Source organism: Primulina eburnea, unplaced genomic scaffold, assembly GCF_022965805.1.
Source record: "Primulina eburnea isolate SZY01 unplaced genomic scaffold, ASM2296580v1 ctg591_ERROPOS100000, whole genome shotgun sequence".
Classification (NCBI taxonomy): domain Eukaryota; kingdom Viridiplantae; phylum Streptophyta; class Magnoliopsida; order Lamiales; family Gesneriaceae; genus Primulina; species Primulina eburnea.
The window spans coordinates 36098-100000 of NW_027331377.1; the positions used below are offsets into that span (position 1 = coordinate 36098).

At 39.3% G+C, this 63903-nt stretch overlaps 1 protein-coding gene across 1 annotated transcript; it reads left to right on the forward strand.

Moving 5' to 3' along the window:
• The first annotated feature begins 37072 nt into the window (after positions 1–37072).
• On the forward strand, positions 37073–37771 carry LOC140821491 (uncharacterized). Its single transcript, XM_073181982.1, has one exon. The coding sequence runs from the start codon at positions 37073–37075 to the stop codon at positions 37769–37771; it is 699 nt and encodes a 232-aa protein (XP_073038083.1).
• The last annotated feature ends 26132 nt before the right edge of the window (positions 37772–63903 follow it).

Sequence of the window (63903 nt, forward strand, 5' to 3'; positions counted from 1 at the left end):
ATCCCTTTCAAGTGGTATCATGAGCTAAGGGTACTAGTTTTTGTAGCATATACATGATATTATATTAAGATTGATTTCTAACCGCATGAGAATGAAATTTTTGCAACAAAATCAAGAATTTTTGGGCACGGTTTTGGGCAGCATGTTGCTGCCCATTTCGGGCAGCTTGGGCTGCTCGAGGGGCTGCCCATTTTGGGAAGCAAGGGCAGCCTGAGGGGCTGCCCGAACAGCCCCATCTTTTAAATAAAAAATATAAAAAAAATTTGAATGTTGGCCGGAATCCGGCGAAGGAGCTCCGGCGACGGCGATGGCGACTAGGGTTTTCAAAAGGTGTTTTGAAATATCAAAGTGCCATGGGCCTTGAGTTGTTGGGGCATTGGATGGCTAACATATTTGTGATTTTTAAATGTGCCAAAATGTTTTTGGTGAAAAATGATTTTTTGGACCCTTAAGTTTAAATCTACTAAAGTTGCAAATATTTTCTCATAAAATATATAATTGTAGTTAGAATTTAGTTATTTATATTAAAGGTGATTTACAAGAAATTCGGTTATAAATAAATTAATTAGAAAATAGACAAAGGTGTTTGTATACTTTGTTAATTTAGTTTATAATCGTGGCGGTTAGTGATTGGATCAAGATATATAATATTGGATCAATTAATTATTATGATAATTAATTGATGGTGTATGATATGTGATATTTTGCATGAAGGATGATCAAAAGCCCAAGTCCAATTTGCTAGGTGTATGCTAGGATATTTTGTGTTGAATGATTGTAATAATTATCAAATTTCAAGTGGGCTTGGTTTATGGTCCGTTCCCACCCCATGAGATGTATCCCTATTTTCCATGGATATTTATTTGTAAATATTAGTATAAGGGATGATCAAGATTAGAAGATGGTGGCCATGATGATTATGAAGATCGAAGACATTTAAATCTTGGAAGCTAATGTAATAGTTGAATTTGCATCCCTTGCATTACCCTAGGATTGGACCTAGGCCCGTGTTTAGCTCACACGGGCCATTAGTATTGGGGCGATTGATCATCCTTGTTTTGTTTACTGTTTATAGTATATGCATGATATGCTATAAATAATATGCATGTGCGTTATTATTATGATAATAACAAAGTTGCATGAATCCGGCAAACATACGATCAAACATGGCGAGCTTTCAAATAAAATTAATGATGAGACCTTTCAAAATTAAAAACCCTCATTTTGAATAAGATTCAAAATTAATATCAAGCCCGAAAAGGAGAATTATAAATTTGTTTATAATTTCCATGTCTTCCATCGACAATGGGTGCATGATGAACGCTACCCGTGCTCGGGGCTCGGCTCATATTATTGGGGGGCCCTGGGTGCCGGAAAGCTGTGACATCCATTGACATGGTGATGTGAACTACGTGAAAATCTCATGATTTCGGCTCATATTATTGGGGGAACTCATGGCGAGCGTCCATTAAGGTTCAACATCGATGGGTAAGGCTTGACACGTGAAGATGAACAACGTAATATTATTGGGACCTAATCAAACGTGAGACAAAAGTTTACGTAGAGGGTTGCATGGAGATGCAATTGGAAACTACCTTTTAGGAATTGTGATTGGCTGATATTATTCGGGATCATAATTCGCTAATTGGACCCTACGTATTTACTGAGGAAAGGAGTTTCCCGTTTTCACTAGAGGGTAGTGAAAGATGTCAAAACAGTAGGAGTAAACATTTATAAAGTAAAAGTCCTTACTTTATATCTTATTAAATATTTTAAAATAGTCATTAACATTTATCTATTTTACTTTTCAATACTTTATGACAATGTCTTCGATTCGCAATTCGCTATATGTAATACTCGACAAACACGTATTAATCAAACCTAATTACCTCAATTGGCTAAGAAATCTGAAAAATCGTCTTGAATTCGGAAAGGATAGCATATACACTGACTGAGTCGCCCCCTTTTGAGGCTTCGACTGACTGCACTCCTGAGGAATTGCAGACTTACAAGGAATGGTGTGACCATGAATTGAAAGCCGGGTGTTGTATGTAGGCTTATATGAAAGATGAGAAGTCGGTTCTTCATGTGGATTCTTCATCTGGTACGAAGATTGGTCCACGTGGGAAGGGAAAGAAGCGTTCTTTCCAACATCCCAAAAAGAACGTGCCCTTGAAGAGGCAATCTCCGAGTTCCGCTGTGGCAGCCATACCAGTAACGGCTGACAAGATTGTTGACATATGTCATCACTGCAAGAAGCCTGGACATTGGAGGCGTAATTGCAGGGAATATCTTGACTAGAAGAGTTCTGGAAACGGCATGTTCTATATTGAGGTAAACATTTCAATTAACTCTACTTCTTGGGTATTGGATACCGGTTGTGATTCACATCTCTGTAATGAGTTACAGATGATGGAAAGAAGTAGGAGACTTAGGGAAGGTGAGACCTTCTTGAGGTTGGGCAATGGAGCAAGAGTTGCTGCCAAGGCCGTGAGAAAATGTTTACTTGTTGTTGAACAATGATTTTAAGTTGATTTTAAGAGATGTTTTGTTTGTACCTGATTTGGTGAAAAACATTATTTCCATTTCTATACTTGATAAAAATGGATATTCTTGCTTATTTAGCAAAGATGTTTGCAATATTTACAAGAATGAATGTTTAATTGGTACTGGAGAACTTGAAAACGATCTCTATAACTTAAAATTGAAAGATATTCCACTGAAAAATGTCCAAACAATAACAACAACAAACAAGCGAAAACAAAATACTCTAAATTCGGCACAATTATGGCATGCTCGATTAGGACATATTTCCCTAAGAAGGATGAAGCTAGTGGGAGTAGGCATGTTTGATATGTCTGATATTAATGCTCTCACGACTTGTGAATCCTGTCTGAAAGGAAAGATGACCAAAATTCCCTTTAAGGGCCATGTGGAGCGAGCCAAAGGGTTCTTGGATTTGATCCATACCGATGTGTGCGGTCCGCTTAACATCACCACTAAGCATGGACATGCCTACTTCATCACCTTTACCAATGACTTTTCGAGGTATGGGTATGTGTATTTGATGAAATACAAGTCTGACGCCTTTAAAATGTTCAAAAAATTCAGAAGTGAAGTAGAGAAACAGTTGGGACGAAGCATCAAGACACTTCGATCGTATCGAGGTGGTGAGTATTTGAGTGCCAAGTTCCAAGAGTATCTTAGGGAGAATGGGATTCTCTCGTAGTGGACTCCGCCTTCTACACCACAGTTGAATGGTGTTTCGGAGCGTCGTAACCGGACTTTGATGGACATGGTTCGGTCTATGATGGGTTTCACGGAGTTGCCGCCATCCAGTTGGGGATATGCGCTTGAGGCAGAGGCACTGTTGTTGAACAATGTCCATTCAAAGGCAGCTGACAAGACACCATATGAGAGATATGGATGGGTAAGCCACCCAAATATTCTTATCTTAGAATATGGGGGTGCTCTGCTTATGTGAAGCAGGTAGTGGGAGATAAATTGGATAGTCGATCCATTTTATATTACTTTGTGAGATATCCAAAGAATTTGGTTGGATACTACTTCTATCATCCCCAAGAAACAAAGGTGTTTGTTTCTAGGAATGCAACCTTTTTGGAAAAGGAATTTCTATTGGATAGAAAACGCGAGATGATAGAACTCGAAGAGGTTCGAGAGACACCCACAATTATAGAACCCACACCCGAAGAGCCAAGAGAGGAGATACAAGCTCCTAGAAGATCCGAGATAGTCTCGAGACCACCTATGAGGGACATGATGAGCCTAACCATGGATGTGATCCAAGGACCTTCAAGGAAGCGTTATCTGATGCCGATTCATCGAAGTGGCTTGAAGCGATGGAATCTGAGATGAATTCCATGCATTCGAACCAAGTGTGGAATCTCGTGGATCAACCTGAGGGAATTGTTCCCATAGGGTGTAAATGGATTTACAAGAGGAAACTTGGCGCGGATGGGAAGGTATTGACCTTCAAGGCGCGATTGGTGGCAAAAGGATATACTCAAAGACATGGAGTTGACTTTGAGGAAACCTTTTCACCAGTTGCAATGTTCAAGTCTATAAGGATATTGCTAGCCATAGCTGCATGGTATGACTATGAGATATGGCATATGGATGTTAAGACAACTTTTCTTAATGGGTATATTAAGGAAGAGATTTATATGTCTCAACTCGAAGGGTTTACATCTATCGGAAGTGAGCATATGGTATGCAAACTTCAAAGATCTATTTATGGTCTAAAGCAGGCATCTAGGAGTTGGAGCCTTAGATTAGATAGTACAATCAAAGAGTTTGGTTTTACTAAGAATCTTGAGGAAACCTGCGTGTATAAGAAGGTCAGTGGGAGTGCTGTGACATTCCTGGTGCTTTATGTTGCTGACATTCTACTCATTGGGAATGATGTAGGAGTGTTGCAATCAACTAAAATATGTTTAGCGAGTAAGTTCTCAATGCAGGACTTGGGTGAAGCATCTTTTGTATTGGGAATACAGATCTATAGAGATAGATCAAAAAGATTGCTTGGTCTCACCCAGTCCACATACATTGATACCATCGTGAAGCGGTTCTCGATGGATGAGTCCAAGAGAGGACATCTACCAATGTGTCATGGCGTGTCCCTATCCAAGTATGTCTCCCAAGACTGATGCCGAGATAGCGGCGATGACAAGCATTCCTTATCCATCTTCGATTGGTAGTATCATGTATGGGATGATATTTTCACGTCCTGACGTGGCTTTCTCACTAAGTGTAGTGAGTAGATATCAATCGAAGCCTGGTCTTCCACATTGCAAAGCTGTGAAAGACATCCTCAAGTATTTGAGGACCAATAAGTTGTTCTTGGTCTATGGGGTGGAGAACTGAAATTGGAAGGCTATACCGACTCTAGCTTCCAAAACGATATCGATGACTCGAAATCAACCTCTGGGTTTGTATTCATGCTCAATGATGTTGCTGTCTCCTGGAAGAGTTCCAAGAAAGACAGTACTGCGGATTCAACCACTGAGGCCAATACATTGCTGCATCAGATGCAGCAAAGGAGGCTGTTTGGATAAGGAATTTCTTCCAAGAGTTGTGCGTCATTCTTAATGGAATTGATCCTTTCCCGGTGTTGTGTGACAACACGGGAGCTATAGCTCAAGCAAAGGATCCAAGGTCTCATCAGAAATCCAAACACGTATTGAGAAAGTACCACATCCTTCGAGTGATTGTGGAAAGGGGAGTAGTGTCGATTGACAAAGTCGGCTCCGCAGATAATGTTGCTGATCCACTAGCTAAGCCTTTACCTGGACCATTATTCGAGAAGCATCATGAATCAATGGATTTGAAGCATATAAGTAGTTGGCTCTAGTGCAAGTGGGAGATTGTTAGAGTTGGTGCCCGTCGAGCCAAGTGTTGGCCGAGTGTTCACAATGAAACTATATGTATAAACAATCTTTATTTTAATAATATTTGAAATTATTATTTTGACACATCTTTATCTGTATACTCATGCTAGTTGCATAGATAAGGTCCTTGAATATACAAATAGTAGAAAGAATATGAGATGCTCGTATGATGAGTATCATGAAACTCATATTTGGAATACTGTATATATTCTAAACAGTTCCTAGTCGATTCAGCCGCCGCTAAGAAGGATATAGGCCGCTCGAGTTCGAGACTAGTATCTGCGATGTGAGTACCATGTTTCATTGGTAGGGGACATTGTGATGTCCGAGAATGCAGATAGGTGCTCCTTGTAGAGTGCACAGAACAACCCTCCATAAAGAACTTTCCAAGTGGTTCTCACTTATCGAGTGGAAAAGTCCTAGTTAATGGTTGTACACCTTTCGTCCTTATGACCCGGAACAACATTGAGACTCTATATGCTAGAATTACACTTTGACTTGTTTACCGACTCTCATGGGGTCATCAGGTGGCGAGGTTGGGTGTTTTATCGAAACTTATAGGAGTCGATACATTGTAGTCGTGGATTCACCACTTACCTTCGGGAATGGATATCCTATATGTTCTCATGCGTATGTAGTTTGAAATCTATGATGAAAATATGGTGGTAATTATGAAAGGGGTTTCATAGATTACACCATCGATGCAACTACGACATGACACATAGTATCGATTCATTGACAACTCTTGATAAACCAATGGTTATCGAATCGGTCGGGATATATGAGTTGAAGGGACCGTACTGTACGCTAACCATAATTGAATGGTTCTTGAAGGCACTATAATTTGATACATAGGGAATCATGTAAGCGATGCTGCTAGGCGTTTAACATGATTGGGTGGGTACTATCAGACTTGAGTTCTGACGTTCTTGTTATCAAAGAGTTGATAAGTAAGAATGGAGCAATTGGGGTATGCTCATATAAGGACATGTTTAGTCCGAATCACATGGAGATGTGAACCCACGGCTAGTTGTATCAATGAACCATTGAGGTCCACACAAGTACTAGCTTTCTAGATCACGTTGAGAAGTAAAATAGTTCAATGTGTTGAACGGCTTATAAATGAGTTTATAAGCATAAGGAAAAATAGAAGTATGACTTCTATGAAGGAAATGTAACTTTTAATTTATGGAATTGTTCCTAAATTAAAATTTGGCCAAATAGATAATGTATTTGATAATTGTGATTTTCATAAACATTATTATGGACTAAATTAAATTAATTCAAGTGTTGAATTAATTAAACACTAGTGGTCCTAGTAGATTCCAAATAATTAAATTAATTCAAGTGTTGAATTAATTAAATCATATTGGGTCTTGTAGAGCCCAATAGTAAAATAATTATTCAACTAGTGACTTGAGTAAATTCAAGTAATGTTTAATTAGTCTCAAATTTGTTTGAGATAATTAAATTAAGTCCATGGATTTTTAATTGTTAAAAATCAAATAAAAATGCATGCATGGGAGGTAAAGAGTTGGGAGACAATTTTTTGTTTAACCAAGGCATGACATGCAAGAGTTGGACATTACTTTTTCACACACCAAGAATACTCTCCTCCCTCTCTCTTTTCTCCTTCCCTTGGCCGAATTTTCTCCTTCTTTTTCTTAAAAATTTTTGCGTATTCATTTGATGAATTGATAGCAAACTTCTCAAAGAAAATGCCTTACATTTTCTAGTGCAAGTGTAAGGTGGATCTTCCTAGTTGGTGGTGGGCTTGATTTTGAAGGAAGGACTCAATAACAAGGAGAGCTTGTAGATTTATTTTGCCATTGAAGAGCTAAGATGTTTACACCTTAGTTGGAGCCATCATCAATCTTTTAAGATTGATATGTACATTTCTATGAACACCCTATGTATGACATTTTAGTGTTTCGCATATGTTACATACTAGTATATGTGGTGTTCCAATTTTTACTTAAAATTTTCGGTTTTATGCCCTAGAAAAGATTTTTGAATTTCCGTTGCGCATTTGAACACCCTAAAATCGATCCCTTTCACATATATCCTTATGTAACTTGGCGACACAAACAGAAGCTAAAACATAATCATACATCTTACGACTTAGGGCATCCGCAGTAGCATTCACCGATCTAGGGTGATATTGAATCTCACAATCAAAGTCCTTCAGGAGATCCATCCACCTGCATTGCCTCATATTCAAATCAGATTGAGAAAAGAGATATTTCAGACTCTTATGGTCCGAATAGATAACAAACTTTTCTCCGTAGAAGTAATGGTGCCAAACCTTCAAAGCAAACACAATGGCAGCCAATTCGAGATCATGAACAGGATAACGTGTTTCATGAGATTTCAATTGACGAGACGCATAAGCAACCACTTTGCCATGTTGCATCAGAACACCGCCCAAACCTTTACCAGACGCATCTATACATACCACAAATCCTCCGGTACCTGAGGGAATAGTAAGCATAGGAGTTGTGGTTAATCTCGTCTTCAATTCAAGAAAACTAGCTTCACATTCATTTGACCAAATGAATCTCTGATTCTTCTGTGTCAGTTGAGCAATAGGTTTAGCTATTTTCAAAAATCCTTCAATAAAACGACGATATAACAAGCTAAACCCATGAAGCTACGGATCTCAGGAACATTCGTAGTTCTTGGCCAATTTAATACAGCTTCGACCTTCGTAGGATCAACAGATATGCCATGTCTCGAAATGACGTAGCCTAGAAATACCACTATTTCCATCCAGAATTCACATTTGGACAATTTAGCATATAAATGTCCATTGCGAAGAGTTTGAAGTATCAGTCTCAAATATTCAGCATGCTCCTTTTTTTGATTTCGAATACACAAGAATATCATCAATAAACACAATAATGAATCGGTCAAGATACTCGGAAGACACGATTCATTAAGTCCATAAAAACAGCAGGAGCATTCGTGAGACCAAAAAGCATAACCAAGAATTCATAGTGGCCATACCTTGTACGAAAAGCAGTCTTAGGCACATCTTCCCCTCGAACACGAACTTGATGATATCCAGATCGAAGATCAATCTTCGAGTATACAGAAGTACCCTGAAACTGATCAAACAAATCATCAATACGAGGAAGTGGGTACTTGTTCTTCACAGTAGCCCGATTCAGTTGCCTATAATCAATACACATTCGCATCGTAACATATTTCTTTCGAACAAATAAAACTGGAGCTCCCCAAGGTGATACACTCGGTCGAATATATCCTTTATCGAGAGGATCCTGTAATTGTTCTTTCAATTCTTTCAACTCCAGAGGTTCCATGCGATAAGGAGCTTTAGAGATAGGCGCAGCCTCCGGCTTAAGATCAATACTAAACTCAACTTCTCGATGAGGAGGAAAATAAGGAATCTCATCGGGAAATACATCTGGGAATTCTTTCGCAACAAGAATCTCCGATAAAGAAGGCTCCTTCTTAGAGACATCAATAGCGTAGATAAGATAACCCTTATCTCAGCTAGTCAAAAGTTGAGACATTTCCAAGGAAGATACCAATGGAATTTTGGCTTGGGAACCCTTGCCATAAAAATTCCACTTAGGTCCATCAATCGGTCGAAATCGAACCACTCCATGAAACCAATCAACAGTAGCTCGATTTGTCGTCAAGATCTCCATGCCAACAATACAATCAAAGTCGTGCATTGGGAGGACAATCAAATTCAGAAATATCACATTATCCTCATATATCAATACACAATTATGCACAACTTTTTCAGACTAAATAATCTTCCCTGCTGGCGTGGCTATCGACAAGGTATCATACAACGGGGTACACTCAATATCGTGAGATGCAACAAATACATGAGATATGAATGAATAAAATGATCCTGTATCAATTAAAACACGTACAGGATAATCGCAAAGAGTGCAAATACCTGCAACCACACCACCAGGAGCTTCTCTCGCCTGATCTTCAGTCATGGTGTACACCCTCACTCAGGGAGGAACTTGGGCACTCTGACCACCTGGTCCTCGATATCGTGGGACACTCGACTGCTGAAAAGAAGGAACATGAACAACAGGTCTCGTCATACCAGGGCCATCTCTAAATACTGGTTGGGGTTGAACAGAAGTCGTACCCCTGTTCGGACATACTCGAGAGAAATGACCTTCCTGCCCACACTGATAACAAGTACCAAACATACCTCGACACTGCTCGATAGTATGTTTACCTCCACTGTGGGGACCCGGACGCTAATCATCCTCGTAATCATCGTTGGGATTTAATTATCAGTTCTGATAAACAGGGTCTAAAATTTTTTTCTTTTTAAAATAAAGTGCGGAAGGTAATGGCATCTACATGATATACATATCTGTATAAAACTACATTTCAGTATAAAGATACAATAATGTACAACAGTCTTTTTAATTAATCTAAGGTTCAACTACTGAAGTTCAAGTAGTAAAATCCAATCTACTGTAAGTCCGGAATCGCCACGCTAAACTCGTCTTCTCTCGTCATCTTCTCGACCCTGATCCAGCCCCACCTGTTGTCATGCACACATACAAAACACGACAACAGCCGGATAACTCCGGTGAGAATAAATCCCAGTATAAAACATGGTAAGCATGTATATAAACAGACTAAATCGTAAAACATGCTATCATGTATAGAAACAATCTATTTCATAATCTATGAACTTAATCAATAAGCATGCAACTCAATTCAGATAAACATGCATATAAACAATCTTAATCATAAAACATGCTAATCCAACTGAAAGCAGTAATGATGGGTCCCATGATCTAGGAGCCACATCCATATAAGCATGAAGTCCTAATCAAATCATGTCTAGACTTGACTCGATCTATAACTCTAGGGATCCCGTTGTGAATAAGACGTCACTGTCTGTCACCTACCCTCCCAATCGAGGTGTTGTATGTCTTATTCCTAGACTTCGGCCTGATCTGTATCCACATCTACAAAGGGGCTGTGATTTTCCCCTAAGCTGGGATATCGCCGAACATCTAGAAGTCAACCTGATCTCCAGACTGTCCTATCTTAATGCATGAATACAAAATCTGTAAACAAGCATAATCATTCTAATGCAATGCCACATGATCTGTAAACAAAGCATAGCAAGATTTGTATACAAGTTCTATAAACAAATCTATACACAATCATAATCATATCAAGATATAAACAATAAAACAAGTATGTGATTTTATTGGGCAACTCAAATGTGATCTCAATTGAGTTGTTTCTTCCCGAATATCACATGAATTATACCTTTGTCGTCCCCGTCCGAGGAAGACGAAGTGTTGAAGTCCAGTCTGTCCATATCCGATCTGAAATGACAATATCGAATACATAGTATCAGTGAATAACTCAATTCACAATCTGTTCTGATCAATACTCAATTCAGTATACAATCTGATCAATATCTGAACAAGATACGATCTGAGTCATATCAATAATATCACGATCTAATCGAAATCATATCTGAATCTGATCAATCTGTTTCCAGCATATGAATATCTAACAAATACATCTTCAGAGATGCTGAAATACAAAACACAGACATACGGTATTCTTTCTTTCGATCTGACTTCACATATCTACTGAATAATCTATCCAGACATACAAGACTAATCATCTCTCTATTCTTCAATCAAGAACAATACAAATCTAGTGTTTAATCTCAATCAATATCTTCTGAAAATCATAACAATTGTATAACCAATCTATTCTTCAATCTGTCTTCGATTATACAATGATCACTACAGAAGAAACACCATATCTGAATCATATTCAGTTCTGACAACATCCTAATTTCAAAACATCGCAAAACGTAACGAAACTTGCGTCCTTGTGTAGATCGTGTCGAGAGGAGCTCAAAACTGAAGTCGGATTTGAATTCTGATAGACAGATCTTCCACAATCGCAAATCGAAAAGGCGTAAGGATTTTCTTCCAAGATTCCGCCTCCTTTCTGCATTTCTGAAGAATAAACGTGCCATCACCTCTATATATACTGCATGCAAAGTCTGAAACGTGGCTTAGTTCTTGCGCGGCACGTCGCACCGCGGGTGCGGTCATATATGCACCGCGGGTGCGGTCCCGTCTCGTCGACTTTATCCAGCTTTCCCGAAGCTTGACCGCGGGTGCGCTGCCTACCAGACTACGGGTGCGGTGTCACAGCGCGGGTGCGCTCCATCTAATACCGCGGGTGCGGTGTGTCTACGGGATTTGTACTTCATTTTCTGCACACGCACCGCGGGGGCGGTCGTGCTAGCACCGCGGGTGCGGTTGTGCAAACTTCTAAGAATTATATTTTTGGTCCGTGCAACCTCCCATAATCTTATCTGATCAATTCCACAAGTCTTGGGACATTACATTAATCTTATCTGATTAATTCTATGACATTTCTTGGGCATTACATTTCTCCCCCTCTTAGATCTGAGTTCGTCCTCGAACTCATACAATCAATTCAGAGATATCAGAAGAAATGCATAATAGAGTTTAAACCAAACTCCCATATCTGATTCCAGTCTGGAATAAGAATTCACTAAGTATAATGTCATAATACTTCTCCAATCCTTCTGACAGAATCAATTTCGCCATGTTGTTTATACAGTCTCCGTATAAACCAATCTACAGCTTATCACAAAACCATACTACCTGTAATTGTTATCATATTTGCTTATCCCAACCCGGGACATAATCAATCTTCATCTTCCAATACCAATTGTCATCATCCGACATTGGTTTCTTAAATCTGTCCATTCTGAACTATCTCAATAACTATTGTCATACAGTAAGTCACACAATGACAATAATCTATATACACTAGTACTAACATCCAGTACTAATGCTCTACAAATATCTGTCAATATCTGGTAATCACGCCCTGACTATCTGTCAATCTGTGAATAATCTGCACAAGTGAGCTTATGATATATTCTATCACAATTACAACTCCATCAAAATCACAATCTGATATCATCTTATTCAATATTCTAATCTATCTGATTATTTCTTTGACATCGATCTATGTCATCTAGTTCTGTTTGTACGTAATCTGGTACAAACTGATAGATATAGATTGAGTTATCTGTCAATCATAATCATATCATATCATAATCTAAAGAAAATGGCGGTAATTTTATTACGAAAACCATAGAAATGTACTCTCATTTCTATTCAGAACTATACAAAATCTGTAATAATCTTCTGATTTCTATCTTTTTGTCTTCTTCTGTTAGCAATTCAGACTTGTCAGTACAATTTCTGCCAACATTTCTGTACAATTCTGTGACAACTGATCTAATCTGTCTATATCACTACTATCTGTTCGAATAACGCACATTCACAACTCTCTGAATGAAAACTGAATCCATAACTGTTCGGTTTTGACGTTATCTGTGACTTCAGATTCGAACCATCCTGTATAAACAATTCAGTTAATAACATAAAATAAAGAAGAAATACCTACATGGTATTCGGCTCTGACTATCAATATCAAAATCTGTAACCAATTCTGAAACATCTGATATCATAAAATAATCAATCTGATACAACACAAAATCACATATCTGTTAATCTGACTGATGTTCTGTTCTGATTATTACAAACAAGTTCTGAACATTCTGATCACATGTCTGACTGTTTACACAGATTCCGAACAGAAAGAACCTACACAGATCTAGTGAGTTTAAGAAAACTCATAAAATAACAAAATCAGGCAACTGTAAATTCTGGCTATCTGACCAATCCAAATTCTGGCTATCTGACCAATACTCATACTGCCCAGATCAACTGCTATATCTTATCTGCAAATAACATATGCTCCCAACAATATAAGATATCGCAAATACTGATGTAGAACAATAACAATACTCAACAGATATATATCAATGAGAGAATAAATAATCAGAATAAGATAATCTGCAAATAATAAATTTCTGACATTTCTGGAATTCTTGATCTTTCTGTCTTAACTGTCTAAATCAATCGATCTTCAGATACTGCATATTCTGAATAAACACTGTATCAATAACTGCATACCGGATTCATACCTGACCCATTTCTGTATACAATGATCATAGTTCTCTGAATATTTAACTCAATCTTCAAATATTCAATATAATCAATTAAATGTTGCAATATTTCAATAAATCATAGATATACCAAGCATAATTTTCAGAATACCTCTGAACATAAAATCTATCAATTCAGAAACAGAACTGAACTATCTTCCAGAGAAATACTCAATCAACTGGATTTCTCAGCTAATGTTCTTTTATATGTCAATTATATCAATTCTGTCAGTCATTCTATACTATGTTCTAATATACCAGCAATACTCGGTATTGATTCAATTCTGAAATCTACCTTTCTGATATCAAACACATCTGACATCTTATCTAGGCAAACACCAGTAAACTATTATATTACTAGCAATTCTATCACTGCTAGACTCGATTTCAATGAATCTATTGCATACATAAGGATACCATCTGTTCCTTTTTGTAATAATCGAGTCATAAACAGTACAATAATTTAAGGAATTCTGGATCTAGAATCCTTACCGGAAAATCTCCGTTTATCAGCCAGATCTGGTCTGAATCTTACCGTTTCTGGCACACATTCTACGATATTTCTGTACTTGTTTAGCATATACATGTCAATACTGCAATCAGAATCATATAACACAAGTACATCACAACCTAGTTCAATCTCAGTCTTATCTAACCGTGGTATATCATGTCACAGAAATCTCTGATATCAACATATTCCTCAACAACCAAGGAATCAATACTACAGTAACCATTAATCCAACAGATATAGCATATCTCCATGCTATTCAATCACAGGTATTCATAAATAATGCATTAGTACATATCAATACCTATGCATATAATCATACAAGTAACAGTACCTGTGGGAATTCTGAGTCTGTTCTTCAGTCATTACCACCAATGACCCTGCTCTTTAAGATCTTCGAAATTGCCTCTGAGGACAAACTTTAGCAAAGTGTCCCGTCTGCTTACAGATATTGCACTTACCAAGCACTCCTTGGCATTGTTCTGTAGAATGTCGCCCTCCACACGTCCTGCAATACACTCCGGTATAGCTCGGACTAGGACTGCTAGAACTAGAGGAATCACTTCCTAACTTCTTGAACTGTTTCTTTTGAATCTTCAATGGTTCTTTCCTCCTATCACTGTTGCTGCCAATCTCAACTCTAGAAGGCAGTTGCTGTGGATTTGATGTTGGAAGATCATACGAGAATCCCTGTTGTCCTATCAGAACCGTTTCTGCTCTTTTGGCCCTATTCAAGGTATCAGCAAAACTACTCGATTGCTTCACATTCACTAATGTACGTATTCCTGGATTTAATCCCTGAATGAACTGACTAGATATAGCATGATCAGTTCTAGCTATAAGAGGGGCAAAACGTAACAAGGTGAAGAACTGTGCTAAGTATTCATCAATACTCATCTGACCCTGTTGTAGGTTTGCAAATTCTGCACTTCTGTCCTCCCTATATGACACGGGGAAGAATCTTTGGTAGAACTCAACCTTAAAAATCTTCCATGAAATCACTGAACGACTCTGCTCTAAAGCTCCTTTGGTGAGTAACCACCATCTTCTGGCAGCTTCGTGCAACTGGTTCTCAATAAGCCTAATTCTACACTCATCTGTGAAATCTAGGAATTCAAATAACATTTCTATTTCTTCAAGCCACTTTTCACAATCTGCTGACGTCTCATTTCCCTTCAGAACCGGCGGCTGAAACGACTGGAACCTCTGTAACTGTGTTTCCATCTGAATTTCTGACACGTCTATCTGAGGTTCTGACCTACCTGTCTGATCATATGAAGTACTGCCTCTTTCTGGAATTCTTCTGGGCGGTACATCTGATTACCAAACATATTAGTAATCTAGTACTACAAATCTGTACCAATCTTTCTCTGATCATGATCATCTTACTGCTGATCATGAATCTGATCTGATTCATACTTAAGAATACATAATACCAATTCCAATCACATAATCAGGTAAACATGTATCTTAAAGCAGTAACACATAATCTCATGCTAGCACATAATGTCAATCAACATTAAATCAATCTCATGCTAGCACACACATGCAAGGAAAGAAAATTCATCTACCCCGCACATTCTCTTCTATCTCAGTCTAAAGGATCTATCAGTTCTGACTATCTCAATCTAAAGGATCTATCGCTCTGATAATCTAAGTCCAAAGGAACTATCGGCTCTGATACCACCTGTTGTGGGGACCCGGACGCTAATCATCCTCGTAATCATCGTTGGGATTTAATTATCAGTTCTGATAAACAGGGTCCAAAATTTTTTTCTTTTTAAAATCAAGTGCGGAAGGTAATGGCATCTACATGATATACATATCTGTATAAAACTACATTTCAGTATAAAGATACAATAATGTACAACAGTCTTTTTAATTAATCTAAGGTTCAACTACTGAAGTTCAAGTAGTAAAATCCAATCTACTGTAAGTCCGGAATCGCCACTCTAAACTCGTCTTCTCTCGTCATCTTCTCGACCCTGATCCAGCCCCACCTGTTTTCATGCACACATACAAAACACGACAACAGCCGGATAACTCCGGTGAGAATAAATCCCAGTATAAAACATGGTAAGCATGTATATAAACAAACTAAATCGTAAAACATACTATCATGTATAGAAACAATCTATTTCATAGTCTATGAACTTAATCAATAAGCATGCAACTCAATTCAGATAAACATGCATATAAACAATCTTAATCATAAAACATGCTAATCCAACTGAAAGCAGTAATGATGGGTCCCATGATCTAGGAGCCACATCCATATAAGCATGAAGTCCTAATCAAATCATGTCTAGACTTGACTCGATCTATAACTCTAGGGATCCCGTTGTGAATAAGACGTCACTGTCTGTCACCTACCCTCCCAATCGAGGTGTTGTATGTCTTATTCCTAGACTTCGGCCTGATCTGTATCCACATCTACAAAGGGGCGGTGATCTTCCCCTAAGCTGGGATATCGCCGAACATCTAGAAGTCTGCCTGATCTCCAGACTTTCCTATCTTAATGCATGAATACAAAATCTGTAAACAAGCATAATTATTCTAATGCAATGCCACATGATCTGTAAACAAAGCATAGCAATATTTGTATACAAGTTCTATAAACAAATCTATACACAATCATAATCATATCAAGATATAATCAATAAAACAAGTATGTGATTTTATTGGGCAACTCAAATGTGATCTCAATTGAGTTGTTTCTTCCCGAATATCACATGAATTATACCTTTGTCGTCCCCGTCCGAGGAAGACGAAGTGTTGAAGTCCAGTCTGTCCATATCCGATCTGAAATGACAATATCGAATACATAGTATCAGTGAATAACTCAATTCACAATCTGTTCTGATCAATACTCAATTCAGTATACAATCTGATCAATATCTGAACAAGATACAATCTGAGTCATATCAATAATATCACGATCTAATCGAAATCATATCTGAATCTGATCAATCTGTTTCCAGCATATGAATATCTAACAAATACATCTTCAGAGATGCTGAAATACAAAACACAGACATACGGTATTCTTTCTTTCGATCTGACTTCACATATCTACTGAATAATCTATCCAGACATACAAGACTAATCATCTCTCTATTCTTCAATCAAGAACAATACAAATCTAGTGTTTAATCTCAATCAATATCTTCTGAAAATCATAACAATTGTATAACCAATCTATTCTTCAATCTGTCTTCGATTATACAATGATCACTACAGCAGAAACACTATATCTGAAACATATTCAGTTCTGACAACATCCTAATTTCAAAACATCGCAAAACGTAACGAAACTTACGTCCTTGTGTAGCTCGTGTCGAGAGGAGCTCAAAACTGAAGTCGGATTTGAATTCTGATAGACAGATCTTCCACAATCGCAAATCGAAAAGGCGTAAGGATTTTCTTCCAAGATTCCGCCTCCTTTCTGCATTTTCTGAAGAATAAACGTGCCATCACCTCTATATATACTGCATGCAAAGTCTGAAACGTGGCTTAGTTCTTGCGCGGCACGTCGCACCGCGGGTGCGGTCATATATGCACCGCGGGTGCGGTCCCGTCTCGTCGACTTTATCTAGCTTTCCCGAAGCTTGACCGCAGGTGCGCTGCCTACAAGACTGCGGGTGCGGTGTCACAGCGCGGGTGCGCTCCATCTAATACCGCGGGTGCGGTGTGTCTACGGGATTTGTACTTCATTTTCTGCACACGCACCGCGGGGGCGGTCGTGCTAGCACCGCGGGTGCGGTTGTGCAAACTTCTAAGAATTATATTTTTGGTCCGTGCAACCTCCCATAATCTTATCTGATCAATTCCACAAGTCTTGGGACATTACATTAATCTTATCTGATTAATTCTATGACATTTCTTGGGCATTACATCCACAATGGATACAATAGATAGCAATCACAGGACTCCCTCTTTGTGATCCACTGGAGCTCGAAGAAGATGAGAAACCAGAACCAGTCTTCTTAAACTTCTTACCTCTCGGTCACAAAGTAGGCTGCTGAGCTGACACTGGAGGGGGAGGAGGACACTGTGGGCCTCCCCGCCTAAGTCCAGCCTCGGCTGCCTTAGCTCGTTCAACTGCCTCTGCGTAGCTTGTAACATACCGTACTTTTACTATTTAAAATTTGCGGAAAAATTAAAAATTTTCTTAAATAAACATGAACGTTCAAAATTCGATAAAATAACTGTATGTCTCAAATTCTCGCAACGAAAGATCTAAAATAAATTTGACAAAAGTGTTTGAACATTTCAATAAAGACTTAAAAACATGGGCGGTCCTCGGGTTTAGCCTATCGCTCAGTCAAAGACTGCTCCTTGGTCTCCACCTCCTGTCTCCTCATAAACATCCTCACCTGCATCGATCAAGTGTATTGAGTCTAAAGACTCAACATGTATAAACTGGAGATAAAGAGTACTACGTAATAAAATCCACATATAACTTTAAAATAGAACATACATACTTTAAACTTGAACTTGCATGACAAAACTTGAACATACGTACATACATACTTAGACGTGCCATAAACTTTTCTTAAACATGCTTGTATACTTGAACATACATGGCTTCATCATTTTGCGTAGAGGATGTTTCAATTCAAGTGACCCATAACATAATTTGCCTGATCAGACTAAACCATAGTATTGGGATGACAGGGACGTATCCACTGCCACATACATGAGATCCCCGTTCATAATTTAACGGGCTGAATGGTCCAAGTTCATAATTTAACGCTTTCCAATCACGATCTGAACCCGTTAATAATTTAACGGGCGGAGTGGTCCTCGGCCACGTTCACCGACTTCCAAACCCATTCATAATTTGGTCACAAGACAATTAGCATACCTCAAAAACTTGAAATATTTTCTTTTGCACGTCAACATACTTACTTGGCGTTGGGGGATTTGTTGGACTTCGATTGGGGCCGTTGCTGCACATACTAACCATGAATTTACAATACTTAACTTGCATTGCTTAGACGTAGGTACACATGCTCACCACCAAACTCCATAAATAACTTAAGACGTTCTAAAACACTCGGGAATTGACGACATTTAAATCAATGTACTAAACCATCACAAGAAATCCCAAAGCAAACGTTTAACTTTTCCCAAAACATGAAGTACATGGACCCCGGGTCCGGGTCCGCGTCCGGGCATGGGTCCGTATGTGTGCGCAATGAAAGTACCAAAAAAAGGAAGGGACACGGACCCCGTGCCCAGGTCCGGCTCCGGGTCCATGTAGACTCGGTAAAAATACACTTCGAAGGATACAAAGGCACGGACCCCGTGCCCTGGTCCGTGTGGGGGTCAGTGTACTTTCGGAAAAAGGACAATCAAGAAGAAACAAAGACACGGACCCCGTGCCAAGGTCCATGTCTTCTCGTTGGACACGAACTCATGAAAATCCTGTACATGTCATGCTTACATTCTAGACTTGTTCGTACGGACCATGAACCTGTTAGAGTAGGTGCCCGTCGAGCCAAGTGTTGGCCGAGTGTTCACAATGAAACTCTATGTATAAGCAATCTTTATTTTAGTAATATTTGATATTATTATTTTGGCACATCTTTATCTGTATACCCATGCTAGTTGCATAGATAAAGCCCTTGAATATACAAATGGTAGAAAGAATATGAGATGCTCATATGATGAGTATCATGAAACTCATATTTGTAATACTGTAAATTCTAAACGGTTCCTAGTCGATTCAGCCGCCACTAAGAAGGATATAGGCCGCTCGAGTTCGAGACTAGTATCTGCGATGTGAGTACCATGTTTCATTGGTAGAGGACATTGTGATGTCCGAACATGCAGATAGGTGCTCCTTGTTGAGTGCACTGAACAACCCTCCATAAAAGGACTTTCCAAGTGGTTCTCACTTATCGAGTGGAAACGTCCTAGTTTATGGTTGTACACCATTAGTCCTTATGACCCGGGACAACATTGAGACTCTATGTGCTAGAATTACACTTTGACTAGTTTACCGACTCTCATGGGGTCATCAGGTGGCAAGGTTGGGTGTCCTGTCGAAACACTTAGGAGTCGATGCATTGTAGTCGGGGATTCACCGCTTACCTTCGGGTATGGATATCCTATGTGTTATCATGTGTATGTAGGTTGAAATCTCTGGCCAGAGTATGGTTGTAATTATGAAAGGGGTTTCATAGATTACACCATCGATGCAACTACGACATGACACATAGTATTGATTCATTGACAACTCTCGATAAACCAATGGTTTTCGAATCGGTCGGGATATATGAGTTGAAGGGACCGTACTGTACGCTAACCATAATTGAATGGTTCTTGCAGGCACTATCATTTGATACCTAGGGAATCATGTAAGCGATGCTGCTAGGCGTTTAACATGATTGGTTGAGTACTATCAGACTTGAGTTCTGACGTTCTTGTTATCAAGGTGTTGATAAATAAGAATGGAGCAATTGGGGTATGCTCATATAAGGACATGTTTAGTCCGAATCACATAGAGATATGAACCCACGGCTAGTTATATCAGTGAACCATTGAGGGCCACACAAGTACTAGCTTTCTAGATCCCGTTGAGAAGTAAAAATAGTTCAATGTGTTGAACGGATTATAAAGGAGTTTATAAGCGTAAGGAAAAATTAGAAGTATGACTTCTGTAAAGGAGAAACTAGTTCAATGTGTTGAACGACTTATAAATGAGTTTATAAGTGTAAAGGAAAATAGAAGTATGACTTCTATGAGAGAAATGTAAATTTTAATTTATGGAAGTGTTCCTAAATTAAAAGTTGGCCAATTGAATAATGTATTTGAAAATTGTGATTTTCATAAACATTATTATGGACTAAATTAAATTAATTCAAGTGTTGAATTAATTAAACACTAGTGGACCTAGTAGAGTCCAAATAATTAAATTAATTCAAGTGTTGAATTAATTAAATTATATTGAGTCTTGTAGAGCTCAATTTAAATTAATTATTGAACTAGTGGGACTTGGGTAAATTCAAGTAATGTTTAATTAGTCTCAAATATGTTTGAGATAATTAAATTTAGTCCATGGTTTTTAATTGTTAAAAACCATATAAAATGCATGCATGGGAGGTGAAAGGTTGGGAGACAACTTTTTGTATAACCAAGGCTTGGCATGCAACCTTTTTACTTTAACTTTTCCCACAACCAAAAAAAATGTCTCTCCTTCTCTCCTAGGATGAATAGTGCCGAAAATACTATTCATTTTCTCTCTCACATTTTTGTTCTTCAATTGTTAAAAACACTACACTTCTCTTTGAAAAATCCTCATATTTTTCTAGTGCAAAATATGAGGAGATCTACCTAGTTAGTGGTGGGCCTAATTTGAAGGAAAGATTTCAAGAACAAGGAAAGCTTGTAGAGGGTCTTGCCATTCAAGAGCTTAGTTGTTTGACAACTAAGTTGGAGCCATAATCAATCTCTTGAGATTGATAGGTACATTTCTAAACACAATATGAATGTCATTTTTGTGTTTTATTGTATTTGCTACACAAAGAACATGGTGGCCGAAATATTGTATGTAAAATTCGATTTTTTGAACTTCCGTTGCACTTCCGGTCACCGTAACCGATCCCCTTTCAGAACCGACACCTCGAGACACATCCTAGCATGCTAAAACATAGAACCAACTTCATACAAGCACCCAAAGCAATGACGTCCACTTACGACACATACAATTCAAAAACGTGGCAATTGACACTAAATCGGTTCCTACGACTTCTAGTGTATTCGAGTGCCTATCAACGCCGAACGACATGTAAAATAACAATCAAACATCATACTGATCATACCTAGATGCAACAACGATCACCCATCGATTCCAAACGAAGCCTGCCACAATAAAGTCTCAAAAACATATCAATACATAATTTTCTGAAAAATGCAGTTTGAGCAGTCCAACGAAAACGGTCATAACTCACTCATTTTTATCCAAATATTTCGAATTTTATATCAAATCGAAGGTATCAAAAAGTTATACAATTTTCAAGCTGAAAGTTTTCTCAGATTCACGACCGAAAAATCGCAGTATTTGAAAATACAGTAAAAACGAGTTTCAGATCTAAAATTTTTCTCAAAACTGATCCAAACCCTTTTCTGCTCAAACGTTGAATGTCATTGATAAGCACAAATTATATAGCATTTTAGGGATTTTATTTTGTCATATTCGTGCTTATCTGGCATTTTTTATTCCAAGTCTCGCGCTTAATTCGTCTCATTATGGTTATTTGCAGGTTTGACCAAAAGATAGTGAAAGCCAAAGGAATGAAAGAAATGTCAAGCTCGCAGTGCCATGTCACGAAATACCCGGAAAAATAGGAAAGCTTCACAAGAGAGAACCCGGACCCAAAGACGGACACCGTCTAAGGGTCCGTGCACATCAACCCCCAAAGAAGAGAAAAGCCGAGTCTACACGGACCTGTAACCGGACCCCTACACGGGGTCCGTGTCCTTCACCATCCGAGAATCGATTTTACAGAGTCTACATGGACCCCAGGACGGACCTATACACGGGGTCCGTGTCCACCATTCGGGAAGAATTCTTGGGCAGAGTCTACACGGACCCTTTCCCGGATGCAAGCACGGGGTCCGTTTATGTAATATTAGAATGAGATCCTGCGAAGATTTGCTCGTGAATTTGAAGAGGAATAAAAGAGGAAAACCTAGACATTTTAAGGGGTTGTTGAATATTCGAGAGACAGCCGACTTTTGGAGGAAAAAGGCGCAAGTTTTGACACTTTTGAAGATGGCGACGACTGGGAAAAACGAGAGGAAAATCATCACACTTTACACGCAAGATCCGCGCCCGTCATTGAGATTTCTCTTCTCTTTTATTTTCTTATTTTTAGACATGAATTCAAACATTAAATTTGATTTTAGTTTTGAATTTATGGAGTAGTTTTTCTTGTGATCGGGACCACGATAGGGACAAACGACTGATTTTGTTTATTCGTTGGATGGTTTGATTCATAAATTATTTTATGTTATTGATTAATGTTTGCGTAATTTTCGTGCTTTTAATTTGGCAAATTATTTTCATGTTTGTCGTTCGATTTTGACTCGAAAGGGAATAGATTGAATTTAGCTTCAAAAATATTAATCAACACACGGTTAAACCGACTAGAAATAGTATTCGGTTTCAGTGTGTGATTTTAGGCGACAGCTGTAATTCTATCGTTGATGCATGCGTTTTCGTTTAATTAAATTCAATTAGAAATAATTGGACTGGTTAATGAAAACAAGATTATAAATTCTAGAAATAAATTTATAATTAAATTAGAGGATTACATCGTGACTTCGAATAATTGATAGTCGAATAATTACAGTGCTTGAATTTAATCAGAGTTTGTTACCGTTGTGTATTCCCGATCATTCTATTTAAATTTGAAAATCCCACGTTCCAATCTTCTCTGATGTTTGATTTAGTCATTAATTTCGCATAAATTAGTTTAAAATTTTACTTAGTTGAAATAATAATCAAATCGCTCGTTATTGTTTGCCTAGATTAAATAAAATAATTAAATCTTTGTAATTAAAAAATAGTCTCTGTGGGATCGATACTTGGACTGTTCGTCCATTTACTATAACTTGACCTAGTCCGCTTGCTAGAATTAATCCCAACCGAATTTGCCGATCAAGTTTTTGACGCCGTTGCCGGGGACTATTTATTTGATATTAGGATAAATTATTCGTTTGAGACTAGGCTTTTATTCTTAGTTTTAAATCTTTCATTCTTTCTTTAGCATTTTAATTAGATTAACTTTGTTTCAGCTTTTCATACTCTTTTGGAGCTTCAATCTTGCACTTTAATTTTGATTTCAGGGGTTAGCTCGTGTTATATGAGCCGTGCTCAAGACGTCAGGAATCTAGTGCCACTTGATCTTGAGATTGAAAGCACTCTCCGCAGTATCCGCAGAGCTCGAAGGAACAACGACTTAACCCTGGAGTTTGAATCTGAAGCATAATCTGAAATAGACCGTAAACCAGAGGTTGAGGAAATGGCCGGAGAATAGGATAATCGGACGCTGATGGAACTTCATCGACCCGCATTCGGAGGTTATGGGTCTAGTATTGTGCGTCCCACAATACAGGCTAATACATTTGAGCTTAAACCGGGCATCATCCAGATGATCCAACTTCAAGTCAAATTTGGAGGATCACCTTCCGAAGACCCTAATGCACATCTGGAAAACTTTCTGTCAATCTGTGACACAATCAAGTGCAATGGGGTGAGGACTGATGCCATTCGACTCAGATTATTCCCATTCTCCCTACAAGGAGAGGCTATGGAGTGGCTTCGAGACCTTCCAGCTGGCTCTATCACGACTTGGGAAGGATTGGTCGAGTTCTTTATGCACAGGTATTTTCCCCCAACTAAGATTACATAGTTAAGAAATGAAATTACATCATTTAGACAGAGAGATGGGGAATCACTGAATTCAGCATGGGCGAGTTTCAAGAAAATGTTAAGGATGTGCCCGAGACATGGCTTTTCAATAGGCCAACAGGTTGAGACATTCTATTATGGAGTAGATCCTTCTGTGAGATCTATGCTCGATGCGGCAGCAAACGGAAGCTTGTACAGGAAAACGGCAACCGCAGCGCTCGAAATCTTATCTAATATGGCAGAGAGCAATGTGGGTTGGCAAGACAACCGCAGGGAAAAGAAGGTAGGATTTCTAGAGATGGACGCTTTGACAGCGATCACAACAAAGCTTGACGGGTTGACACATCAGATGGCACAGTTACAGGCAAATAAATCAATACTAGTCAAACCGGTGCATAATATTCAGGGAAGTACTGAAACAGTTGGTGGATCATCTAGTGATATGCCCTTCGCGCCAAATATGTCTTGTGAGGGGATACAGTGCTTTGCAGGAGACTCGGTGAATTATGTGGGAAACCAAGGTCGTCCACAATACAATCCATACAGTTTTTCATATAACCCGGGCTGGAGGAATCATCCGAATTTTGGATGGAAGCAACCTGAAACTTCTGTTGAGCAACTACAGTTTAATCCGCCACAACATCCTACACAGCAAAGACCTCCTCAACAACAACCTAAACCGCCACAAGGTGCAGGACCTTCTATGCCACCTGGTTTCAAGCCACATGATAGAAAGTCGAATCTTGAGGATATGCTTGCCAAGTACATAGCTGGGAATGAGATGAGATGGCAAAACCATGATGCCATGATGCAAAGAGTGGAGACGCAACTAGGGCAGTTAGCGACACAAATGGCTACACGAGCTCCGGGTACACTACCTAGTGACACGGAAAAGAATCCAAAAGGTGTCAATGCTGTCACGGCGACGTCCCTCATAAAGCAAGAATTGATCGATGTTGAAGGAGATGAGAAGGAGAAGAACATATCCAAGCAAGAGTCCAATGACACGAGGGAGAAAGGTAAGTCTCTAAACTCAAACTCGAATATTGATATTAAATCACTCCTCTTTCCCCAAAGAGCAAAGCAACTGCAATTGGATACTCAATTTTCAAAATTTCTTTAGATTTTCAAAAAGCTGCATATAAATATTCCATTTGCAGAAGCTTTAGCTCAAATGCCTTCATATGCAAAATTTCTTAAAGAGATTTTATCAAAAAAGAGGAAATTAGGTGACTTTGAGACAGTTAACCTTTCGGAGGAATGTTCTGCAATTCTACAAAATAAACTCCCTCTAAAGCTTAAGGATCCAGGTAGTTTCTCTATCCCTTGCACTATTGGAACTTCAAATTTCAGTAAAGCTTTGTGTGACTTAGGTGCAAGCATTAACTTAATGCCATACTCTACTTTTGAGAAGTTACAGATAGATGAGGTAAAACCAACTACAATTTCCCTACAATTAGCTGATAGATCAATTAAATATCCTAGGGGAGTTGTAGAAGATGTGTTGGTGAAAGTTCATAAGTTCATATTTCCGGTGGATTTCATTGTGCTAGACATGGAGGAGGATCGAGAGATCCCTCTTATTTTAGGGAGACCATTCTTAGCCACCGGGAAAGCTTTGATAGATGTGCAAAAGGGCGAATTAGTCTTGAGGTTTAATGGAGAGAATGTCATATTCAATGTTTTTCAGTCCATCAAATATTCTAATGATACTTCTGATTGTTTTCGAATTGATGCTACTGATGAGTTTGTTGAGTGTGATTTACAGGGACTGATAGGTGAGGACCCTTTGGAGGTTTGCTTAACTCATTCGTCTCCACAAGAATTGGGAAAACAAGAGCTTGATGAATGTATCTCCTATTTGGAGGCAGGCAGACCGCTGTCGAAAACGGTAAACTCTAGGATTGGGGAGCTTGGGCATGTCCCACGACCTTTAAAATCATCCATCGAATAAGCCCCGATCCTAGAGATGAAACCTCTTCCCTCGCACTTAAAATATCTGTTTTTACTTGATAATGATAAACTTCCAGTGATTGTTTCATCTACTTTGACAGGTAAGGAGGAAGAAAAGTTGTTGTGAGTGTTGAGGGAGAATATCAAAGCCATCGGCTGGAGCATCGCAGACATTAAGGGGATCAGCTCTTCTATGTGTATGCACAAGATTCTGATGGAGGCCGATCACAAGACATCTACTCAACCTCAAAGGCGTCTGAACCCGGCTATGCTAGAAGTGGTGAAGAAAGAGGTGATTAAGCTACTGGACGCAGGTATTATCTACCCGATTTCTGATAGTAGGTGGGTCAGTCCAGTACAGGTTGTTCCAAAGAAAGGTGGGATCACTGTAATGAATTGATTCCCACGAGAACTGTTACAGGGTGGCGGGTTTGCATCGATTATAGAAAACTTAACAACGCCACCCGTAAAGATCATTTCCCCCTCCCGTTTATTGATCAAATGTTGGAAAGGCTAGCTGGCCATTCTTTTTATTGTTTTCTGGATGGTTATTCTGGTTATATGAAAATTCCAATTGACCCTGAAGATCAGGAGAAAACCACTTTTACTTGTCCTTATGGGACATTTGCATATAAACGAATGTCATTCGGTCTATGTAATGCACCAGCGACTTTCCAACGATGCATGATGGCAATTTTTCATGATATGATTGAGGATTTCATTGAGATATTCGTGGATGACTTTTCTGTATTCGGCTCCTCGTTTGATACTTGTTTAATTAACCTGTCTAAGGTTTTGGAGAGATGTGAGGAGTCGAATTTGGTCTTAAATTGGGAAAAATGTCATTTTATGGTGAGAGAGGGAATAGTGTTGGGGCATAAAATTTCTGAAAATGGGATTGAGGTTGATAAGGAAAAGATAGAAGTGATTGAGAAACTCCCAGCCCCAACCAAAATTAGAGGAGTGCGTAGTTTTCTCGGGCATGCGGGATTCTACAGACGTTTTATAAAAGATTTTTCTAGAATTGCCAAGCCTATGACTAATTTACTGATAAAAGAGGTGCCTTTTGATTTTTCTGTCGAGTGTGTGCAGGCATTTCAGATCCTGAAAGAGAAATTGATCAGAGCAACTGTGATGATAGCACCTGACTGGGGGTCGCCATTTGAGGTGATGTGTGATGCAAGCAACACAGCGCTAGGGGCAGCGTTGGGGAAAAAGAGAGAAAAATGTATCCATGTCATCTACTACGCTAGCATGACACTGTCAGCTGCCCAACTGAACTATGCCACTACAGAAAAAGAGCTCCTCGCCGTGGTGTTTGCTTTGGACAAGTTTAGATCATATTTGATAGGGAGTAAAGTTGTCGTGCACACCGACCATTCAGCATTGAAATATCTTATGTCCAAGAAGGATGCAAAACCAAGACTAATTCGCTGGATTCTTCTTTTGCAGGAATTTGACTTGGAAATAATCGATAGGAAGGGCACAGAAAATCAAGTTGCAGACCATCTCTCTCGTTTGGAAAATCCTATTCAAGGAAATGACTTTATTCGAGACGATTTTTCCGGATGAACAACTCTTTGAAATCAACAGTTTACCATGGTATGCCGATTTTGTTAATTATCTATCAAGTAAGTTCATTCCTCCCCACTTTACTTATCAGCAAAAGAAGAAATTTTTTTCCGATTTGAAATATTATTTGTGGGAGGATCCTTATTGTAAGGCTCGAGAATTATCGATACTATTGATGTTGGAATTGTAGAGATAAGAATGCACAATTATGAGATTTTGAGCAGCAGGGCCGAAGCCACACCGCACCCGCGGTGCTAAGACTACCGCACCCGCGGTGTAGGTGACAGAAAGTTGAGGGAAATTTGCGAAGCAACACCGCACCCGCGGTGCGTGCAAGACCGCACCCGCGGTGGTGGGACCGCACCCGCGGTGGTGCAAGCGCCGCACCCGCGGTGATCGAGATTCAGAAAATATTATTGCTGCCGAGAGCACAGCGCACCCGCGCTCTTGAGTTGCCGCACCCGCGGTGCTGCATGCAGAAGTGCCACCTTTGTTTGTGCTTATGACACATGGCATGTATATATATAGAGTCTCATGCTGATTCATTCTTCTCCATTTTCAGTAGAGAGAACCGAGAGCTCCTTCCAAAATTCCTCAAGTTCCTCATGGCTTTGAATTGAGCTTGTACAAAATTCATCCATCCAAATTTTGAGATAAGTAGGGATTATCGATCCTTGCATCGTTGGCTACGAAAGGACGTAAGTTTCTTACATTTCCAGCATGTTTCGAAATTCATATGTTGGAGAAGTTGTGATTTGCTTGAAGATATGTGTTCTTGATATCTTGAGCTTTATATAGTTGCTATCAGATTGATTTTCGGATATCGTATGCTTTTGTTCGAAATTCCAGCATGTGTTATGTGAAGATTTTACAGATTCTAACTGGTGGATTGATGTTTAGATGAGATCATGAGTTGTTGGGATTGATTATGATATTGTTGTGGTGAGATTGTATTATCGGTATCGAAGAAATACGTCGTTATGCCGTCGATTTTATACCGAATGTGATTCTTGAGTTGTACAAGATGGTTGAGTTGTGTTTTGATATATATAGCACATTCATTATCCCATTTCAGATTAATCTTGACAGAGTTGACATTCTGACTTTGAGACTTCGATCGACGATTCGACAAGAAAGGTATAATTCATGTGGTCACGGGATTGCACAACTCGATTCAGATTTGATACGAGTTTCCCTAAATCACATACTAGATTGTTATTACATTGATTATGTAATGCCTTGTTTATTGATTTATATTCGAGTCTTGAGATAGGAGAGATTGGCAGACTTGCCAAAACTAGACGTTTCGGTGTATCGTCGCATAGGAGCAGATTTGCTATATGTGTAGACCCTCGATACAGAGTTGACCGAAGTCTAGGAATAAGACGTACCGTTGCCCCGAGTGGTTGGGTAGGTGACAGACCGTCTTATTCACACCGGGATCCCTAGATTAGAAAAGAGTCGAGTCAAGATTTGAATTGTCGAATACAGATTTGTATTCTACTACATGTTTAGATTTTAATCATGTTACTTGATTTATGCTATGCATTTGTACATGATTTATGAGTTTTATACTGGGATATGTTCTCACCGGAGTTATCCGGCTGTTGTCGTGTCTGTATGTGTGCATGGCAACAGGTGGGGCAGGATCGGGGTCACGAGCTAGATGAGAGATGATGATAGCGTGGAGATCTCGGGCATTGCAGATTACTAGTGGTTTCTTATGGCACTTGTACTACTTATGTTTAGAGTTGTCATTTGAACACTAGTGAATGTTTGTACGAACAGACATGTATGTACATTATGTTGTTTATTTCAGTTAACGACATGTTATGCTATATCTATACATTTGAATTAATGTTAAAAGCAAATTTTTGACCCACATTTTCGAACAAAGATCCAATTAAATCCCAAAAGAATTGAGTTAGAGCCCGGGTCCCCACAACAGGTGGTATCAGAGCAGTAGGTTCTGTAGACTGAGATAGAATAGAATGAGCGGGGTAGATCGAGTCATCTTCCTTGCTTTTGAGATGCTAGCATGACTTATTGCTTTCCCTATTATATGTTGTATTGTTATCTGAATTGATTTACAGCATTTCAAGCCTGAATCAGAACCGATTCTCGATCAGAGGTATATGATCAGAGGAGGGCTGAGACAGATGACATTGATTATGTACTAATCAGTTTGATAATCAGATTTATGCCGCCTAGACGAGTGCCACAGCCAGAGCAGGGTAGCACATCAGGTGCACAGATGGACGTCACCGCTACACCGATGGAGACCTTATTGAAGAGATTCCAGTCTTTCCATCCGCCTACTCTGAAGGGCACAGAGAGTGCAGTAGAGTGCGAGAGCTGGCTTGATGATATCGAGATGCTGTTTGAGTCTTTGGCTTACACTGACGAACGACGTGTGAAGCTGATAGGGCATCAGATGCAAGAGGTTGCAAAGAGCTGGTGGTTGACTACAAAGAGAGCCTTGGAGCACCGAGGCATTGATATTACGTGGAAAGTTTTTAAAGATGAGTTCTATCAGCGCTTCTTCCCCGTCTCCTACCGGAAAGATAAGGGAGCTGAATTTGCGAATCTGAAGCAGGGACAGTGGAACATCGAGGAGTATGTTGCTAAATTTTCTGCATTGCTACGATTTGCACCGCATGTGGCCGGGAACGACGAGGCAGTGGCCGATCAGTTCATCAACGGGCTGAATCCCGATGTCTTTACTTTGGTGAACACGGGACGGCCTAACACTTTTTCAGAGGCACTGAACAGAGCTAAGGGAGCAGAGGCTGGCTTGATCAGGCAGCGAGGGGCTTCCTACGGTGTTCAGGGGCAGAGACCGCCACAACCTACTACCGTACAGTTTCCACCACCTCATCCTCGTTTTGACAGCGGAGCTAGTGGTAGTGGTAAGAAGGAATTTCTAAAGGCTAAGGGCAAGCAGTTTAAGAAATCTGGGAGTAGTTCATCGAGTTCGAGTGGATCTCGACAGAGAGGTCAGGGGTCAGATTATAGTGGCGCATACTGTGGTTCATGCGGAGGGCGACATGCTACGGAGCAGTGTCAAGGAGTTCTGGGACGCTGCAACATCTGTAGGCAACAGGGACATTTCGCCAGAGTTTGTCCCCAGAGGGGTGCACAACGATTCCAGAGCACAGGATCATCAGCACCAGCGCCACAGATGGAGAGACAGGCATCTTCGGTACACTCCTTTCAGCTACCCTCTACACAGACCCAGCAGAGGCCAGGAGGTAGTCAGACGGTGAGTCAGCCTCCTCGACAGCAGGCACGTGTTTTTGCCCTGACAGAGGAGCAGGCGCAGGAGGCGCCAGATGACGTCATTGCAGGTAATTGTTTCCTTTGCGGTTATCCTGCATATGTGTTGATAGACACAGGGGCATCGCATACATTCATATCTGAACATTTTGCATTGAGACATGCATTGCCTGTTGAGTCGATGTCGACAGTAGTGTCTATAGCTTCTCCGTTGGGAAGTGGTTTGATATCTGTGACTACTGTTAGACACTGTATGCTTCAGTTTGAGGGGCATGAGATTGATCTTGATTGTGTAGTACTTGGTTTGGCTGATTTTGATTGTATAGTTGGTATAGACATGTTGACCAAGTACAGGGCCACGGTAGATTGTTTCCACAAGATTGTCAGATTCAGACCCGAAATGACAGACGAGTGGAAATTCTACGGCAAGGGTTCCAGATCTCGGATTCCCTTAGTATCTGCTCTGACTATGAGTAGATTGCTTCAGAGAGGAGCAGAGGGCTTTCTCGTATATTCAGTAGACCTACTGAAGTCGAGCCCAGCATTGGCAGATCTGCCAGTGGTTTGCGAGTTTGCAGATGTTTTTCCTGATGAGATTCCAGGGTTGCCTCCGGTTCGAGAGGTTGATTTTAGCATAGACCTTGTGCCAGGCAGTGTTCCTATTTCGAGAGCTCCGTATAGGATGGCACCGATAGAACTGAAAGAGTTGAAAGCACAGTTGGAAGATCTTTTGTCCAAGGGATATATCAGATCCAGTGTATCACCTTGGGGTGCTCCGGTGTTTTTCGTTAGAAAGAAAGATGGTTCGATGCGACTGTGTATTGATTATAGGCAGTTGAACAAGGCGACCGTGAAGAACAAGTATCCGTTGCCTCGCATCGACGATTTGTTTGATCAGTTACAGGGATCTTCGGTATATTCGAAGATTGATTTGAGATCAGGGTATCATCAACTTAGAGTTAGAGATGTTGATATTCCGAAGACTGCATTCCGAACCAGGTATGGACACTACGAGTTTGTTGTTATGCCTTTCGGTTTGACGAATGCACCAGCGGTGTTTATGAGTTTGATGAACCGTATTTTTCAGAGCTATTTAGATGAATTTGTGATTGTATTTATTGACGACATTTTGGTGTATTCGAAGAGCTTGACCGAGCATGCAGATCACCTGAGGATTGTATTGAAGACTTTGAGGAATGAGCGGTTGTATGCCAAACTGTCCAAATGTGAATTCTGGTTGCGACAGGTTGTCTTCTTGGGGCATATTATATCTGGAGAGGGTATTGCGGTAGATCCGAGTAAAGTTGAGGCTGTGATCAGTTGGCCGAGACCGACTTCTGTGCCAGAGATACGCAGTTTAATGGGTCTAGCCGGGTATTATCGACGTTTTATTCGAGACTTCTCCAGTATAGCGAAGCCGATTACCCAGTTGACACAGAAGAACATGCCATTTGTGTGGTCAGAAGAGTGTGAGAGCAGTTTTGTTGAGCTGAAGAAGAGGCTGACTAGTGCGCCTGTCTTGACAATTCCATCAGGTACAGGTGAGTTCGTTGTATATTGTGATGCATCTCACAGAGGGCTTGGATGTGTTCTTATGCAGCGAGGGCACGTGATAGCATACGCCTCTAGACAGCTAAAGCCGCACGAGACTCGTTACCCGATTCATGATCTTGAATTGGCGGCGATTGTGTTTGCACTTAAGATCTGGCGTCATTATCTGTATGGCGAGAAATTTGAGATCTATTCCGATCATAAGAGCTTGAAGTATCTCTTTTCTCAGTCAGAGTTGAACATGAGGCAGCGACGATGGCTTGATCTGCTGAAAGATTTTGATTGCGAGATCAAGTACCATCCAGGAAAGGCGAATGCAGCGGCAGACGCCTTGAGTCGAAAGGTATGTTCTTTGTCCTTGTCGACTATAGGTGTATCGAGTTTAGTAGAAGATGGTTGCTTGTCTGGATTGACATTTGATACAGAGAGTAGACCGCTGCGACTTGCTGCGATTCAGATTGAGCCAGATCTGATTTCGAGGATCAAAGAAGCACAGAGAACTGATCCGAATGTACAGAGATCGATTGATATGGTCAGAGCTGGTCATATCTCAGAATATCAGGTCAGAGATTCTGTTCTGTATGTGCATAACCGTCTAGTGGTGCCCGATGTTTCAGATTTGAGACGACAGATCATGTCAGAGGCACACTGTAGTCGGTTCAGCATTCATCCTGGTGGCAGAAAGATGTACAATGATTTGAAGACACAATTCTGGTGGAAGCAGATGAAGACAGATATTGCAGAATTTGTGTCTAAATGTCTGAATTGCCAACAGGTGAAGGCAGAAAGGAAGAAACCCGGAGGTCTACTTCAGAGTTTGTCTGTTCCTGAATGGAAATGGGACCACATTTCCATGGACTTCGTGACGAAGTTACCTCGATCTTCGCGGGGCTGTGACGCGATTTGGGTTGTGATAGACAGACTGACCAAATCAGCGTGTTTTATTCCGTACCGGATGACCTATCGACATGATCAGATGGCCGAGTTGTATGTCAGAGAGGTCGTCAGATTGCACGGTGTGCCGAAGTCGATCGTATCAGATCGTGATCCATGATTCACTTCTCACTTTTGGCACAGCTTGCAGCAGGCTTTGGGTACGACTTTACACCTGAGCACTGCTTATCATCCCCAGACAGACGGACAGTCAGAACGGACTATCTAGACTTTAGAGGATATGCTGAGAGCTGTAGTACTAGACTTTGGTACTAGTTGGCAAGATTCATTGCCGTTGTGTGAGTTTTCATACAACAACAGCTATCAGACGAGCATAGAGATGGCACCGTTCGAAGCTTTATACGGAAAGAAATGCAGATCTCCGTTGTACTGGGATGATATTTCTGAGGTACCAGAGTTAGGGCCTGATATGATTCGTGCGATGACTGAGAAAGTGAAGATCATTCAGAAGAGAATGAAGACGGCACAGGATAGGCAAGCGAAGTACGCCAATATTAGACGTAGACCGTTAGTATTCGAACAGGGAGACAGAGTATTTCTGAAGATTTCACCTTTCAGAGGCGTTGTCAGATTTGGCAAGCGTGGAAAGTTGTCTCCTAGATACGTCGGTCCGTATGAGATCCTTGAGAAGATTGGCGATCGAGCTTACAGACTTGCTCTTCCTCCTTCATTGTCCAGTATACATGACGTTTTTCATGTATCGATGTTGCGTAGATATATGCCAGATGATTCTCATGTCATTCAACCTGACGAAGCCGAGTTAGATCAGACTTTGAGCTACGTCGAGCAACCAATACAGATTTTGGATCGGAAGGAAAAGAAGCTTAGAACCAAGACCATTCCGCTTGTGAAGATTCAGTGGAGTCGTCATGGCATCGAGGAAGCAACTTGGGAGACAGAGTCTGAGATGAGACAGAGGCATCCCGAGCTATTTGTATGATGTGAGTTTTCTTTCAGTTCTAATGTCATTTCTTCCTTTACTATGATTGATTAAGAGGTTTGCGAGTTCGAGGACGAACTCCTGTCTAAGAGGGGGAGAAATGTAAGGCTCGAGAATTATCGATACTATTGATGTTGGAATTGTAGAGATAAGAATGCACAATTATGAGATTTTGAGCAGCAGGGCCGAAGCCACACCGCACCCGCGGTGCTAAGACTACCGCACCCTCGGTGTAGGTGACAGAAAGTTGAGGGAAATTTGCGAAGCAACACCGCACCCGCGGTGCGTGCAAGACCGCACCCGCGGTGGTGGGACCGCACCCGCGGTGGTGCAAGCGCCGCACCCGCGGTGATCGAGATTCAGAAAATATTATTGCTGCCGAGAGCACAGCGCACCCGCGCTCTTGAGTTGCCGCACCCGCGGTGCTGCATGCAGAAGTGCCACCTTTGTTTGTGCTTATGACACATGGCATGTATATATATAGAGTCTCATGCTGATTCATTCTTCTCCATTTTCAGTAGAGAGAACCGAGAGCTCCTTCCAAAATTCCTCAAGTTCCTCATGGCTTTGAATTGAGCTTGTACAAAATTCATCCATCCAAATTTTGAGATAAGTAGGGATTATCGATCCTTGCATCGTTGACTACGAAAGGACGTAAGTTTCTTACATTTCCAGCATGTTTCGAAATTCATATGTTGGAGAAGTTGTGATTTGCTTGAAGATATGTGTTCTTGATATCTTGAGCTTTATATAGTTGCTATCAGATTGATTTTCGGATATCGTATGCTTTTGTTCGAAATTCCAGCATGTGTTATGTGAAGATTTTACAGATTCTAACTGGTGGATTGATGTTTAGATGAGATCATGAGTTGTTGGGATTGATTATGATATTGTTGTGGTGAGATTGTATTATCGGTATCGAAGAAATACGTCGTTATACCGTCGATTTTATACCGAATGTGATTCTTGAGTTGTACAAGATGGTTGAGTTGTGTTTTGATATATATAGCACATTCATTATCCCATTTCAGATTAATCTTGACAGAGTTGACATTCCGACTTTGAGACTTCGATCGACGATTCGACAAGAAAGGTATAATTCATGTGGTCACGGGATTGCACAACTCGATTCAGATTTGATACGAGTTTCCCTAAATCACATACTAGATTGTTATTACATTGATTATGTAATGCCTTGTTTATTGATTTATATTCGAGTCCTGAGATAGGAGAGATTGGCAGACTTGCCAAAACTAGACGTTTCGGTGTATCGTCGCATAGGAGCAGATTTGCTATATGTGTAGACCCTCGATACAGAGTTGACCGAAGTCTAGGAATAAGACGTACCGTTGCCCCGAGTGGTTGGGTAGGTGACAGACCGTCTTATTCACACCGGGATCCCTAGATTAGAAAAGAGTCGAGTCAAGATTTGAATTGTCGAATACAGATTTGTATTCTACTACATGTTTAGATTTTAATCATGTTACTTGATTTATGCTATGCATTTGTACATGATTTATGACATTGCATGCATCCATGTTTTATACTGGGATATGTTCTCACCGGAGTTATCCGGCTGTTGTCGTGTCTGTATGTGTGCATGGCAACAGGTGGGGCAGGATCGGGGTCACGAGCTAGATGAGAGATGATGATAGCGTGGAGATCTCGGGCATTGCAGATTCCTAGTGGTTTCTTATGGCACTTGTACTACTTATGTTTAGAGTTGTCATTTGAACACTAGTGAATGTTTGTACGAACAGACATGTATGTACATTATGTTGTTTATTTCAGTTAACGACATGTTATGCTATATCTATACATTTGAATTAATGTTAAAAGCAAATTTTTGACCCACATTTTCGAACAAAGATCCAATTAAATCCCAAAAGAATTGAGTTAGAGCCCGGGTCCCCACACTTATTTGTTTAGAATATATGCAGACGGTATAATCCGTAGTTGTGTTCCCCAAGAAGAGGTAAGTGAAATTTTGTTTCATTGTCATGCTGGTCCGGCTGGAGGCCACTTTGGGGCAACTAGAACTGCATCCAAAGTCCTCTAGTCCTGTTTTTATTGGCCTACTCTTTTTAAGGATGCACATGAATATGTCACAAAATGTTCAAATTGTCAGCGCACAGGTAATATCTCCAAGAGACATGACTTACCTCTTAATAATATTCTTGTATGTGAATTATTTGATGTATGGAGTATCGATTTCATGGGTCCGTTCCCGATTTCTTTTGGGAACAAGTATTAATTGGTGGCTGTAGACTATGTTTCTAAGTGGGTGGAAGCAATTGCATGCAAAACAAATGATTCTAGGGTTGTCGTTCAATTTCTTATGAAAAATATTTTTTCACGTTTTGGCACACCTAGAGCCATTATTAGCGATATGGGCACTCACTTTTGTAATCGTCAGTTTGATAGTCTGTTGGCTAAGTATGGGGTCCGACATAAGGTGGCAACACCTTATCACCCCCAAACTAGTGGCCAAGTCGAGGTTTCAAACAGAGAACTGAAACGTATTCTTGAGAAGACCGTCGGTGCTTCGAGGAAAGAATGGTCTAGGAAACTCGACGATGCACTGTGGGCATACCGCACTGCTTTTAAAACCCCCATTGGCATGTCTCCTTTTAAATTGCTGAATGGGAAGTCGTGTCACCTACCTGTCGAACTTGAGCTTAAGGCTTACTGGGCTAGTAAATTTTTAAATTTTGATGCTAAAGCCACAGGTGACGAGAGAGTGCTACAACTGAATGAACTGGATGAGTTTAGGTTGGAAGCCTACGAGAATGCCAAGCTTTACAAAGAGAAAACCAAACGTTGGCATGATCAGAACATAGTCCATCGAGAATTTGTGGTGGGACAACTGGTCATGTTATATAATTCTCGCCTGAAATTGATGCCAGGTAAGTTGCGTTCACGGTGGTCAGGTCCATATACTATCACACAAGTTTTCCCTTATGGGACCGTAGAGATCATTAGTGAAGCTACTGGAGTTTTCAAAGTTAATGGACATAGGCTGAAGGTTTATCATGGTGGGACCATACCCGATGAGCCGACCACAGTGGATCTGCAGGATCCAAACTGAATCAAGGGAGTACAGTTAGGCTATCGACTCTAAATTTAGCGCTTACTGGGAGGCAACCCAGTGTTTTATTTTAGTTTTCTTTCTATTTTTGTTTTATGCATTTGTTTAGTGTGCTAATCTCAGTTAATGGTGATCCAGGTAATTCATTCACTAGTGGTGGAATTTCTCAAGTGTGGAAGAATCTATCAGGGCGATCGGTTTCAAAACCTCAAATTGACCAGGGGAGTTTTTGTACAATTCTTGCATCTTGTGTGCTTTATTGAGTGCCAAATTTTTCTTTAGATTTATAGAATTGTACATGCATGGCATAACATTTGGGTTTGGGACGTATTTTTTTAATCAAAAAAAAATTCGTTTTCTAGTCTCGAGTTGGAATTGAATTGTTATTGGAGGCTATTGACCGTAGATTGGCGGTGTTGTCCTCTAAATTCTTGAGTTGGTATTGAGTTGTGCATTATTTTGGTTGTTTGGGATCAATTGAATTGTGTTTCTGAGTTGGGATTGCTGTGATCCTTTGTTTGCCCCTTTGAGTCCGGCCGTTTACATCATCATGCCTCCTCGTCGACTAACCAGTAAGCGTGCACGAAGCGAGGCTTCCTCATCGTCTAGACACGCAAGAGTGCAGTTTGATTCCTCTAGATTCACCTCCCTCGAGAACTCTGAATGGTACTCGGCCCTCCACGGGAACTCCGTAATCGTTGAGCGTTCTATTCATCCGAGGATTGACGCCGAGGTGCCTCTGAGGGCTGAATTCGATAAGTTTGGTTGGGGGCCCCTCTTGGACATCTCCGGCCCATATTACCCTGACTTGATCTGGCAATTTTACGCAAATGTAGAAGAGAAAGAGATCACCGGATTGCCTCACTTGCGTAATTATGTAAAAGGCGTGCCGATTGAGGTGACCAGCACATACTTGGCTGCGATTTTAGGTGTCCCAGATGAAGGGCCGCCGGTGTCCTTCAATCAGTTAGATATCTTCTTCTCGGACATCACTTTTAGGATCCCACAGGCACGGGACCGCCTCCAGTATGATACGACCCCAACCGGATCCCGCTCCAGCGTCCTCCCGACGTCCCTCCCGCTGCTGGATCGTTTGATCTGTTATTTCACTGAGGCCAACATTATTCCGAGGAAGGCAGGCAACAATGAGGTCCGTCATATGGATCTGTACATCATTGATAAGATGTTGAATGGATTGGGGGCAATTCCTGCTATTCCGGTGGCGTCAATTATCATTTCCCATATGCGTTCCGTCGCTCACATTGACCCCACCAAGAATAGAAAGCCGTATGCCCCGTTCCCCATCATCATAGCCCGGATTTTGGCGGCCCATGGTGTCGACTTCACGGGTGAGACATCCTTCCTGCCCACCTCTACCCATATGCTCACTATTCAGGCCATGCAGGGTATGTTCTTCATTTTCGCCAGGGTGCGTGGTATCGTAATCCCGGGAGTCGACATCTCAGTCCTCATCCCCGTGATCCTCCAGTACCTCCCCCTGCACTTGCTGACAGGGCCTGGGAAGCTCATGAGGAGGAAGAAGCGGCATTGCATGTGGGGACCCCGACGCTAATCATCTTCTTAATCATCGTTGGGATTAAATTATTAGTTCTGATAAAACAGGGTCTAAAAATTTTTCTTTTTAAAATGTAAATGCGGAAGGTAATGGCATCTAATAATATACATATCTGTATAAAACTACATTTCAGTATAAGGTACAACACTGTACAACCTAAATCTAAGGTTCAAATACTAATTTCAAGTATTAAAATAAAATCTATCCAAGTCCGGAATCACCACGCTAAACTCGTCTTCTCTCGTCGTCTTCTTGACCCCGATCAAGCCCCACCTGTTGTCATGCACACATACAAAACAATACAACAGCCGGATAACTCCGGTGAGAATAAATCCCAGTATAAAACATGGTAAACATGCATATACACATAATAATTCATGAAACATGCCGTCATGAATAAAATAAATAACAATAGTAATAGAGTTCATCATCTATGAAATCTAATCTAACTAAACATGCAACTCAAATCAGATAAGCATGCATATAACAATCTAAATCATGAAACATGCTGTCATGACCGAAAGCAATAACATGGGTTTCATAGTCTATGAAACCACATCTTTAAACACATGCAGTTCTAGTCAAATCATGTCTAGACTCGACTCAACTATAACTCTAGGGATCCCGGTGTGAATAAGACGTCAATGGCTGTCACCTACCCTCCCAATCGGGGTGACTGTACGTCTTATTCCTAGACTTCGGTCTGAGCTGTATCAACGGATGCAATAGGAGTCAAAGCTGCTCCTAAGCTGAGATACACCGAACATCTAGAAATATGACAATGGCTGTCAAAGACTCTCCTATCTTAGATGCAATGAATATCAATCTATAAACAAACATGCTCATATTCATATCTGAATATGACAATAGTATCATACACTTGAATACAATTCTATAATCAAAGCATAACATATCAAAGTATAATTAACAGTCTAGTATGTGATTTTGTTGGGAAACTCAAAATGAGATCTCACTTGAGTTGTGGCTTCCCAAATATCACATGAATTATACCTTTGTCTTCCCTGTCTGACGAAGACGATGACCTGTACTCAAATCTGTCCATATCCAATCTGAAAAGACAATATTGAATACATAATATCAATGAATAACTCAATTCACAATCTGTTCTGATCAATACTCAATTCAGTATACAATCTGATCAATGTCTGAACAAGATACAATCTGAGTCATATCAATAATATCACAATCTAATCGAAATCATATCTGAATCTGATCAATCTAACTCAGTTGATGTTTCGACGGCATAACAATACAATCTGAATAGCCCCGTCAATCTGAACATCACAAATATAATACTGAAACTCATAATCGGTGTCAATACAATCATACTCTGAATACTAACACAATTCTGATATAGAATCTCAGTCAATATCTTTCAAAAATCATAACAATTACATAAACAGTCTGTTCTTTAATCTGACTTCAATTCTATAATGTCTACGGTAGCAGAAACACCATATTTGATTCATAATCAGTTCTGACAATATCATAATTGCAAAACATGTCTAAACGTAACAAAACTTACGTCCAGTTGTAGCTCACGTCAATAGGAGCTCTGTACCCAAGTCGGATTTAAAATCTAACAGACGGATTTCTCGCAAATTATAAAATAAGCACCGAAGAACCTTTAAGGCTTTTCCCAGCTATTCCTTTCCTTTTTCTGTTTCTGAAGGAATATAAGCTTGTATATATATATATACACACATATATACATACACGTTGTACAAATAAAGCCAAATGTCTTGTTCTTGTTCTGCATGTCCCGCGCTCGGGCGGTCATAAGTTACCGCTCGGGCGCGGCAATTTCTGTCGAGATACTCGGCTGAACATCTCCTGGCGCTCAGGCCGTAATATTCTACCGCTCGGGCGCCAAACATTCTGTCCAAGAAGTAAAATTGGCGCTCGGGCGGTTCTTTTCTGCCGCTCGGGCGCGAGATGTTCGGCCTAACATCTTGAGATGTTTGGTTCAACATCTTGGCTTAAAATAAACCAACTCCCTGCTTCGTCATTTGAGTTCCTATAACCTCAATTCATCACAATCTTGTCAATTAATCAACATCTGATTACAGTAATTAAATCCGGGCATTACATTTCTCCCCCTCTTAGATCTGAGTTCGTCCTCGAACTCGTAAGCAATCAATTCAGATATATCAGAAGAAATGTATATAGAGTTTAAATCAGAACTCATCTCGATGAATCAATTCTGAAATCTTAATCTCATATCAGATTCTATCTCTCAAATAGTTTCTTTGAGATTCTGAGAATCTTACTGTGTTTTCAACAACAGAATAATCTTCGTGCTGAAGTATTCTTCTTTTACGGATCTCCTATTCCAATCTGGAATAAGAATTCAAGAAGCATCATGTCATATACCCCTCAAAATAGTTCTGACAAAATCAATCTCGTAATACTGGCTATACAACATCCGTATAAACCAATCTACAGCTCATCACCTATCAGTACCATCAGCTGTTATCAAATCTGTTTATCTCAAACAAAGGCATATACAATCTTTAGTTTCATATACCAATCGTCATCATCCGACGTTGGTTTCTTAAATATGTCCATTCTGAACTGTCTTAATAGCTATTGTCATACAGTAATTCATACAGTGACAATAAGTCATAATAATTAGTGCTAACATCCAGCACTAAAGCTGTACCAAAGTCTTCTAATATCTGGCTAATACATTCTGACAGTCTGTCAATCTGTAAAACCATCTAAGAGAGAGCTCGTGATATACTCTGTCACACATACAAAATCAATCAATAATCACAATCTGATATATTCTATTGTGGCCTTCTGATTATTCTGACCACTTCTTTGACATCGATCTGTGTCATTTGGTCATGTTTGTACGTTATCTGGTACAAACTGATAGATATAGATTGAACAATCTGTCAATCATAATCATATCATCTTACCCTCTGAAGAAAATGGCGGTAATGTCATTACGAAAGCCATAGAAATGCACTCCCATTTCTATTCAGAAATATACAAATTCTGTAATAATCTTCTGATTCCTATCTTTCTGTCTTCTTCTATTGGCAATTTAGATGTATCAGTATGATTTCTGCCAGCATTTCAGTACCATTTCTGTCCTAACTGATTTAATCTGTCTATAACAAAACTGTCTGTTATCTGAATAAAAACTGAATCCATCACTGTGCATGTCTAACACTATCTGTGATATCTGATTCGAACTATTCGGCACCAACAATCAGTTACTAATATATATTAAAGAAGAAATACCTACCTGGTATTCGGCTCTGACTCTCAATGTCAATTCTGTTATACAATTCTGAAACATTCTAACACATTCTGATCTCATTTCTGAACTGCTGTAACTCTTGAAAATAACTCTGATACAATTGAACTGTATATATTCTCAACGGTTCACAACAATCTGTATCATATACGGATTCAAAACAACAGTAATATCAAATCAGATACAAAATATCAGTAACCTATACAGATCTAGTGAGTTCAGTGAACTCATAAAACAAAGATTTCTGATAAATATCTTCATGTCATCCTGATCAACTGTTATATCACATCTGCAACTGAAATAAGCTTCCAAAAACAATATAAGATATCTCAAATACTGATTTAGAACAATAATACTCAGCAGATATAAAGCAACAGTCGAAAATAATCTGCCAAATCAGATAAAACTACATTTCTGACATTTCTGAAATTTCTGATCTCTCTGATATCGATATCTTATTAATCACTGATTGCAATCTCAACTGTAACAAAATCAATCTGTATACAACTTCAGATAACACATATTCTGAATACAATTTGTTTCAAGCAAGATTCTTATCTGAACAATTTCTGTATACAATCATCACAGTTCTCAGAACATTCAATGTAATCTTCAGATATTCGATTAAATAAATCAAATGCTGCAATTATATCAAAGTCTCATAGATACAATGAGCATAAAATCATCAGAACATCTCTGGAGATACAGACACATGTCAAAGAGAAACACTAAATCAGATGTAACTCCTGGTCGATATTCTTCTACTGATCTTTCAATTCATTCTGTATCATTCTGTACATTCAATGTTATTCTGTGCTGAACTCTAAAACAACACTCAATATCTGATCTGAATTCAATTCTGAAATCTATCTTTCTGATATAAAGCCATTCTAACATCTTATCTAGGCAAACATCAGCCAATTCATACATCATTGGCAAATCTGCCAATGCTAGGCTCGATTTCAGTAAATCTACTGAATACATAAGGATACCATCTGTTCCTTTCTGTATTGATCGAGTCATAGACAACACAGATATCAAAGGAATTCTAAATCTAGAATCCTTATCGTGGTATCTCCACGGATCAGTCATCTCTGATCTAACTCTTACCATTTCTAGCAAAATTCTACAATATGTCTATACTTGTTCAGCATATACATATCAATAATGTGTTCAAATCAGAAAACACAAGTACATCATAATCTATCTCTATTTCATTCTCATCTTACTGTAGTATACAATCTTCTACAGAAATTTCTGATATCAACATTTCCTCAACAAGTAAGGACATCAATACTACAGTACATACAAACCCCACCGATACATCATATATCAATGCAATTCAGTCTAAGATAATCATAGGGAATGCATTAGTATATCTCAATACATATGCAATCTAATCATAAAGAATAGTACCTGTTGTGGATTCTGGTTCTGTTTTTTTTTTCAATTGAACTCTGTTCCCTACAGTCTTCGGGAACGCTTCTGGGGACAGACTTTAGCAAAGTGTCCCGGCTGTCCACAAATATTGCATCTACCAGTCACTCCCTGGCATTGCTCGGTGGAATGTCTCCCTCCGCAACTCCTGCAATACACTCCAGCATGGCTCGGACTAGAACCACTGGAACTCGAGGAATCACCCCTTAACTTCTTGAATGGTTTCTTCCGAGCTTTCAGCAAATCTTGCTTTCCACTCGTACTACCTCGATCAAATCGGAGAGGGGATTGCTGTGTCTGGGGTTGCTTCACACACAACCTCCCTAGCTGTCTAATCAGACTTGCCTCAGCTTTCTTTGCTCTACTCAAGATGTCAGGAAAATGGTAAGGTCGCTGCAGCTTCATAAATGCAACTACCTCCGAATTCAGCCCTCTGATGAACTGATTCACTACAGCTTCATCATTTCTAGCTAAATGAGGAGCAAAATGCAGTAGAGTAGAGAATTTAGCAATATATTGGTCAATATTCAGCTGCCCTTGGCTCAAATTCTCAAACTCTGCTTTCTTGTCCTCTCGGTACGAGACTGAGAAAAATCGTCGATAAAATTTTGTTCTGAATATTTCCCACGAAATCACTGTACCTCTCTGTGCCCACATTCTTCTACTAGTAATCCACCAACTCCTGGCGGCTTCTCGTAACTGATAAGGTACCATTTTAACTCTTTGTTCATCTGTACAATCAAGTAAATCGAACAAGATTTCTATATCATCAAACCAATTCTGACAATCTTCAGATGTCTCGGTACCACTCAGAATCGGCGGCTGTAATAACTCAAATTCTTTCATCTTTTCTTCTAACTGAATTTCTGATACATCTCTCTGTTCAGACGAAGTACTGCCCTTTTTTGAAATTCTTCGCGGAGGTATATCTGAATATCACACAGATTAGTACACAATCTATACAATCTGTCTCAGCCCTCCTCTGATCATATACCTCTGATTCAGACTCGGTTCTGATCCAGGCTTAGTAATTACATGCTGCAATCAACTCAGATAACAAGCAACATGTAATAGGGAAAGCAATAAATCATGCTAGCACACATCATGCAAATCAGCATTGAAATAAATCTCAAGCTAGCAATCACATGCAAGGAAGACAATCCAATCTACCCCGCTCATCCTCTTTTATCTCAGTCTAAAAGATCTATCAACTCTGACTATCTCAATCTAAAGGATCTATCGCTCTGATACCACCTGTTGTGGGGACCCGGACGCTAATCATCTTCTTAATCATCGTTGGGATTAAATTATCAGTTCTGATAAAACAGGGTCTAAAAATTTTTCTTTTTAAAATGTAAATGCGGAAGGTAATGGCATCTAATAATATACATATCTGTATAAAACTACATTTCAGTATAAGGTACAACACTGTACAACCTAAATCTAAGGTTCAAATACTAATTTTAAGTATTAAAATCAAATCTATCCAAGTCCGGAATCACCACGCTAAACTCGTCTTCTCTCGTCGTCTTCTTGACCCCGATCGTACCCCACCTGTTGTCATGCACACATACAAAACAAGACAACAGCCGGATAACTCCGGTGAGAATAAATCCCAGTATAAAACATGGTAAACATGCATATACACATAATAATTCATGAAACATGCCGTCATGAATAAAAGAAATAACAATAGTAATAGAGTTCATCATCTATGAAATCTAATCTAACTAAACATGCAACTCAAATCAGATAAGCATGCATATAACAATCTAAATCATGAAACATGCTGTCATGACCGAAAGCAATAACATGGGTTTCATAGTCTATGAAACCACATCTTTAAACACATGCAGTTCTAGTCAAATCATGTCTAGACTCGACTCAACTATAACTCTAGGGATCCCGGTGTGAATAAGACGTCAATGGCTGTCACCTACCCTCCCAATCGGGGTGACTGTACGTCTTATTCCTAGACTTTGGTCTGAGCTATATCAACGGCTGCAATAGGAGTCAAAGCTGCTCCTAAGCTGAGATACACCGAACATCTAGAAATATGACAATGGTTGTCAAAGACTCTCCTATCTTAGATGCAATGAATATCAATCTATAAACAAACATGCTCATATTCATATCTGAATATGACAATAGTATCATACACTTGAATACAATTCTATAATCAAAGCATAACATATCAAAGTATAATTAACAGTCTAGTATGTGATTTTGTTGGGAAACTCAAAATGAGATCTCATTTGAGTTGTGGCTTCCCAAATATCACATGAATTATACCTTTGTCTTCCCTGTCTGACGAAGACGATGACCTGTACTCAAATCTGTCCATATCCAATCTGAAAAGACAATATTGAATACATAATATCAATGAATAACTCAATTCACAATCTGTTCTGATCAATACTCAATTCAGTATACAATCTGATCAATGTCTGAACAAGATACAATCTGAGTCATCTCAATAATATCAAAATCTAATCGAAATCATATCTGAATCTGATCAATCTAACTCAGTTGATGTTTCGACGGCATAACAATACAATCTGAATAACCCCGTCAATCTGAACATCACAAATATAATACTGAAACTCATAATCGGTGTCAATACAATCATACTCTGAATATAACACAATTCTGATATAGAATCTCAGTCAATATCTTTCAAAAATCATAACAATTACATAAACAGTCTGTTCTTTAATCTGACTTCAATTCTATAATGTCTACGGTAGCAGAAACACCATATCTGATTCATAATCAGTTCTGACAATATCATAATTGCAAAACATGTCTAAACGTAACAAAACTTACGTCCAGTTGTAGCTCACGTCAATAGGAGCTCGGTACCCAAGTCGGATTTAAAATCTAACAGACGGATTTCTCGCAAATTATAAAATAAGCACCGAAGAACCTTTAAGGCTTCTCCCACCTATTCCTTTCCTTTTTCCGTTTCTAAAGGAATATAAGCTTGTATATATATATATACACATATATACATACACGTTGCACAAATAAAGCCAAATGTCTTGTTCTTGTTCTGCATGTCCCGCGCTCGGGCGGTCATAAGTTACCGCTCGGGCGCGGCAATTTCTGTCGAGATACTCGGCTGAACATCTCCTGGCGCTCGGGCGGTAATATTCTACCGCTCGGGCGCCAAACATTCTGTCCAAGAAGTAAAATTGGCGCTCGGGCGGTTCTTTTCTGCCGCTCGGGCGCGAGATGTTCGGCCTAACATCTTGAGATGTTTGGTTCAACATCTTGGCTTAAAATAAACCAATGCCCGGCTTCGTCATTTGAGTTCCTATAACCTCAATTCATCACAATCTTGTCAATTAATCAACATCTGATTACAGTAATTAAATCTCGGGCATTACATTGCATGCCCGAGCTGGCCCTAGAGCTGGTGTACCCCCAAGACCGCGCAACTCGCAAGCCCGGCGTCACTTTTACTCATCCGTACTCGACTGCATGGACGACATCCGAAATCGCTTAGCTCGTATCGAGCAACAGTCGCCCGACACCTATGCCCCACCCTGGGAAAGAGCTACTCTCGATGCATTCATGGACTTAGAGCTGGGGTCAGACGACGAAGAGTAGCTTTACTTTAGACTGTTTGGAGGACTGTATTTATTTTTCTGAACTTCGTCAGTTTGTTCGTATGCTGTTATTGATATGTTGGAACATGCTCTTCACATTTATTATCATTTGGACTTTATTGGAGTGCTTGCATGCTTTATCTATTCCATTTTACGGTTTTTGGTGTACTCGATGTCATTGTTTCAGGATTTGCTGATTTCTACCCCTTCCCACCACTACTCGACATGTAACCAGGGAAGTGTGTTTGTTTTCGCATTCTTGCTACTTCATATTATATCATGTTACACTGAGGGCAGTGTCGTTGTCAAAGTGTGGGGGTGGGTCAGTTTTGTTTCACGTCGGTTCACACACACTTTGTTGGAAACTAAATTCTGGAGTTTGACAAAACATAAAATCAACTAATACATGAAAGCATATTCGGCAGCTGAACATTCAACTAAAATCAGTTGACACAAACTGATCAGTTGAGAACTGATCAGTTAAAACATTCAGCCGAAAACATTAAAGCTTCTCAACTGATGATACCTCGGGAAAGATCATTCAACAGACAAAAAGACATATCAGACAGCAACTGAATGTGGAAAGCCGCACTGCATAGAAAAACGTATTTCGGCTATCGAGATTAATACGCCGTCTTACAATAAATGATGAAGCGGCAATCAAGAACTCTGTCCAAGAAATGATAAGGAGGCAATCAACGGATACGAGAATTCAAAATTACCGTTGAAAGATAAGTCTATAAATATGACTAAAGAGCAGTTGACAAAATAGACGATTGACCAATCTCAAAACTTGCCATTACTCTGTTAAAATCTCTGCTCACACCTATCAGATCTATTCATAGCAATCAAGGCTACAAATTGAGCAATCTAGCACTGTGAAATATTGATAACTCGATAAGTGCTAAGTTCAGTTACTTACAGAGATCATTGTATTATACTAAGAGTTTCAGTTCAGGCAATAGATAAGTCCTAACTGAAGTGGGTCTGTACAAGCGTTGTACTCGATCAAAGTCTTTTAGTGAATATCCTATCCTTGTGATAGAAGGGGTGACGTAGGAGTTATTCAATTCTCCGAACATCCAGAAACATATTGTGTTGTCTTTACTTCAGCTTTTTATTTCCAGTTAGATATTATATCTTTCAATCAGTTTATTTTCCGCAACTGCTTATTCAGTTTAACTGATTGATAATTGACAGACGGGATACTCAGTTCAGTTTGTAACAAAACTGAACTACCTTTTTCGAAAAACATTTAAATTCCTAGAAGTGTTTATTCAACCCCCCCCCCCCCCCCCTTCTAAACACTCCTTAGTCAATAACCGATCCTAACAAGTGGGATCAGAGCGAGGCATATCCTGTCAAAGAATTATCTATCTTCAATCTAATCACTATGTCTTCATTCAATAAGATTCCAATGTTCTCCAGGGAAGATTTTGATGATTGGAAAATCAGAATGCAGGCTCATCTAGCTGCACAAGACGATGACATGTGGTACGTCATAACTGACGGACCCATGAAAATTTTGAAAGCAAACACAGCTGTTGCTATTAATGAAGGGGCACCTCACCGAATTGAAAAGCCTCGAGATGAGTGGACTACAGAGGACAAAAGAAAGGCAAATCTTGACAACATTGCAAAAGACATATTGTATAAGACACTGGACAAAGTAACGTTCAGTAAGATCAAAATGTGCAAAACCGCCAAAGAAATTTGGGAGAAGTTAATTCAACTTTGCGAAGGAAATGATCAAACAAAAGAAAACAAACTTTCAGTTGCTATGCAGAAGTTCGACAACATCAGAATGAAGATGGGAGAAACAATGGATGAGTATGATGAAAGAACAAGCTGTATCATCAACGAACTAAATGCACTTGGAAAAGTGTATACAAATAAAGAAGTAGCGTTGAAAGTAATCAGAGGACTTCCCAAAGAATGGGATGTCAAAACTATGGCAATGAGGGAATCCAAAGATCTTAACAAAGTTGAACTTCATGATTTATTTGCAGATCTAAAAGCATATGAGTTTGAACTTCAAACTCGAGAAGGAGAACCATCTACTCCAGCAGCAACTACTGCCTTGACTGCTGTTAGAAATGAATCAACTGGTTCAGTTGAGAAAACTGCTGATCAGCTGAGCAATGATGCCATGTCTCTATTCATTAAGAAATTTGGAAGATTCATGAGGAAAAATCAAGGAAATTTTCAGAAAAACTACCAAAGAAACAACTCCAGAGAAGAGACTAATGTATGTTTCAACTGTGGCAAATCCGGTCACTTTATTGCCAACTGTCCAAAGCATAAAAAGGATAATCAAATCTCAATTGAAAGAAAGAAAAAGATGTATGAACACAAAAGAAGGTCTAAAGACGAAAAGAAGCCTTACAAGAAGAGACATGAAGTACTTCTAGCTAAAGACAACAAAGCCAAATGGGTAGAAACTGACAGCAAAGAGTCAGATCCAGAAAGCTCTTGCAGTTCAAGTGAGGATGAGGAAGAAGTAACATGTCTAATGGCAGACAACCTAGAAGATCAATCAAGCTGCGAGCAGGTATTTGATTTTAGCTCTATCGATTTTTCACGAGAAGAACTCATCTCAACTCTTCATGACATGGTCAATGAGTATCAAAAGCTTGCTTTATCATTTGAAAAACTCAGAGCAAAGCAAAATGATCCCAAAGACAATAAAACAAAAACTGATGAATCAGTTGAAATGTTGAGTCTGAAAAGGGAGATTGCTGAACTCACTGATGAAAGAAGCAGGAATCAATCAATGATTCAAAAATTGTCGCTTGAAAATACAAAGCTCAATGAGCTCATTCAAGTTTGGAACAAATCATCTAAAACTTTAACTAATATACAGAACTCTCAGAAATCAGTTGATGATAAAACTGGTTTAGGATTCTGTGGTAAAGATGATTTGGCTTCCCAAGATACTCAACCAAAACTGAATATGAACAAAGGGAAATATATTCACTTTGTAAAATCAGTTATGGTACAAAATCAAGAAGAGTCGAGCAAACTGACTGAACAGCCATCTCAGAATATGAATAAAGGCATGAGATGTGGAATTGGATATACTCCAAAGGGTAAGACTGACTCATGGAATCAGCAACCGAAAACTCTCAGCAGGAAATATTCATATGGCTACTCAAACTACTACAATAGTAAGCCAGTTCAGAAAAGAAATCGGCTGAACAATCAGTTGAAAAAGAACAAAACACATGTCACATCATCCACACACTATACACCAAGCACACACAGACAGGGAAGGACTATATGGAATACAACAACAGGACAGTCAGTTAAACTGATTCAAGTCTGGATTCCAAAAGGACTAATCAACTATGGACCCAAATAGAAAAGGGTACCAGAATCTTATTCTGTGTTTAATTGCAGGCAGCAGGAACAAGTATTGGATCAATATGGTATTTGGACAGTGGATGTTCACGACACATGACAGGAGATTCAAACTTATTGTCACAACTGGTCAAATACAATGGTCCAAACATCAGTTTTGGGGATAATTCCAAAGGTAAAACTGTGGGTAAGGGTAAGCTTATCCATGGTAACTTCACCATTAATGATATTTTATTAGTCGAGAATCTTAAGTATAATCTGATAAGCATTAGTCAGTTATGCGATAATGGATTCTCAGTTCAGTTTGACAAACACTCTTGTTCAGTCAAAAACTCAACTGAAGAGATTATTCTAACTCGCAAAAGGTGTGGAAACACCTACAAAGTTAGTTGGAATGATCAACCTTATACACCAGTATGCTTTATTGCGTCTAAATCATCTCAAAACTGGTTGTGGCATAAACGGTTAAATCATTTAAATTTTAAATCTATTGCCTATCTGAGTAAGCATGAACTTGTAACTGGTTTGCCCAAAATAAATTTTTCAAAAGAAAAACTTTGTTCAGCATGTCAGTATGGAAAACAAGTTCGATCCTCTTTCAAAAACAAAGGCTGTAAATCTTCATCCCGATGCTTAGAATTATTGCACATGGATCTCTTTGGTCCAATACCAATCATGAGCTTAGGGGGAATGAAATACACCTTAGTGGTCGTAGATGACTTTTCAAGATTTACTTGGGTTATATTTCTCAAATCCAAAGACCATACTGCTGCACAACTGATTAAACTTTTCAAAAGACTTTTAAATGAAAAATCAGTTGGGATTGATCGAATCAGATCTGATCGAGGAACTGAATTCATCAATCAAACACTTTCAAACTTTTTAGAAAATACTGGAATCAAGCATGAGTTCTCAGCAGCAAGGACACCTCAGCAAAACGGTGTAGCTGAGAGAAGGAATCGGACTCTTAAGGAAGCTGCTAGAACGATGCTTGCTGATTCAAGTATTTCTCAAAGATTTTGGGCAGAAGCAGTAAACACTGCATGCTACACTCAGAACAAATCAATGATTAATAAAAATCACAAGAAAACATCATATGAGATCTGGCATGGAAGAAAAAGCATAATCACTTACTTCAAAATATTTGGCTGTAGATGCTTTATTCATAACAATGGTAAAAATTATCTAAAAGCATTCGATGTCAAATCTGCAGAAGGAATATTCTTGGATATTCATCAGTTAGCATAGCTTACAGAGTATTTAATAAGAAAACTTTGAATGTTGAAGAATCTGCACACGTTGATTTTGACGAAACTGCACTAATCGATAAGCCAACTGATCAAGTTGAGCTAGCTGATCGTTTTACAGATATCAGTCTGGAAGATGATGACTCAGACGAAGATCGTAATAATCAGAATATCTTTCATACACCTGAACCTGAGATATTGGATCAACCAGCTGAATTGGAAGCAAATCTTGACAATCAGTTGATGGAGCAAACTAATGGAAATCAATTATCAACTGAATCAGTTCCAACTGAAACTGAAAACATTCAGTTACCCAACGAAGAATTTGCTGGCTGTGAAGCAACAAATGCTGAATTTAGATGGAAGAAATCACACCCTCCAGAACTGGTAATAGGTAACCCATCTGATCCAGTAAGAACCTAGAAATCAGGTGCTCAATCTATTTATTCATTCAGCTTTTGTATCTCAATTAGAACCAAAGAAAACTGACGAAGCTCTTGCTGACCCTAATTGGATTAATGCAATGCAAGAAGAGCTAAATCAGTTTGTTCATAACAATGTCTGGAACTTAGTTCCAAGACCAGTTTCTAAAACTGTTATAGGTACAAAGTGGGTATACAGGAACAAACTGAACGAAGACGGTTCAGTTGTGCGCAACAAAGCAAGGCTCGTAGAACAAGGCTATAGACAAGAAGAAGGGATATATTATGATGAGACATTTGCACCAGTTGCAAGACTGGAGGCAATCAGAATATTTCTTGCTTATGCATCTTTCAAGAACTTTAAAGTCTATCAAATGGATGTGAAAAGTGCATTCCTAAATGGCCAATTGCAGGAAGAATTCTACGTTGAACAACCTCCAGGTTTTATCAATCATAATTTCCCTGATCATGTTTATTATTTGAACAAGGCATTGTATGGTCTCAAACAAGCTCCACGAGCTTGGTATGAAACCCTATCAAAATTCCTAACTGATCATGATTTTACTGTTGGATCAGTTGATAAGACTCTGTTTAAATTCTCGAAAAATGATCATATCTTACTTGTTCAAATCTACGTTGATGATATTATATTTGGGTCAACTAACCCCAAATTATGCAAGAAATTTGCTAAGTTGATGCAGGAAAAGTTCGAGATGAGCATGATGGGTGAGCTGACATTCTTTCTTGGTTTACAAGTGAAGCAACTGGATTCAGGAACATTTATTAGTCAAAAAAATATACCAAGGAATTGCTGAAGAAATTTGGCATGGAATCTTGTTCAACAGCAAGTACTCCAATGAGCTCATCAGTTAAATTAGATACTGATCAAGGGGGAATATCAGTTGAGACGACACTTTACAGAGGTTTAATAGGTTCTTTATTGTACCTAACTGCTAGTCATACTGATATTATGTTTGCTGTTTGTATATATGCAAGATTTCAAGCTAACCCTAAGCAATCACATTTTTCTGCGGCCAAACGTATCTTGAGATATCTTAAGGGCACGGAAAATGTTGGTTTATGGTACTCTAAAGACTCATCTTTCAATTTAGTTGGCTATTCATATGCAGATTATGCAGGATGCAAGCTTGATCGAAAAAGCACAAGTGGATCATGTCAGTTTCTAGGAGACAGACTGATCTCTTGGTTCAGTAAAAAGCAAACATCCATAGCAACATCCACAACTGAAGCAGAATATCTTGCTGCTGGAAGCTGCTGTGCACAACTGCTTTGGATTCAGCAACAACTGAAAGATTATGGTGTCGATGCAAAGGAGTCACCGATATTGTGTGACAACACAAGTACAATCGCTATAACATATAACCCAGTTCTTCACTCCAGAACCAAGCACATAGATGTCAGACATCACTTCATCAGGGATCATGCACTGAAGAAGAACATCAGATTGGAGTATGTCTCAACGGAACAACAAGAAGCAGACATCTTCACAAAATCACTACCAGAGGCTAAGTTTTCTTATTTTCGAAACATTCTTGGTTTAATTGATTTATCTTAAATATTATTAGAAATATAACTTCTTCAACAAAATTAAAAACAGAAAATAAGAACACAATAAATTAAGAATAATATTTCATTAAGAATACCAACGTTCCCAATTTACTGAAGAAATCATAGATCCAACTGTATCTAGCCATGCTGTGGGGACCCGGGCTCTAACTCAATTCTTTTGGGATTTAATAGGATCTTTGTTCGAAAATGTGGGTCAAAAATTTGCTTTTAACATTAATTCACATGTATAGTCAAAGCATAACATTGTCTTTATAAGAAATAACCAACATAATGTACATACATGTCTGTCGAGTACAACCATACACTAGTGTTTACATACCAACTACAAACATAGGTGATACAAATCTAAATAGAAAACACTAGAAATCTTCCATGCCCGAGATCTCCACGCTATCATCAACCTCTCATCTAGCTCGTGACCCAGATCCTGCCCCACCTGTTGCCATGCACACATACAGACACGACAACAGCCGGATAACTCCGATGAGAACATATCCCAGTATAAAACATGGATGCATGCAATGTCATAATCATGTACAAAAGCATAGCATATATCAAGTAACGTGAATAAAATCTAAACATGTAGAAGAATACAAATCTGTATTCAACATTTAAATCTTGACTCGACTCATTTCTAATCTAGGGATCCCGGTGTGAATAAGACGGTCTGTCACCTACCCAACCACTCGGGGCAACGGTACGTCTTATTCCTAGACTTCGGTCAACTCTGTATCGATGGTCTGCACATAGAGTAAATCTACTCCTATGCGTCGATACACCGAAACGTCTAGTGTTGGCCAATCTGCCAATATCTCCTATCTCAGGACTCGAATATAAATCAATAAACAAAACATTACATAATCAAATGTAATAACAATCTAGTATGTGATTTAGGGAAACTCGTATCAAATCTGAATCGAGTTGTGCAATCCCAAGACCACATGAATTATACATTTCTTGTCGCACTGTCTGTCGAGATCTCGAATCAAATGTCAAACCTGTCACTTCAAATCTGAAATGGCAATGTAGATATACCTTCTATCAATATAGAACACAACTAACTCATACAACTCATATACAAACAATACTTGATTTCGACACAGTTGAACGGCATAACGGCGTAGTCTCGTGATACCGATAACTCAATACTAACATGCTAATTCCAAATCAACTCCCAACATCATTAACATAACAATACCTACACTGAAATCTGCATAATCTCTCCATAATACATGCTGGAAATCGAAACAATAGCATACTATGTTCGAAATTCAATCTGATAACGAATATACTAGGCTCAAGATATCAAGAACACATATTCTACCTCAAATCTGAATTTCTTCCAACATACACAATCTGAATTATGTTGAAATGTAACAAAACTTACATCCTTGAATAGCAACTGATGAGAGGAGTTCATAACCGAAGTCGGATCTAAAATCGGATGGCTAAATCTTGAAAAACTTCAATTCTAATATGAAGGAAACCTCTCACCTTCTTTGGAAATAGCTCTCGGTGCCTTCACTGAAATGGGGAAGAACTAAATCAGCACAAATCATATATATACCATGCCATGAGTCAGCTCAAGAAGAAAGGGTGGCATTTTTGCATGCAGCACCGCGGGTGCGGTGACATAGGAGCGCGGGGGCGCTGTGCTCATGGCACATCTTGCATTTTCCGAAATTATTAGACCGCGGGTGCGGCTCTTGCATGACCGCGGGTGCGGTCTCACCACCGCGGGTGCGGTCCTGTTAGCACCGCGGGTGCGGTGTTGCTTCGCACAAATTCACCAATTTCTTCTCAATGCACCGTGGGTGCGGTATTTTAGCACCGCAGGTGCAGTGTAGCTTCGACCATTCCTTCAAAATTCTCATTTAAATGTCATGCATTCTTGCGGTTTCAAGTCTAGCATCAATAACAACCGACAATTCTCGAGCCTTACACATGCTCTAACCCAATCATTCAACTCATAGATCCGAACTCTGGCAAATGCCCTAGACTTCGAAATTTTATCAACAACATGCCATTCCTTCCACAGCAGTGCCTCTAAAAGACATTTATCCTCCACCAACTCTCTAACATGGCTAACCTCAAAACGAGCAAGATATTTCAGTGCTCTCCGTTCCTGAGCACGAGTAGGAATGACACCACTGTCACTCACATTCTTCAACTCTTGAATTTTTTCCCAGGTTGTCAGTACCTTTTGAAAGACATATTTCTCCATTTTTCTTTTAATTTCAGCTAAACGAGGGGCTGACTGATCAGTCACATGAACATGAGTGCTACTTGCCTGTATCAGAATCAGACATATTGAAAGTTTTACTGATAATATATCCCATTGCGATCACTATTTATAGGAAAATGAAGAAGCCGAAGAGTTTTAAGTCATTAATATGTCTTTCCTATTTACCAAGGTTTTTTAATTATGAGTTAATTATTAATAACTCATATTAGTTTGAATATTATAACCAACTTATTAAAATTAATCCTTTATCAGTTTATTTGTTTATCACAACTGATATCAGTTAGCGTTTAAGTGTTTATATCTCATCGCAGATCATTGTGCACAAAAACAAAATAAAATGACACATTAATCAAAATAAATATTTCATTCATCCATAAATATTTGATAGGATTACATGATCATAAGTTACCTTCACACTAGCTATCCACATGTTCATCCAAGCAGCTAGTGCTGGGGAAGAAGTTTTGCAGAAACTATGTGAAGATGCGATGCTGTTAAGAGTCTCCAACTCCTTACGCAACATCAATTCATAAAGGTGGCCCTCCTTGAAGGCATCCACCTCTGCAGAAATTTTTAAGTGCTCACGCACTTCTCTCAACTGGGCCATCCGCCTAAAGGTGGTGACCCTTCCTGAGTTGTACAGGAGCTCCAGCTCCTGTAATTCTTCCCAGTAGGGAAGACTAGCATAGAAGACCTTGTCTTCTATCGCAGCTTTTTGTGCCTCAAGTGAAACTGGAACGACGCTTGAACTACTTGCTCCTGCCGTTTCTTCTTAAAAGTTTTCTGCTGATACTTGTGACTAACTTTTCAGTCTTATTTATAGGCAAGGACAAGGAAAACGAAAGGACGCTTCTCTCTGTGACGATTGATATGCCAAGCACTATACTCGTCTTTAATCATTACTGTCTATTGCCGTCATTTTTCTTTAATGCATTTATTTAGGGGGAATGATGGTTTAAGAGATTAACTGAGAAGACAGTTGTTAGTGAATTCCAAACTGAAAGGACTCAGTTTTTCCTAACTGATCGTTCAGTTGAAAATTCTACTAATCTTCTCATCAAAGTTAATAAATTAAACCTATTATATTCCAAATCAAATGACGTGACTATCTGCTAAATCATGATGAATTTAAGTTTACAACGTGTACACGTTTTTAACCGCTCAAAATTGCACACACATGGCATGCGTACATTATTTTTTGAAAAACACAAATTATTTACGGACTGACACGTGTCCAAAAATTTGAATAGTCACGAACATATGTACAATTGCCCGCTTCATTTCAGTTCTACTTTTTGATTATTCACAAACTGCCGAAAGTAAGAACAAATATCTTCTCTAAATTTCTCTTTCAGCAAATCACCCAGTACGAAATGACGACTCAGATTCCCGCTTACATGCTTAATGCTATGACAATCAATTTTGGATCCGTTTTATCTTTCGGAGATGATGAGGTCAAAAAGGTGTTTCAAAAACTCGAAAATGCTGGTCTGAGAACATTTCTGGGACAATCATCGCAGGATATATATCCAAAAGAACTTCAAGATTTCTATTCCTCTGGCAAAGTTGACTCAGAAGGTGTCATAAACTCTACTGTTAATGATCAGTTGCTGACTATATCTGAAGATTCTTTTGGGGAATTATTTTCTTTACCTTGTGACGGATTAGCACAACTTTCGGATGTCAAAGCATCTGATATTGATGAAATGCAAATCCTTTTATCTGCTGATGGACGGAAAATTAAAGTTTCCGATCCTAAGAAGGAACTGAAACATGAAATTCAGTTGCTTGCTGATATAATTGCTAAAGGACTCTTAGCAAAAGCAAGATCATTTGCTGCACTTACATTGGAAAAGTTTCAAGCGATTACTACTATTATGACTGATCAAAAATTCAACTGGAAACGACTCATCTTCAACATACTGAAGAATATGTTTTTGTCGTCAAAACAATCCAAGGGTTTTGCCGTACAAATCAGTTATCTTTTGAAAGTAAAAGGTTTAGTGGATGCTGATTCTGAAAGATTATCGAAATTCAAGGTGTTCAATGCAAAGAACACTATGCCACCAAAAATCAACCTGGACATTTCTCCTGCCAAATTCGTCAAGATTAAGAAGGAGATTGGAATTGATCAGGCGACTACCAAATCAGTCAAGAAAACCAAAACGTTAGCTCAACTGAAGGCTGCCAAAAGGAAGTTGATTTTGAGTCCATCAGAGTCAGAAAAGACATCATCACCTCAAATTGCGAAAAAGCCAAGAACTCAAAGGGTTAAAACTACTTCTGAGGTATCCATTTCTACTGACAAAATGATTTCCTTTACTGATCAGCAGCCTATAGAAGCAGTTCCTCTACAGATTATCCCACAAGCTGATTCAATAAGTACCATAAAGAAATCAGTTAGGACCCAGGCTCCTGTTACTCAAATACCTCGACCAATTGGTGTAGCACCTGCCAGACCCAAAGGAATAAAATTTGTAGAACAAATTGAATCAACTCGAACTGGACTGGAAATTCCTCATATCATGAGTACTGATAAAGGGAAAGGGAAATTGATTGAAGAACCCAGACCTTCCAACCCGATTCAGACTCATATTGATCTTATATGGGGAAAGGTGAATAGTTTTGCTGCTGCAAAAACTAAGTCCTATGATGCTTGGGTAGGCTATCGTACTGAGGTTTTTGCCAAGCAACTGAAGGAAAAGTCCGAGCTCCGAAAATTCATCAAGCTGGAGGCCTTTGTTCTTCGAACTGTCAAAGCTGCCTCTATTGCTCAAGCCTTAGAGAGGAAAAGTTATTTCTTTGATCAGATGAGAGCGAAGAAGTTGGCTCAATTTGTCGCTAAGCTTAAAAACAATTACTTGCCAAATGGTCCTACTGCATATGCTGATCAAGCTGTAATTACTCAGCTTAACACTGACCTTATAGGGCTACTTTCTCGAATCAAATTTTGGGAATTGGATCAAGAGCTAGTAGTCTACCAAGAAGATTCAGATGATGATGTGGAACTAGTTGAAGAAGCACCCTCTAACACTACAGAACGATCATCAGCTTTAGTTCTTGTTCCAACTGAAGAGCCAATTTCTGATAAGCTTTCTTCACCACCTATTGAACAACAACTATATACTGAAGCTGAGTTGACTTTCGCTCATATTGATGAAGTAATTCAAGCCGTAGTAAAAGAATCGAACCTTAGTGAACCAGTTAATGATAAAGTAGATCATTCTGTTGATCAAACCCATCCAGAGGTCACTATTCCTTCAGAGGAAATTGTTCCACCAGATCAATCTGTTGATCAGGTTATACCAACAGAAATGCCAGATGACTCAATCGATCATTCCCTAGAAACATCAGTTCAGGTTGTGCCATCATCAACTGAACAAAATCCTTCCTCACAATCTCAGGATCAAGCAGAAATCCCTGCTAATGATATTTCAGTTCGAAATGTTACTGAAATAGTTTCAACTGATCAAGCCTTGATCGTTTCTGAACTTGATAAGGGTAATGCAAGCACTTCTCGCCAATCCAATCCTCCATCTTCAGCAGATTTTGATCTCATTTTTGAAGAAGTCCAACATATGCAGGACAGCATGAAGCAAATCATTACTGCCATTTCCAAAATTCAAAATACACAACTTTCGCACAGTCTGAAATTGGAAGAAAATCAGGAATCCTTGAAAAGACTGAAGGATATTCAATCTACTGTTACTGCTCTCTCTTTTGCAGTTGGTGATATTCAGAAAAATAGAGGTATCATGTCCAGTCTGACTGCCACTCAAGAATTGATTAACCAACGCGTCAACAATGTGGAATTAGGGATGGCAATGGGCCGGGGCGGGGGCGGGTTTGCCATTCCCATCCCCATCCCCGAATGCCATCCCACCCCCATCCCCGCCCCCATCCCCGTTTTTTCGGGTTCGGGGAATCCCCAAACCCGAAACTTCGGGGATCAACTTACCATCCCCGTCCCCATCCCCATTTCAAAAATAATAATATGGCAAGACGATGACGGATTCGGATATTTTCTCAAACCAAAACTTATTATTATATATTATTATTTGATATAATTTTAATATTAATATTAATATCAATATCAACAATAATAATATTATTAATATTTTAAAAATTATATTATTAATACTAATAATACTATTATTTTATTATTGATAATATATTTTCGGGGCGGGTTCGGGGATTTCGGGGATGGGGATAGTAATCCCATACCCGCCCCGAACTACATCGGGGATTTAAAAAAATCCCCGAACCCGAACCCAAACCCGAAAAAATCGGGGATCCCCATCCCCGTTTCGGGTTTTCCCCGCGGGGCCCCAAACCCGCGGGGGAAATTGCCATCCCTATGTGGAATCGCTTGTGTCTCGGAAAATTGAACTACTGCAAGTCACAATGACCACTGCTATTGAAAATATGTCATCATCTGTCACGGTCCTCTCTTCTCACGTTCGCAAGCTATCTGACAAGATGGATGTATTTGACAAAAAGGGGGAAAGCAGCTGAAGAAACTGATATCATTTGACCAGTTATTTTATGATTCAGTTATGATAAAGAATTAGAAGAAGAATTAATCAAGCTATTATTTTAACTGATACCAGTTTCTCAGACTTCTACAAGAAATCCAAATATTCTATGATTCAGTTGCGTAATCTATTATCAACAAAGAGCTGAGTTAAATCTCTTGGTTGTTGTGGGGACCCGGGCTCTAATTCTTTTTCTTGGGATTAAATGGATCGTTATTATAAAACATGGGTCAAATTTTCGCTTTTTACATAAAAACACCTGTAACCAAACAAGCATACATTCTTTATTTAATTTACAACATACACCATACAATACATGTCTTATTCTGTATGTTCTCAACTAACCAGTAATAAAAGACAGTACATAATAAAAAGACAACTACTGGTCCATCTGCTACGCCCGAGATCTCCACGCTAACCCGATCATCTCTGTCTCGACCCAGATCTTGCCCCACCTGTTGTTATGCACACATACAGACATAACAACAGCCGGAAAACCGGTGAGAACAAATCCCAGTATAAACATGTATACATGCATTAAACAATCTAAAACATGAAACATGCTAATATGAATGTCATTCATATAAAATCATGCAATGCAAGTCTAATCATGTCTAGATGCGACTCGACTAGAACTCTAGGGATCCCGTTGTGAATAAGACGGCGCTGTCTGTCACCTACCCTCCCAATCGAGGTGCTGTCCGTCTTATTCCTAGACTTCGGCCTGATCTGTATCCACGTCTACAAAGGGGCGGTGATCTTCCCCTAAGCTGAGATATCGCCGAACATCTAGTAGTCTGCCTGATCTCCAGACTGCCCTATCTTAATGCATGAATACAAAATCTGCAAACAAGCATAATGCAATGCTACACGATCTGTAAACAAAGCATAGCAAGATCTGCATACAAGTTCTGTAAACCAATCTATAATAATCATAATCATATCAAGGTATAAACAATAAAACAAGTATGTGATTTTGGTTGGGAAACTCAAATGTGATCTCATTTGAGTCGTGATTTCCCCAAACAAAACATGTACTATACCTTTCGTCGCACAGTTGCTGTCACGGTTGACAATACGAATCTGAAATGGAAATGTTGATACAAAATCTATCAATCTCTTATCTAATCAACACATATCCAAGTCACTACGTAATCTCGATACAATTGGACGGCATAACGACGTATATTCTTAATACCGGTCAATCCAATCTCAACAAATATCAACATATACCATCCTCAACTCATAATCGAATCATATACATAAAACCATACTCAAAATCAGTACAGTTTACTTCTAAACATGCTGAAATTCATAATAATTGCGTATGATATCTGTTCTTCGATCTGTTTACCAATATATCATGCTCAATACGTCAAGAACATAATATAACTATCATATTCCAATTCCTCTAACATCTAAATCGTGAAACTTGCTAGAATTAAACAATACTTACATCACTTTGTAGCTTTCAAAGCAAGGAACACAATTCGTAACTCGGAATATGATTTGGATGGCTAAATCGTACACAACTTAAGAATCAAAGTGAAGAATTTGAAAAGGCTTGGAGAGGAATTCCGGTTCTCTTGCTGGAAGCTGAAGCATGAGTGAATCAGCACTAATTGTATATATATACTAGGCCACATGTCACGATGAGAATGAGAGTGGATTTCTCGGAAGTATGACCGCGGGTGCGGCAACACTAGGAGCGCGGGTGCGCTGAGCTCTCGGCAGGACTTTTTATTTTCCACAAGTGATGACCGCGGGTGCGGTCATGTAACTACCGTGGGTGCGGTGTGGCTACGGGAATTCACTCATTTTCTGCCCATTGCACCGCGGGTGCGGTGCTTACAAGCACTGCGGGTGCGCTGTAACTTCGAATTACAATGGCATAATTCTACATTTTACGCCAAACTTCTTCATTTCTTATTTCTTATCTCTATACACATTGTTCATAACATATCTCTCAATTCAGAATGATCACTCGGTGTTCTGAGCATTACATTTCTCCCCCTCTAAGAAATGATTTCGCCCTCGAAATCGCACATCATTCTATCAATGCAAGTATCAACAATAATAACATTAAAGTTAAATCAATACTTACATCATTGAAATAACTCGGGATGTTTCTGACGCATATTTGCTTCTGTCTCCCACGTCGCTTCTTCGATGCCATGACGACTCCACTGAACTTTCACAAGTGGAATAGTCTTTGTTCTGAGTTTCTTTTCTTTCCGATCCAGGATCTGTATCGGTTGTTCCACATAGCTCAAAGTATGATCAAGTTCAGCTTCGTCAGGTTGAATGACATGAGAAATATCTAGGCATATATCTTCGCAACATTGATACATGAAACACGTCATGTATTCCGGATAGAGAAGGAGGAAGTGCAAGTCGATAAGCTCGATCGCCAATCTTCTCAAGAATCTCGTAAGGACCAATGTATCGAGGAGATAGTTTTCCGCGTTTGCCAAATCGAACAACGCCTCTGAACGGAGAAATTTTCAAGAATACTCTATCTCCCGCCTCAAATACTAACGGTCTACGTCTGATATTGGCATACTTTGCTTGTCGATCTTGTGCTGTCTTCATCCTCTTCTGAATGAGTTTCACCTTCTCTGTCATGTCATGAATCATGTCTGGCCCCAGTTCTGGTACTTCTGAAATATCATCCCAATATAGCGGAGATCTGCACTTCTTGCCATACAAAGCTTCAAACGGTGCCATCTCGATACTCGTCTGATAGCTATTATTGTAAGAGAATTCACAAAGAGGTAGAGAATCTTGCCAACTAATGCCAAAATCTAGCACGACGGCTCT

Coding starts and splice junctions, on each gene's coding strand:
- LOC140821491 (XM_073181982.1), top strand. CDS start 37,073: ATGGGCACTCACTTTTGTAATCGTCAGTTTGATAGTCTGTTGGCTAAG.